The sequence below is a fragment of the Malaclemys terrapin genome, chromosome 12 (genome assembly GCF_027887155.1).
Source record: "Malaclemys terrapin pileata isolate rMalTer1 chromosome 12, rMalTer1.hap1, whole genome shotgun sequence".
Taxonomy (NCBI): Eukaryota; Metazoa; Chordata; order Testudines; family Emydidae; genus Malaclemys; species Malaclemys terrapin.
This window is the reverse complement of record NC_071516.1, coordinates 42,397,777-42,469,865: the sequence shown is the minus strand read 5'-3', so window position 1 is coordinate 42,469,865 and position 72,089 is coordinate 42,397,777. Positions and strand designations below refer to the sequence as shown.

At 43.8% G+C, this 72,089-nt stretch overlaps 3 pseudogenes; 2 read left to right on the top strand and 1 right to left on the bottom strand.

The window, feature by feature from the left end:
* Positions 1-25,057: 25,057 nt before the first annotated feature.
* On the top strand, positions 25,058-26,033 carry LOC128847116 (olfactory receptor 10A4-like; annotated as a pseudogene).
* Positions 26,034-35,840: 9,807 nt separating this feature from the next.
* Positions 35,841-36,816, top strand: LOC128847136 (olfactory receptor 10A4-like; annotated as a pseudogene).
* A 16,323-nt stretch (positions 36,817-53,139) lies between these two features.
* Positions 53,140-53,923, bottom strand: LOC128846055 (olfactory receptor 5V1-like; annotated as a pseudogene).
* Between the last annotated feature and the right edge of the window lie 18,166 nt (positions 53,924-72,089).

Genomic DNA, 72,089 nt, shown 5'->3' with positions numbered 1-72,089 from the left:
CTATCTGGTCACCCTAATTGCATTCATAAGCATATTTCCATAAATCCTTATGGGAGGTACCGTCACAGCATTATTGTAGGATTGTATGTAACTTTTCTAGGAGACGTGACCAATGTGAAAACTGGGAAAATGTAACTTCAAAAAACTGTTTGGGACAATGCTTGTGAAGTGGGTTCCCTAGGAGGTACTTGGGAGGCCTTTTGTAGTTAGGCCCTGCGAGAAAAACCTAGTGTCTATGGAATACGTGCACCTGGAAACTCCAAAACAAAGACCCCCAAAGTCTATAAAGAATGGACTAAACTTTTCACACGTGTGCTAGTTCTGAGCTGAGGCTGTTGTGAACTTGTGACCGTGTAAGAGACTCCCTTTGTGGGGTCTGCAGAGCTAATCACCTGCTCAAGCCCATGCTGGAATTGGGGTGATCCATGGTAAGAACAAGTGCAGATTCTTTTATTGTTTTCATGTTTTCTCTGTAATGCTTTTTATCTACGAACAAATACATTATCATAGAAAGAGCTGTGCGATAATTTTACTGTGACAAGTACATGGTTATTAGTCTCTGAAGAGAAAGCAGGCCGGCATGGTTAGGCAATCTGTCTTGCTGGTGAAAATCACAGTATAGTCACAGAACTATGCAGCCTGGGAAAATCCTGGTCAGAAGGGAGATAGGCATGTTTCCACCCAAGAGAGGTGATGGCTGGGGGGCTGGAAGCGTGCTGTGGGTGCCCTTGCTAGACTATAGAGGGGGAATACCGTTGCAGATGGTGTGAACTATGCCAGTGGCCATTATGAAAAATGGCAGAACTTTGAGAGTTTGACCTAGATTAGCCTGATAATAGTAACAACAACAACAATAATAATAATTCCAGTCAACAGCAAGAAAATCATTATAATATCACAGGAATATGCAGTTAGGGTGATCAGATAGCAAGTGTGAGAAATCAGGACAGGTGTGGGGTGTAATAGTCACTTATACAAGACAAAGTCCTTGTGACACAGGGCCAGAAAGGGTTACACACTAAGAGGCTAACTGACCAGATTCAACCTTTAGAAACATGTTAATAGATAATGATTGTGGGTTTTGTGGGTTTACATGTATCTTGTTAGAAGCTGGCAATGTAACCAAATGGGTCCTGTCTGTCGCTGTAGTCTGTTAAGTCAGAGATCAAAAGGAGATGTTAACATTTAGATGAACTGTAAATGTAGTAATATCATTGACTTTATTTCTCTTTGAAGAATGTACACAGTGCTACACCTATTATTCACCCACTGTCAAGAGGCTGCCAGAGGATTATAGAAGTTGAGCCCTGTTCCTGTATCTCAGATCTGTTTAATCTTCATCGGGGAATATTGTCACAGGACTAAGGTTGCAAGCTCCAGTCTGGATCATCTTGATATTGGACATTGGACTATAACCTATGAAACGAATTCTGAAAGAACTTTTTGCAACTCTGAAGCTCACCATCTCTGCTATGAATCTAACTTAATAACTTAATTCATATCTACATGTGCAATGATCTGTTAACCAATACTCTCTCTCTTTTCTTTTTAAATAAATCTTAGTTTAGTTAATAAGAATTGGCTGTTACTGTGTGTTTGGGTAAGATCTGAAATATTAATTGACCCAGGCGGTAATGTGTCTGGTCCTTTGGGATTGGTAGAACTTTTTATATGATGAACAAGATTTTCAGTAATCCTCATCATATTTGACTTGGCTCTCTGGGTGGGAGCCCAAGGCTAGATTGTTTCAAGGGAACTGTGTTTTTGGTTGCTGGGTAACCAGTAAGGTATTATAGAGAAGCTGTTTTCTTGCTGGATTGGTGAATCTAAGTACTAGAATAACCACCAATCTTGGGGTTTGTCTGCCCCATTCTTTGCAGTTTGCCCTAATTGAACAATCTCAGCATGGGCCCCCCTGGTGCCCCGGTCACAGTCCCTAATATCAGAATATGTCCCTATAAAATCAGAACATCTGGTCACCATACACACAGTTCAAAGAGGGAGCTGCCCAGGGCTGGATTAAGGCAATATGGGTCCATAAACACACCATAACATGGATCCTCTGCCCTCATAACCCCATCCCAAGCTGTAGCTCCATTCCTCACTTAGAGTGACTCTCCTTTCTGACACAGTTGCCAACTTTCACACGGTAAATAAGCACCCCGACTTTCACAATAAGCCAAAAATCAGGCTAATCCCATTTCAAAACAAGGCCAAAAGAAGCCAATCCCTAAGAATTCCAACACTCTAAGTTAGTGGTCTCCAAACTTTTTTGATCGCGCACCCCTATCAGTAAAAATTTTTTGAGCATGCACCCCCTGCCGCACCGGCTTTACCATTTTTGCCGAAGCAACAAAAACAAACAAACAAACAAAAAAGCCCGCTCGGACTTCCGGCCGAACTGCCGAAGCAAAGAAAAAAAAAAAACCTGCTCAGACTCCCACCCGCACTGATGAAGCAAAAAAAAGGGCTCCTCCTGCCGCGCACCCCCAAGGATCCTCTTGCGCACCCCAAAGGGTGCACACACCCCACTTTGGAGACCACTGCTCTAAGTGACTAGATCCCCCTGTTGTGGAGTCTGGGAGTGTGGTGGGCCCGCTGTGCACCCCTGACTCTCTCTCCCGCTTGCCCCCACTTGCCGAGAGCTGATCAAAAAAAAAAAAAGCAACAAGCTACAACAAGCTACAAGCTAAACAAGCTACAAGCCAAAAAACAGCCTACAAGCAACTCACAAGCCAGTTAAGCCAAAAAGAAGCCCAATTTCTGTGTTTTATTGCGTGTTTGGCATGTCTGCTTTCTGATAGGCAGGGACAGGGGTGTGAGACATACTTTTTCCCCCAGGGTCTCGTCTCTCCTCTAGAGAGATGGGGTGGAAGTAAGAGGCCACCAGTATTTATCCCAGCAGCTGAGGTGTTTCTGATCTAGGGAACTGGAGCAGGCCCAGTGCACTCTTCCCTCTTGCTGCATCCAAACTGGGGTGTGGTTGGCAGAATCCCCCCGAACAGGGCTTGGAGTCAATTGCCACACTGAGATGCAAGGAGCTATCCTATCTTCTCAGATATAGTCTCTCAGGCTTTTTAGACATTCAGGAAAGCATGAGTTATACACTGGGCAGTTGCTTCTCTCTAAGCAATTGTTTCAGGCTCTCTGCAGACTCAGGCAGATGTCACTGCATTGGTCACTCTGGGTTCATGGTTTCAACCTTTCTGTCATAAAAAAAAAACTTACTTTTTTCTTTCTAATTGGAAGCTGAAATTCTGATGTAAATCTATTGACTCCATGAGCTGGGGCTTAGCCTGGGTCTTTACTGACTGTGATTTAAATCAGCCCAGACTGTATCTTTCATATTCAAGAGGAAGCCCAAAATATCCTGAATCCAGTGGCCTTTACTGTTTTCAGGCGGGGTAGTATATTGGTTGGCTAGAAGCTATTTTGATTTCAATTTTGAGATGTATGGACTCAATAAGCTGCTGGCTGGCTCCACTTGTATTACATGCATTTAAATTTTAATTCAATGTTAGGGCCCCAAGGCTGGGTATAGGATTTTTTGGGGACACTTAAATTTAAGTAAATGAATAAAGTTCTCAGACAAACAAAACAAAACTCTATGTTACATTTGAGTGAAAGTTGACAGTATATATCAGGAAACAAAGAGTAAAAAAACCCACAAATATATTGTAATGATCTCAAAACCAACACCCTGAATTTAGAACTGTTCCAATTCAGAATAAATTCTAACATTTTAAGTAATGGACATTCACACTTGAGACAGAACGACCTGAAATACAGCAGCAGCAAAACCCATTAGGTGCCTGACTCTAGGAGAGGGCTGACAGCTGAGAATTTCAAGCAGAGATTGCTCTTTTGCAAATCTGAAAATCTTCTCTTTAATCCCTACTTTAAGGGCAATAGTTAACTTAACCTGAATGATGAAAACATAAATATCATCTCCATAATAAACACAGGTTATCATTTCAGAAAATGGATATTGGCAAAATGTTCTCTTCACTAGCACTTCAATAAAAAAAGGACACCACCCCCCCCAAAAAAAACAAATCCCAAACCAACCAACCAACCAACCAACCAACCAACCAACCAACCAAACAAACAAACATTAACATTAATTGAGTCACTTCCATTTCCATAATACATTCCCCAGAGCTGTTCTCACTTCTTTGTTTTTCAGGCTATACATGATGGGGTTCAAGATAGGGGTTAAGATGCTGTCCTGGAAGGAGAAGAGTTTGTCCAGAAATAATGGAAACCCTAAGTTTGGATTCATGTACCGTAAAAATCCCGACATGTAGAATAAACTGATCACAATAAGGTGGGAGGTGCAGATGGAGAAAGGCTTTATGTCTGTCCTCCACAGGGAGTATCCTCAGTATAGTGGAGATGATGCGAATGTAGGAGACCAGGGTGAGAAAGAAAGAGCTCATTCCAAATATTACAAGAGTTGTAAGAAGCATCGTGCTTCTTGTCAGTGCAGGACAAGACCAAAAGAGAAGGGAGCTGACAGCTGAAATGGCTGATTCAGAAGTTTAATGTTAGTATGGGAATAGTGTTTAACAGTGCATACAAGACATCCATTTTCCATCCAATGACCACTAGCTGACTACAGAATTGTTTGTTCATAGTCTCCATTTAGTGCAATGGATCACATATGGCAGAATATCGACCATAAGCCATTACTGAAAGGATGAAAACTTTAGTAAAACTAGACATGATAAAAAAGAACATCTGGGCAATGTAGTCATTGAAATAAATTGTTTTCCCCTTTGCCAGGAAGTTCTCTAGCATCTTAGGCACAGTGACTGAGGAATAGCAGATGTCAACAGAGGATAAATGGAACAAAAAGAAGTACATGGGGCTGTGGAGGTGAGGATCAAACATTCAAACATTATCAACAGCATGATCATTATATTCCCCACCGGGGTAAATAGGTAAATCACTAAAAACACCAAGAGCAGTAAAATCTGGAGCTGTGGGTCATTGGAAAGTCCAAAGAGAATATAGTAGGTTACAGTGGTTTGATTTTCCATTGACATGTATTCAGCAAAATTGGGACCTGCAGAACATGAAAAATGGGTGAAATTAAATCAAGCAATTGAACACAATAAAAATGCAATCATTGGATAAGCTGAGATAGATAGCTAAATAGAGAGAGAGAGAGACAAAGGCCTTGGGTACACTTGGGGATTAACAGCGCTGCTGTGCGAGTGTAGTCGCACCGTCAGCGCTGCGAGAGCTCTCTCGCAGCACTGCAAGTACTCCACCTCTCCAAGGGGAAAAGCTTGCAGCGCTGTGAGCGAGCACACTGGTGCTTTACAGCGCTGCACTCGCTGCGCTCGGGGGGGGGCGTTTTCACACCCCTGAGCGCAGCAAGTTGCAGCGCTGTACAGCACCAGTGTAGGCAAGGCCAGAGAGAGAGAGAGAATTGGTAGGTGGATAGATGGAGCTGGTAGGCGGATGGAGATGGATAAATACCTAATATGAACTCTATAATAGTTTAAAAATGGGTCCTACTCTTCAAAATATGCATTCTAAGTGAATGGAAAAGTGTGGGCTTGTATTTTCAACAGCCCTTATTATGCATGGTTCAACAACTTAGCACAGTTTTAGCCAGAGCTGGCTCCAGGCACCAGCGCAGAAAGAGCGTGCCTGGGGCAGCAAGCCGCAGGGGGCAGCCTCTTGGTTGCTGTGAGGGCGGTAGCGAAGCCACCTTCGGTGGCATGCCTGCGGGAGGTCCGCCGGTCCCGCGGATTCGGCGGTAATTCGGTGTCGGGGATGCCAAATGCGTGGCATTGGCGGACCTCCGGCTGGCACGCCGCCGAATCGGCGTGACCAGCGGACTGCCCGCAGGCGCGCCACCAAAAGCCGCCTGACTGCCATGCTTGGGGCGGCAAAAGACATAGAGCCACCCCTGGTTTTAGCCAAGCACTATCCATAGTGGGTATCACTTCTGAAGATTCTGGTGTTTTCCTTGACATCTTGATTCTGAACTACTGAAATACAGAGATAACTGCCGATTACCAGAGCTACAGGTCAAGCCAGAGTTAGAGTCGAAGTCGGAGGCTGGAGTCACAGCCAGGACTGGTAACTGATGGCTGGAAGTGAGCTGTAAGGGCAAGGACTGGAGAAGAGGCAAGGATCAGGATAAAGGTGGGAACAGGAGTGAAATCACGGGCGAGGCAGGAGCCGGGAGCAGAGCAGGAACAGGGTTGGGTGCAGAAAGCAGCCACAAAAGGAAATTGCCTAGTCACAGAGACAACTTGTTTCAATAGTGTGGTTGGACCAATCGGTGGACCTGGGCAATCTTCCAATCAGGGCTCCCATACGAGGGGCTTTGTCTGAGGCTGTAGTCCTACTGGCTTCTTGGTCCACCAGGTTTCAGCTGACACTGGGCAAATGCCAAGATGTGAGGAGTGTCTGGGAGCTCCCTGACCTGGGATATCACAAGCATATCTCTCAGGATTAGGATGAAGAAGGCCTGGGGTCCCAAGCAAGGGTGGGGGTCTGGGACCATGATGATGATAAAGCTCATTGCAGTGGTTGTTGGTAGACAGCTACTTCCCTAAAAGTCTCTTCTCTTTTTAAGCACTCCCAAAAGAAGGGTTGGAGGGAATAGTCTTATTTGGCCCCCAATAGATTTAATTTCTGACACATCAGTTCAGGCTAATTGATTTCCAGTCTCACACTCTTCTTGTTTACCAGGCACAATCTCAACATAATCCTTGAATCATAGCAACAGGCCCTTTTGTTTGGACTAATTCAATCTTTCAAGTTTCTTGTTTGCACCTTATCCCACCAACATTTGTTATGACAGGGTATTGTGACATTTTATGGATTTATCACTCACTTTTCACCCTTAAGCACACCATGAGGGTAAAATGTATAGGCCCAATTATCACAACATTGTTGGTGGCCTGTGATCTGCAGAAGGCCAGACTAGATGATCTGGTGGTCTCTTCTGACCTTGAACTCTATGATTCTGCCAAGAGGCAACCACTATTTGGAGTGACCATGCATATTAGTACCCAAATGGGAGAAGAATCCTTTGCGAAATGTGGCCCGATTGGGGCTGGAAGGGAAAGGCTTGTCTTGTGATTAAGGATCTGGATGGGGGATTCAGCAGACTTGAATGCAATTCCCAGCTCTGCCACATACCGCTTGGACAAATCTCTTATCTCTCTGTGTGAAAGTTTTACTCTTGAAGAACTGGAATATGTTGGTGTACGTGGAACTTCGGCACTTCTGATAACCCACCCCCAATGATCTCACACTATCTACTTCATAAACTGGAATCTTTCTCTTGGGATTTCCTCACATGCATACCAAAATGGATGTTGCTTTTGTGAGAGGTGCATCCCTTTCCAACTAGAAGCTGGGCAGAGACAAGTGATTCATATGATGTTGAACTCCTAACATTTTAGATTATATCTCTTACAATAGATATAATATATTATAGTTTACTGGGGTTAAACTTGATATGAGTCAGCAGTGTGCCCTTGTTGCCAAGGAGGCCTATGGCATATTGGGCTGTATTAGTAGGAGCATTGCCAGCAGATGGAGGGAAGTGATTATTCCCCTTTACTTGGCACTGGTGAGGCCACACCTGGAATATTGTATCCAGTTTTGGTCGCCCCACTGCAGAAGAGATGTACACAAATTTGAGAGAGTCCAGCAGAGGGCAACAAAAATGATTAGGTGGCTGGGGCATGTGACTTTTTTAATATATATCTGTCAAGGCTGCTTCCCCACTCTGAACTTTAGGGTACAAATTTGGGGGCCTGCATGAAAACTTCTAAGCTTAACTACCAGCTTAGATCTGGTCTGCTGCCACCACTCCCAATGTGCTAATTCCCTTCCCTGGGTAGCCTTGAGACACTCTTCACCAATTCCCTGGTGAATACAGATCCAAACCCCTTGGTTCTTAAAACAAGGAGAAATTAACCATCCCCCCTCCTTCCTCCCACCAACTCCTGGTGGATCAAGATCCAATCCCCTTGGATCTAAAAACAAGGAAAAATCAATCAGGTTCTTAAAAAGAAGGCTTTTAATTAAAGAAAAAGGTAAAAATCATCTCTGTAAAATCAGGATGGGAAATAACTTTACAGGGTAATCAAACTTAAAGAGCCCAGAGGACCCCCCTCTAGCCTTAGGTTCAAAGTTACAGCAAACAGAGGTAAACACCCTAGTAAAAGGTACATTTACAAGTTGAGAAAACAAAGATAAAACTAACACGCCTTGCCTGGCTGTTTACTTACAAGTTTGAAATATGAGAGACTTGTTCAGAAAGATTTGGAGAGCCTGGATTGATGTCTGGTCCCTCTTTGTCCCAAGAGCGAAAAAACCCCAAAACAAAGAGCACAAACAAAAGCCTTCCCCCCCACCAAGATTTGAAAGTATCTTGTCCCCTTATTGGTCCTTTGGGTCAGTTGTCAGCCAGGTTACCTGAGCTTCTTAACCCTTTACAGGTAAAAAGGATTTTGGAGTCTCTGGCTAGGAGGGATTTTATAGTATTGTACACAGGAGGGCTGTTACCCTTCCCTTTATAGTTATGACAATATCTATCCCATAGAACTGGAAGGGACACTGAGTCCATCCCCCTGCCTTCACTAGCAGGACCAAGTACTGATTTTGCCTCAGATTCCTAAGTGGCTCCCTCAAGGATTGAGTTCACAACCTGGGGTTTAGCAGGCCAATGCTCAAACCACTGAGCTATCCCTCCCCCCTTATGAGGAGAGGCTGAGGGAACTGGGGTTATTTAGTCTACAGAAGAGAAGAGTGAGGGGAAATTTCATAGCAGCCTTCAACTAACTGAAGGGGGGGTTCCAAAGAGGATGGAGCTCGGCTGTTCTCAATGGTGGCAGATAACCGAACAAGGAGAAATGGTCTCAAATTGCAGTAGGGGAGGTCTAAGTTGGATATTAGGAAACACTATTTCACTAGGAGGTTGGTGAAGCACTGGAATCGGCTACCTAGAAAGGTGGTGGAATCTCCATCCTTAGAGGTTTTTAAGGCCTGGCTTGACAAAGCCCTGGCTGGGATGATTTAGTTGCGGTTGGTCCTGCTTTGAGCAGGGAATTGGACTAGATGACCTCCTGAGGTCTCTTCCAACCCCAATATTCTATGATTCTAGATGACTATTGTGGTCCCTTCTAACCCTATGGTTCTATGAGTATACACCTAGCTTGGATTCATACTGGAGTTTGAAGACCAGAATCTAACTTGCAATACACTTATCAAAATCCAGAGTAATTCCAGTGAAGTCACTGAAGATTTACATTAATTTAAATCAGATCAGACTTTGGCTTCTGGCTATGAAAAGTTCCATGTTCTTTTCCCAATGACTGAGCCCCCTATTCTGAGAATAATTCAGGATGCTTCAGGCACGAGCACACAGGTGAGTCTGGTTATGACTACACAGCAAACAAAATACAACACCACCCCAAAACACCACAGCAGTGAGACTCAGAGCCTAGGTCAACTGACTTGGGTTCACAAGGCTTGTGCAGGGGGGCTCAAAATAGCAGTGTAGATGTTCACGCTTTGGATGGATCCTTCACCTCAAGACCCTCCCTGCTTGCTGTGTTTCACAGCTCAGGCTCTAGCCTGAGCCCAAACATCACAGTTGCTATTTTTAGCCTCACAGCAATCTTTTTTTTTTCCTCAGTGTAGACGTAACCAGTGATTCTACTGTGTTTATGATGTCACGTTACAGGATTTTTGCTTGCAAATTTCAGCAAAGTTTGAGTCAGCTTCCTTGAAACCAATAGCAAAGCTCCCACTGAGTTCAGCTGAGCTGGGACAAATACTTCTATTTCTTTATAGATTCTAGGCCTGGAAGGGACCTCAAGAGGTCATTGAGTCCAGTCCCCTGCCCTCATGGCAGGACCAAATACTGTCTAGACCATCCCTGATAGACATTTATCTAACCTACTCTTAAATATCTCCAGAGATGGAGATTCCACAACCTCCCTAGGCAATTTATTCCACTGTTTAACCACCCTGACAGTTAGGAACTTTTTCCTAATGTTCAACCTAAACCTCCCTTGCTGCAGTTTAAGACCATTGCTTCTTGTTCTATCCTTAGAGGCTAAGGTGAACAAGTTTTCTCCCTCCTCCTTATGACACCCTTTTAGATACCTGAAAACTGCTATCATGTCCCCTCTCAGTCTTCTCTTTTCCAAACTAAACAAACCCAATTCTTTCAGCCTTCCTTCATAGGTCATATTCTCTAGACCTTTAATCATTCTTGTTGCTCTTCTCTGGACTCTCTCCAATTTCTCCACATCTTTCTTGAAATGCGGTGCCCAGAACTGGACACAATACTCCAGTTGAGGCTTAACCAGCACAGAGTAGAGTGGAAGAATGACTTCTCGTGTCTTGCTCACAACATACCTGTTAATGCATCCCAGAATCATGTTTACTTGTTTTGCAACAGCATCACACTGTTGACTCATATTTAGCTTGTGGTCCACAATAACCCCTAGATCCCTTTCTGCTATACTCCTTCCTAGACAGTCTCTTCCCATTCTGTATGTGTGAAACTGATTGTTCCTTCCTAAGTGGAGCACTTTGCATTTGTCTTGGTTAAACATCATCCTGTTTACCTCAGACCATTTCTCCAATTTGTCCAGATCATTTTGAATTATGACCCTATCCTCCAAAGCAATTGTAATCCCTCCCAGTTTGGTATCATCTGCAAACTTAATAACCGTACTTTCTATGCCAATATCTAAGTCGTTGATGAAGATATTGAACAGAGCCAGTTCCAAAACAGACCCCCTGCGTAACCCTATTTGTTATACCTTTCCAGCAGGATTGGGAACCATTAATAACTACTCTCTGAATATGGTTATCCAGCCAGTTATGCACCCACCTTATAGTAGCCCCATCTAAATTGTATTTGCCTAGTTTATCGATAAGATTATCATGCGAGACCGTATCAAATGCCTTACTAAAGTCTAGGTATACCACATCCACAGCTTCTCCCTTATCCACAAGACTCGTTATCCTATCAAAGAAAGCTATCAGATTGGTTTGACAGGATTTGTTCTTTACAAATCCATGCTGGTTAGTCCCTATCACCTTACCACCTTCCAAATGTTTTCAGATTATTATTATTATTTCCTTAATTACTTGCTCCATTATCTTCCCTGGCACAGAAGTTAAACTAACTGGTCTGTAATTTCCTGGGTTGTTTTTATTTCCCTTTTTATAGATGGGCACTATATTTGCCCTTTTCCAGTCTTCTGGAATCTCTCCTGTCTCCCATGATTTTCCAGAGATAATAGCTAGGATAATTGCAAGAAAAAAAAGTTATAGTTAACAACTCAGGGGGACTGTGATGGGTTGGATCACAGAAAACCCCTTGGGGCTGCCAACTTATATGCCAAGGCTACTTCTGCCCCTGCATTCCTTGCCAGCTTGGGACTCCAGAACCTTGCCTGGTTGTGCGAGACACATTTGCCAGCCACAGACACAGACCCAGGTTTGAACCGAATCCCACAAACTGCAAGCATAACTCAAAGCAGCTTAAGAAGTGTTCCTGTCTTTAACACTCAGATGCCCAACTCTCAATGGGGTGTAAACCCCAAATAAATCCTTTTTCCCTGTATAAAGCTTATACAGGGTAAACTCATAAATCGTTCACCCTCTATAACATTGAGAGAGAGAGATGCACAGCTGTTCCACCCCCCCCCCCCACAGGTATTAATACATACTCTTGCTTAAATAATGAGTAAAAGGTTATTTTATTAAATACAGAAAGTAGGATTTAAGTTGTTCCAAGTAATAGCAAACAGAACAAAGTGAATTACCAAGCAAAATAAAATAGAACACACAAGTCTATGCCTAATACAGTAAGAAAACTGAGTACAGATAAAACCTCACCCTCAGAGGTGTTCCGGTAAGCTTCCTTTTACAGACTAGTCTCCTTCTAGTCTGGGTCCAGCAATCACTCACACCCCCTGTAGTTACTGTCCTTTGTTCCAGTTTCTTTCAGGTATCCTTTGGGGGTGGAGAGGCTATCTCTTGAGCCAGCTGAAGACAAAATGGAGGGGTCTCCCAGGGATTTAAATAGACTTTCTCTTCTGGGTGGACACCCCTCCCTCCCCCTCTGTAGAATCCCAGCTACAAGATGGAGTTTTGGAGTCACATGGGCAAGTCACGTGTCCATGCATGACTCAGAACTTACAAGTAGCAGCCATGGTTCACATGCTACCCTGAATGTCCTCAAGTAGACTTCTTATGTGGATTGGAGTCTTCCAAGATACATTGTTCATTAAGTGTTTCTTGATTGGGCATTTAATTTGCACATTCCTTTCTAAAGAAGCTGACCAAATGCTTTACTAAGGCTACTTAAGATCAAGCAAGTACACAGCCAATATTCATAACTTCGAATACAAAAATGATACATGTATACAAATAGGAGGAATAGATTCAGCAGATCATAACCTTTGCAAAGATATGTTACATGGCATATGTAGCATAAAACATATTCCAGTTATGTCATATACACATTCATAAGCATATTTCCATAAAGCCTTATGGGGTGCAATGTCATAGGGACATTATCACCTAGACTTGTATAAAACGTGATGTTGATTATTCATATGCTGGAGGAAAGTTTCAAGCAATGTTATCTTTGTTCTCACTGATTGAAATTGATTGTATTATTTATGCCATGAATCAACTGGACCTGCATCCATGTGATTGGGCACAGACTTCAGCCCTAAAGCACCACCAACTGTTGGTCCCCATGATGCAGCCTGGGTAATTAATGGGAATTTTAAAATTGACTTCAAGGAGAACAAGATCATTTGAAAACCTCCTCTCCATTCATTGTACGTTTATTGGAAAGTCTTTGATATAATCAGTAGATAGATCGATCATCTCTTTTTGTTTATACATTTTTAAATACGATGACATCTATCTGGCCAAAATCTGTTCTCTCTCTCTTTTTTTTTTCTTTAAATAGAACTAGACAGTACCCTGAAAGGTCATTGAGTCCAGCCACCTGCCTTCACTAGCAGGACCAAGTACTGATTTTTGCTCAAGACCCCCTAAGTAGCCCCCTCAAGGATTAAACTCACAACTCTGGGTTTAGCAGGCCAATGCTCAAACCACTGAGCTAGCCCTCCCTTTTTAATCATTATAAATCTGGAATACCCAATTAACATCAGTAGAATTGCTTTGATTTTTCAACCTTTTAAGGATAGCAAAGTTTGGACCACCAGAAAAAAAGAAGCAACAATATTATTGGCACTGACCAGCTGGCTGACTTGCCTGCAAAAGAAAGCCAAATATACTGCCCAACGTTCCTTTCTAATAAGAAAAAACAAGAGCAAGAGAAATAAATCCAGCCCACATAGCATTCTTGGTTCCACAATTAGAAGTTTTTGGAGTATGGCTCACAAAAACATCAATATTCCTAAGAGCAACACTCCCCTGGGTATCATCAAAGAGCAATAATAACCACACACATGAGATTGCAGGAAAGACCATCACCAACCCCTAAGATAAAGTCTCATCAAATTAATTATGATGAACTATTGAAAACCAAGTATTTAAAACATGTTTTTCTTATTTTAACCAATTTCTATAATAAATGTATTTAAATGTATGTAAAAATTCTAGCACCCTCCACTTCATTGACGAACAGGATTCTGGCAATAAAGTTGGTAGCAAGTTTATTTCGGTCACTCATCTGATTTCTGAAGAGTTCTATCGTACGTAATTTTGCACACTTCCTTCTTCTATGACTCTTGGTTTCTTTTTATTTTTCTATATAAATATGAGACTATTTGATTTTAAGTAGTATTCAACTTCATTAGAGAATTATACTCCCAGACTTATGGCAAACTATGATCCATAGTTACTTATATTACAAGTCTCTTATAATGATACTCTCATAGGAGGTGTATTAGTTAGAGAACAGGATACAAAGATCACTGCTAGAAATGCTAGACAGACATAAATGCTACACTGTATGCATGGAGACAGTAATATGGACTCACAGAAGTAATGTTATATCAAAAATAGAGCAGGTATCTCCATAGCATTCATCGGAAGGACATTTGAAATGTGAGATAGATAGATAGATAAATAGACCAACCTGGTCAGGAAATATTTTAGTTTTTAATAAAATTTTTATGGAAACAAACAATGTTTTCTTTCCTCAAAATATTTCATCTTGAGTAAGAAAGAAAGAAAGAAAATCTGAGAACAGATTTTTGTTTCAGTTATGGGTTTTGCATTTTTTGATGAAAACCTGAAACATTTAATAAAAATTTCCCACAGAAATTTCATTTCAAAAAAGCATTTTTTTTGTAAAACTATTTTGAATAAAATATAGTGACCATCTTAGATAAATAGATATTTTTGAATGCATGTACAACCTCGGTATGGGGCAGAAGTAATAAAACTGGAGCCTGAAGACTTTTATTTGTCTCAAGATAAATATCGGCAGGAAATCAGAACCCATTCACCTCTTACCCTGAATCTCTTCTACCAACAAACAACCACACTTCCATGCCAGTACATCACAGCTCAGATCTCAGGATGACAAGACCATCAACCTATGCACTGAATCCTAATACTGATGGCACAATGCCTTATCAGTGACCATAGTGATGGTGATGTCTTGCAGTGTAAGCACATAGCCAGTGAAGACTCAGTACCAAATTCTAATCTCAGTTGTAACTCAGTAGAAGTTAATGTATTTATTTGGATTTAAACTAGTGACTGGGGCGGCAAGCTGTGGGGTGCGGCCTGTCGGTCACTCTGAGGGTGGCAGTCAGGCTGCCTTCAGCGGCATGCCTGCGGGAGGTCCTCCGGTCCCGAGAGGCGCCCCTGCTCTTACACACCCCAAATATTCTGTCCAGCACCTCCCAAATACCATCTCCCAGTACACACACACCCCTCCAGCACCCCGAAATACCTCCTCAAGCTCACCCACCACAGCAGTGTCCTCTATTAGGGAACTTGAAATACTGGTGGGGTCACCCTAGATACAGTTAAATTTTAAAGGCAGGTGTTTCTGTTCTCCCTCATGGTGTGACCGCACTGGGGCCAGGTTCTGGAAGTCTCAATGACCTACAATCCCAGTTGGGTCCCCAGAGGGCAGTTCCAGCTGGGCGGGGTGATTCCCTGCACAGCCCGGGCAGAGGCAGCGTTGCCCTTTTCTCTCCCCTCATTCCGAAGGCTTGGCCCGGACACTTGTCACACTGCCCCTCACTCCCAGGCTGGGGTGGCCGCATGGCCGGAGTGAGACTGCTGTCTAGCCCTGTCCACATGGGGGCAGAGAGGGGGACACGGGGGCACACACCAGAGCTCCTCACCTATGATATAGGAGCAAAAGCCCCATGGACTCTCGCCCTTGGTTTTACAATTGTACTTCTTTTTTCTTTCTTTTTGTGTGTGTGTTTTTTCTTAATAGTTATATTTTTACCTTTTTAATATATTTTACATGTATTTCCTTTTTGATTTTATTGTTGTTTATATATATATATATTAAGTTTCATTTTATTTTATTTCCCCTTTTATGGTTTTTATGTATTTTACAATTCTTTTATTTTTCAGTTTTTATTATTTTACTTTTTTTAAGTCTGTTAATATTTTTGTATTTTATTCATTACTATTTTAAATTTATTTTGCACTTTTTATAAATGTATTATTTTTTCTATTTTTTATTCTACTTTATGTGAATCGTATACTCTGTTGTCCAGTCATTTGGGCTCCTATCTTCTCTCACTCCAGTGAGGATCTTCAGCCTCTCACCCCATCATGGTAGTCATGCACCGCCCCAGCCAGACCCTCCACCACCACCATTCCAGCCCATGGTGCTGAAGCGCACCCCCTGGCTTGAAGTGGTTTCCATCCTATGGTTTACAGATTGGTTCACTGACTCTCAGCACCCCACTAATAAAAAGTGTTCCAGCACCTCTGATCGAGCCTGGTCTCTTGTCCCAGGAGTCAGCTGACTGGTGTGAGGGTCAAAGGGCTGAGCTGGGTTTTACAGTTCAGTCAACATAACCAAATAAAACATGTGTAAGCCTCTGTGAAAATGTGGTAGCCTAAGGGAGTTAGGCACCAATCTTTTAGAGCATAAAGTGCTCTAGAAAGTTAACAGTACTCCTATGTTTTACCCCACCCATAAAACTTTGGCTGTTTTATCAAAATGTAAATTAATGTGATCATTTAACATAACTTGCTTAAATCCAAGGAATGAGTTTAGTCCATAAGGGACAAATTGTCAAGGCCCCAGGGCTCACATAAGTCAGGGATGGGCATTGTTTTAAGAATGTGAATAGAATAGTATCTGACTGCTAGTTAGGAAGAAAACAATTCAGTGATAGAGTGGGGATACACAACTGCAGTTATTGCTGTAGCTCCATAAGCAGGCTGAACCAACTTCTTCCCTATCCCCCATCTCTTTTCTTCCCCCCCTCTGGTAGATGCATAGGGAATCTCCTATCATGGGCCACCTAATTCATCTCTCCTTTCCTGGACTAATCCATGACCTCAAAGGAATAATTGTGATCTTATTACCTATATCACTATACGTTCCATTCTATGCATCCGATGAAGTGGGCTGTAGCCCACAAAAGCTGATGTTCAAATAAATTTGTTAGTCTCTAAGGTGCCACAAGTAAGCCTAATTAGTGTATGTTTTCCCCAAAATTCTGTTCATTCATGCTAAACTACATCCCATACTACCAAGCACTAGTGTAACTCAGCATTTAGCACAGGCAGATAGGAATTTTGTGAAAGTCAAGATACCTTAATTCAATTGCTTAGTACAAGCTTGTGGGGAACCTTAATGGAGCAGTACCTGGAATGCTGTGTCCAAAACAAAGATAAGGAAGGTAAAAGTTCAGAACAAGAAGTTAAGGAACAGGGATGAACAGACATGCTGGATTTCTGTGACATGTAAAGAATTTTGTAACTAGAGTTACTTTTAGCTGAAATTAATAAATTTGGAAGCCCACCTTCCGTGTAAGGTGAATTTAACAATGATGCATGAGACAGCTTTCTGCAGACTTGAATCATATTGAACCTTTTCCGAGTACTATACTATGATGGATTTCTAGCAATAAACCTGACTGTAAAGAAATTGACTGTACAATGTATCAACAATAGGCAGCAGCGGGCAGCAGATGATGAATGACAGGAAACTGGCTGCTATACTGTATAACAGCTGTGAGAAAGGTGTGGCTATACTAAATAAGAGCCACCTGCAGAGGTTAACAATTTAAAGGGGGTGTCTATACTGTATAATGGGCACTAGGGGCACCAGAGTGTGGGGCTGCTGGAGGGTCAGGCAACGGTCAGAAAGTGATGTCAAAGACTTTGCTTTTTCAGCTCCTGCAGCTTTACACTCTCTTGTTCATACAGAGCAGTGTATTTCCCTTCTGTCAGAGCCAATCCCGAGCCTCAGAGCAGTGAGGAAAAGTAATTAATACTAAGGGAATTAATTACTCCAACAGTGTAACTATTTGTTACAGATAATATGCTGCCCTACAGTTGAGAAGATGGCCAGGTCAGGAGTTGTGCCTGGACCTGGTATGGTCCTCGATCAATTTCCATTCATCATTGTTCAGAGTGGGCTTGATTTGCAAAGGGGCTGAGGTATAATTGACTTCAGTGGCAGATGCAGGTCTCAAATGTTGCTGTAAATTAGACCCAAGGGTTTGATAAGTGTCTGGAGAATAAGGAGACAAATAATTCACCCATGGGAGCAGAACCTTTTCCCACTAGGCCCTGAATAGACATTTCATGTAGAGCAACAAGGATGATGGAACGGCCTGAGCTGTCGCCTAATAACATTTCCCTACGGAGATAGTGCTGTAGTTTATGTCTTTGAAAAAAACATGAGATAATCTCCTCTACTCTTCTGGGGCTGTTTGGCACCTAGAGATTCCGTTTATTAGTCTTTAAGATTCACTTCTATCATATCTGTGCTTATTTCATCCCAAACACTTCCTGTCACATATCACTGGTGTATTTCATATTGTCAGAGAGTCACAGAGTTTAAGGACCAAAAGGACGACTAGATTATCTCGTCTGACCTCCTCCATCTCACAATGTGTTGGGTTTCATCGTACAGGCCCACAGAGCACTTTAGGCAGGCATCAAATTGAACGTAAAAGAGAAATATACCTGGTGGTCCCTTTACCAGACCACTGAAATGGCGGCACCTCTGGGATGCAGAATGTATAATATCACACAACACTATTAAACAGATGATTAAGGCAGGAAGGAAAGACCACCTTATGCAAAATAGAAACTCTGTGCGTGCATGTGTATGTGTGACTTGTAGCCAATGAAGTGAGCATATAACCATGCAATGATGATAGTTATATAGTAAGAAAAGGATAAAGGGGTGGGGAACGGATAACAGAAACCCAAAAGAGCTATAGGTCTAGACTTATAAAAAATACTTAGAAAGACAAGATGGGTGAGATAATATATTTTATTGTTGGTGAGAGAAACAGAAGTTGGTGCAGGAAAAGATATTACCTCATCCGCTTTGTCTCGCTAGTATCCTGGGACCCAGACAGCTACATCAGCACTGCATACAAGAATAGCTTAAGTAATTAGCGTAAGTAGAAGGCCTTCTACCCTAAACAGGAGCAGTTGCTCAATGAGTTGGCATAAGGAAGTAAACTATAGACTCATAGATTTTAAGGTCAGAAGGGACCATTATGATAGTCTAGTCTGACCTACTGCACAATGCAGGCCAAAGAATCCCACCCATCCACCCCTGTAATAAACCCTTAACCTATGTCTGAGTTATTGAAATCCTCAAATCATGATTTAAAGACTTCATGGTGCAGAGAATCCTCCAGCAAGTGACCCATGCCCCATGCTACAGAGGAAAGTGAAAAACCCCCAGGGCCTCTGCCAACCTGTCCTGGAGGAAACTTCCTTCCTGACCCCAAATATGGCGATCAGGTAAACCCTGAGCACGTGGGCAAGACTCACCAGCCAGCACCCAGGAAAGAATTCTCTGTAGTAACTCAGATCCCACCCCATCTAACATCCCATCATAAGCCATTGGGCATCTTTACCGCTAATAGTCAAAGTTCAATTAAATGCCAAAATAGGCTATCCCATCATACCACCCCCTCCATAAACTTTTCAAGCTTAGTCTTGAAGCCAGATATGTCTTTTGCCCCCACCTCTCCCATTGGAAAGCTGTTCCAGAATTTCACTCCTCTGATGGTTAGAAACCTTTGTCTAATTTCAAGTCTAAACTTCCTGATGGCCAATTTATATCCATTCGTTCTTGTGTCCACATTGGTACTAAGCTTAAATAATTCCTCTCCCTCCCTAGTATTTATCCCTCTGATATATTTATAGAGAGCAATCATGTCTCCCCTCAGCCTTCTTTTGGTTAGGCTAAACAAGCCAAGCTCTTTCAGTCTCCTTTCATAAGACAGGTTTAAGTCACAAAACATCACAAGGCTCTGTTTATTGTTTTGCCATAATGACGAGTGTTGCAAACAGCGGATAGGTAACCACAAGGGAATGGGAAGCCCTGCTCAATGTATGTGTGTGTGTCCCTTGGATCTATGCTGGAGCACTGGGGTTAGTACTGAGCCACAGAGGAGAATGTCCCTTGATGAGTCCTCCATCCTCTTCTCTGCAGCACAGTGACCCCTATTGCTGAACTGGGACATTAGGATCAATCAAACTGAGAAAATCCTACAGAGTCCATCCCTGCAGCTCAGCGGCCCCTAGTGCCATGCTGGGGCACTGCTAGGAGCACTGACTAAGGGTGAAGAGTGCCTCAAATTGAGCATCCCATCCCACTCCCAGTAGCACAGCCCCCACTACGGCCATGCTGGAGTAATGGGGTCAGCACTGTCTAAGAAGTGAGAGTGTTTCCAGCTGAGCCCATCACCCCATTCCCTACAGCACACTACCCCCTAGCACTGCTCAGCTTCCACATAGAGTTTTTTCTAATGCTCCTGGGAACTAGTCCTGATTCTGGTCCCACTGCAAACTTACTGGAGTAAAAGGGAATAGTCCTGCTGATTTCAATGGGCTTTGGATCTGGTCCTCTAGGAGGGAAATGGGCCCTATGGTTGGGGCAGTGAAGTCTAAGACTGAGGACTCCTGGGTTCTGTTCCCAGCTCCGGGAGGGGAGTGGGGTCTAATATTTAGAGCAGTTGGGACTGGGAGTCTGAGCTCCTGGGTTCTAATCGTGGCTCTGAAATGAGAGTGGGGCTCACAATCTGAGCCTTGGGTGTTGTTCCTGGCTCATTGTGTTGTTCTTGAACAAGTAATTCTTCCTCATCATGTCTCTAGACAAAAAGTGTCACACGCTTTACCACACTTAGTAAATCCCATTACGATGTTCATCTAGAAAACACACATAATGATGATAATGATGATGATGATACAACTGCCTATGAAATGATTGCCCTAGTGAATTTTGTTTTGTTGCAGGTTGATGCAGAATTGTTCTTCCTCTGAGGAATATTACAAGAAATTTTCTTCAGGGATTAGGTCCCAGAAGACAGTGAATGAGTTAAAAATATCTCTGTTTCCTTCAACACACTTAGCGTCTGCAGCTGGGAGAGGGAACTACTCTTCTTAAACAAGGTAGGCTATTGATGAATAACTTAAGCCCCCAACCATTCTCCCACTGAAGTCCATGGACATTGTGCCCCAGTCCGCAATGGGAGCAAGATCATGTTATGGGTTTCTTCATTTGAATTTTCCATACATTGGCAGAGAATCGTAGTGTGTGTCTGACCACATGGATTTTGTCTGTGTTCATATATCTCTATCTCTCTGTCTATCTATCTATTGTGGCAAATTGGCAGCACTACTATGATGGGTCTCATGCTTTCTCGTCTTGGGCGAGGGGTGGTGGTTCAGGACGCCGTTTCTTGCCCCTGAACTGGGATATTAACTGCCACACTAGTGTCCTAGAGGAGGGGAGTGGAGAGGGAGGGACCCGGGCCCACCCTCTACTTCGGCTCCCAGCCCAGGGGCCCTAGGGATAGTGGTAAACCACTTGAACTAGCGGTTCCTTCCCCTGGGCTACTTCCCTCTCCGGCCCTTCAGCCTGGGGGGCGGGGAGCTTCCTGCCATCCCTCTGCACAAGCCAGGTGTCCCTTTACCTAGGGTCTTGGTCTTCTTAGCCCACCGCAGCACTCCAAACTTTCCTCTGCTTCCCTCAAAACTGCTCTCTGCACCAACACCAGTCTATTCTGTTTCTACTCCTTCAAACTGTTCCCTGCTCCAACACCAATCCACTCTGCTCCCACTCCTTCCCCTGTATGATTGAAGCAGGGTTTTTTTTATCAGGTGACTAACTTCAGGTGCTCTAATTGGCTTCAGGTGCTCTAATTAATCTATAGCAAACTTTCTTCCCTGTACAGGGAATAAGGCTCCCTTCTAACCCTCTCCTGCTGCTCTCTGGCCATGCTGTATCACGCTATCTATTGGGTCTAAATCTATCATTCTGAACTGAACTAATTATCAATCATGGGTCAGGTCATAAGCTTGACTTCAGTGGTGTTTTGCTACTTTACTCTAGGTGAAATTCAGGTCTCATAATTCCATAGTGCCCACCAGAGTGATCGATAAGCACTAGACATACTCATCATCAGGCCATGGCTCTATTTATTATTTTTGTTGCTGTTGTTGTTTTGTTGGTAGTGGTGTTTCTTGCTTCTTCCTCCTCTCGTCCTTACTGCCCTCAGTTCCCCAATCCTTATCATCATCCATTGAATCAAAGTGGAAATGTTGTTTCTTGAGATGGGTCTTTTATTTGGATCTGAATACAGTTGGCTGGGAGAGCTCAGTCTGATCTCTTTTAATAAGAGAGTCCACTCCTAGGATCCGACCATGGCGCATCCTCCACACCTGGTGCCCAAGAGTTAAGTGGTTGTCTCTTTTAGCTGAATTTACCTCAACCCTCTCTCCACATAATGAGAGCCCTGCACAGATACAAAAAATGTATATCTGCATCCGATACACGATCCACAAAAATTGTCTGCAGACATTCACATGCATGATGCAGATATCTGCAGGGCTCTACTTACCGTGGCCAGGCTGAGGCTCTGAGGCACCCCTCTGCCTAAGCCTGGTTGGGGAGAGCTGTGTGGGAGTCGCGGATCCTCCACCTGCCCTCGGCCAGGCGGGGATCCTGTGGGGTGGGAACACATCCTGGGGATGCTCTCAGCCCCCCCACCCCACCCCATGAGAGGTGGAGGGTCTGCTGCAGTCCGCGCCAGGACTCCACGCTGTCCTTGCTGGAGATGGAGGGGAGGGTGACCTGTGGAACTCCCGGGAGCTACTCAGGCCTCCCGCACTGGGCAGGTGGAGCGACTGCTGCGGCTCTGCACAGTTGCCCGCCTGACTCTTAGGATGGCCAGGCTATGGCTCTTAACCCCGCTCCACACCTCCCTCTGGCAGCTGCAGGGAGCCTGCATCCCTCCACCTGCCCTAGGCGGGGTCTGGGGGGCAGGGACATGGGCTGGAGGCTGCTTGGGCCCCCCACACAGGGCAGATGGAGGAACCCAGGCTCCCCACAGATGCCAGCCCGGCCATGGTAAGAGCTGGGTGGGCAGCTGTGGGGAGCTGCAATGGACCCTCCACCTGCCCTGGATGGGGGGCCAGAGCAGCCCTCGGCCCGTGTCCCTGCACCCCAGGACCTACGCCCAGTGCAGGTAGAGGGTCCACACTGCGGCTCCTCACAGCTGCCTGCCCGGCTTTTACTGTCAGAGCCCTGCACGCATACAAAATTTGTATCTGGATCTGCACTGCTATCTGCAAAAATAGTCCATGGATATAAAGCGGATACCTGCAGATTTGCAGGGCTCTATACATAATGTATGTTTCTTTTGTTGATTTCATGTTCTCCTGTATATAAATGTAATGGCCGGATGCCTTGAAGATCTGTGCAATTATCACTCAACTGTCAGTGAAAAGAATCTATACAGACCTTATTCCTAATGGTAAGTAAATTTCTCCATTTATTTAAAGCCCATCCAAATGTCAGCCAACAAATAAAGAAATAAATCCAAATCCCTTCTGAAAAAAAGGTTTAATCAGTATTGATGTTTTCCATGAGAAAATGTTGATGGCAGTTTTCAATTTTCCGTTCCATTTCATGTGGACTCTTCTGAATCGAAATTAGGGGTTTCACTATTTCAACTATTCATATCAATTCAGGGTGAAAATTGATATTGTAATATTGGAATTTCACCTTTTCCAGCCAGCTCTGCATTTAGTGCAATGGTTCTGGTGAGGAAACTACTCACAAACATCAACAGAGGTTCCCCAGAGTAGCTCTTAAGAGAGGCAGAAGAATTCCCATCTCTTCCCCAGGTCTCACTATTTAGAGAACATGATTCTTATTTGTTTTAAATTGTTCTGTGTAGTGCACTCTGCATAGAGCGCCACTACAGTGTGCTTTGGTTGTTGGATTTAATTTTCTCTACTTCATTCCCTTTGAATGTATGGGAGTGTGTGTGTGTGTGTGTGTGTGTGTGTGTGTGTGTGTGTGTGTGTGTGTGTTCAATTTTGAGGAGAATGGTTCTGTGGTTATGGCAGAGTATCAGGTACCAGGAATGCTGACTCTCTGTGTAAACCCAGTCTCTCATCCTTATTGTTCCCCCAATCATTCCCAATTTCTCCCTTAGTAGCTCACTATTATTTGATGTGTTGCTTTGAGAGTCACATATTGAAGGTGCAAAGGGTATGCAAAATATAAAATTTGTTATTGCTCACTTTTATTTCAGTTCTGTCATTTCACTTTCACGCCTGTTTTTAGGAAGTTCCTTGTAAACAAGTAACCTTGAAGTAAAACATCTGTGGAAAACATCTCTTCTAGCATTGTAGGATCTTCATTCTTGTACAAATCTTTATAGCAAGGTCATAAGACAAAGATCTCAACTGGTGTAAATCAGTATAGATCTTTTTATACCCATGGAGCTGTTAAGATATACACCAGCAAAGGCACTGACCCTAGGTCTTACTTTTGTATATTGAGAGAAACCAATGTATTTTGGATGTTGTGATGATAAAGGCAGGAATGATTTAAATTGTTTTCTAATATTTAGGGAAGAATAACATTTTTTAGTACACAAAAGGCCAAAATCCCCCATTGTTTTCACCATTTATCGAGCTTCTCATTCTTCAAAGGGCTTCAAACATATTGAGCTCAGCAGCATCAGTTTACTCATGTGAGTAATCCTCACTTTTGTGAGTTGTAACAGCAGTGGAAATACTTGAATTTCTAAAACAATTCTTGTGATTAAGATCTGAATGAGATCTTAAGAGTAACATTCTCAGAGGCAAAAGAAAGAAAGAAAGAAAGATTGATCCCTTTTTGGATTTTTATGTAAACTGAAAAAAATATATGTTTGAAGAGGAAGAATAGAACTGATGTTGGAAACTGGTATACCTCCATTGCTGGTGCAAACTGATGTAGCTCTTTTAGGGCTGGTCTACACTAGGGGTTGGGGTTGGTGTAAGATACGCAACTTCAGCTATGGGAATAGTGTAGCTGAAGTCGACATATCTTATTTCAACTTCCCTCCTGTCCTCATGGGGCAGGATTGATGGCCGCGACTCCCCTGTCGACTCCACTACCGCTGCTCACCCTGGTGGAGTTCCGGAGTTGACGGGAGCGGGTTCGGGGATCGATATATTGCGTCTAGACGAGACACGATATATCAATCCCCGATAGATCGAGCGGTACCTGCCAATCCAGTGGGTAGTCTGGATGTACCCTTAGAGTGAATTTATCAGATCCCCGTCTGTTGTAAATCAGCTGTATTTCTACTGCTGTCAAAGTGGTCAGATTTCCAGCTGATGTACATTGGCATAGCTTGATTGACAGCAATGTGCCTACACCAGTTTATGCCTGATGGTGATTGGACCCAGGTATGTATTTCTATACAGAATTGCAGTAGGTTTTAGTCTGAAGAGTCCCAAGAGAAGGGAAACCAGTATGAATTATTTGATTCACATCCACAGGTTTCCTATTCCTCAGATTCAGTCTCTTTCTTTGCCACCCCTAAAGATGATCTATTCTGAGAGCGACCCAGGAGAGAACCAGACCATCTCTGAAGTATTCATCCTGGTGGGATTTTCAAACCTTAACAAGCTGCAAATCGTTCTGTTTCTGGTGCTTCTGGTCATCTACCTGGTCACCCTGATAGGGAACCTCCTTGTTATCTTGCTTATAAAGTTAAACCCCTCACTCCACACCCCCATGTATTTCTTCCTGGTGAACCTGTCTTTCTTGGAAATCTGCTTCACCAGCAGTGTGGTTCCTCAGCTGCTAATTCACCTCCTGGTGGAGCAAAAGACGATCACCATTGCGGGCTGCGCTGCCCAAATGTACGTCAACACCATCATGGGCCTGACGGAATGCTGCCTCCTAGCAGTCATGGCGTACGACCGTTACATGGCCATTTGTCACCCCCTGCACTACAAAACTATCATGAGTGGCCGGGCGTGTGCACAATTCGCAGGTGCTTCTTGGATCATCGGCATCTCGGTGGAAGTAGCTCAGACCACTTGGATCTTCAGCCTGCCCTTCTGTGGCTCCAACCGCATCCACCACTTCTTCTGTGACATCCCACCAGTGTTGAAGATGGCATGTACGGACACATCCAAAAATGAGATTATGGTCTTCACTGTGTCGGTGCTGTTCATCATGAGCCCTTTCCTGATGATAATCCTGTCCTACATCTGCATTATCTCCACCATCCTCATGCTGCCATCAGTGGAGGGAAGGAATAAAGCCTTCTCCACCTGCTCCTCCCACCTCATGGTGGTGACTTTGTTCTATGGAATGGCCCTTATCTCTTACCTGGGGCTCAAGTCTAGCTTCACCCCGGAAAGTAATCAAATGATTTCCCTCATGAATATAATTGTGGGACCAGTGTTGAACCCCATAATATACACTCTGAGGAACAAAGAGGTGAAGGGAGCCTTTATAAAAACAGTAGAGAAGAGCATCTTTTCACACAATTGGAGAAAACAGAGAATGAAAGATACAGAGTTAGTTAAAACAGGGGAATGAGGGAAATTCATACATGTTTTGTTGAATTACTCCGATGACCCTCATTTTTTAAATTGAAATTTTGCCATTTGAAAAGCTTTGACCTCTTGTAAACCTGTCTGGAAAATGGGAAGAGAAACTTTTCTTACCAAAAATACCCAAAATTTTAAATATTTAAATTTTCGTGAACATTTGATAGAACCAGATTTAAACTTAATTGAAAAATCAAATGAGAAAATGTAATCCAAGTAGTTTCTTGATTTTATATCTTCAAAATTTGAAATGTCAAAGCAAAAAATAAGCTCAAAATGAGAATCATTTCATGAAATGTTGAACTTGGTGTGTGCAAATTTAACAATTTTCATAAAATTCCACCCTGCTCTACAGAAAAGTCCATTTAGGCTTCTCCTTTTCCTTCTGTCAGTCCAGTGCAGCATTTTAGGTTTTTGGTTGGGTTGGATTAGGTTTTTTTGGCCTGTCTCTTGATTGCATTTCCCCAGTGCTCCCTCTGGCCTAATTTTAAATAACATTCCTCAACACTTATGAATGGCTTCCTATGTAAGACTCTGATGGATCTTTCAATGCCTAACATGATCAGGTCAAACAACAACTCGAGGAGCTGGCTATTGACTTCTATGGCATTTTGCACAGGTTCAGAGACTATGCTCGCAGATCATGGTGCATACCATAGATTCATTGATTAAAAGGCCATAGGGGACCATTTTGATCATCTAGTTTGACATCCTGCTTAACACAGGGCAGAGAATTTCAACCTGGTGATTCCTGAGTCAAGGAAGCACTGTATATATTTTATATTCCATATGTAAAATAATAGCTGTGTTATAAACTCATATAACTGTAAGTGGTCCGATCAATGTATCACAATATTGCACCAAAAGCCTGTGTATATGGTACATCTTTGTATAACTATATGATAACATACATTTGTATATTCTTATAATGAGAAATACTACTCTGTTGGCTTGTCTACCTATATCACTGCCTACATATAATAAATACCAAATTTAAATCCTCTATCCCTAGCTCAGCAATTACAGGACTATATGCCTTCTTTCCCTAAATATCCCTATAATGCATTTTTAAGATGCACTGGCTAGCAATATGTTTTGGCTTTTATTATTTCTCTTTGATATAATTTGCTGATTTGTTTAAAATGGTATGGTTAAGAAGATAAGTAATGTGTCACGTTGGAAGAAGTGAGAGTTACATACATGTAATGATAAGAAAAAAAACTCCCTTTCTCTGAGAAACTTAGAAGCAGAATGCCCTAGGGCAACATGTTCCAGAAACTACAAATTCAGCAAGAAAATTGTAGGCATTAGGTTATTAATACTTGTGTATGAATAATATATAGGCTCTGTAAAATTCAATGGATAATGTGTTGGATAAAGATTGGGGGCAATTGAGAATGGCAACATATATGAGAACACATATGAAAATGAGCCCAATGCTGGAGAAATGCTGGACCAGAAACTGACCAATGAGATTGAAGGAGCAGACCAGGAGATCCAGGGAGGTGACGACCATCATGGAAGAAGGAAGGACTTGTTAATGGAATGTGGTAACTTGGGCCCATTTACCTATTCAGGCTTGTCTGTTATTACTTGTCAGACAGAACATTATGTCCAGACACTATAGGTGATACAAATTCTGTCTGAAATTGTATTCAATAAAGGCAAAACTAATTAAGCTTAATTGGGTGGATGTGTGACTCAGTTTCCCCCTATACTCCCAACAACCAATTACACTGTTTAATAAAACAGGGTAAATCCCACATAAATGTCCTCATCTCAGCTTCATACATTAATTTAGCAAAGGTAGGTGTGATGTTGCACTCTATATGTTAATGGAAATATGCTAATGAGTGTAAATATGACATAACTGGAATATGCTTTGTGCTAGATATGCCATTTAACATATCTTTGCAAAGGTTATGTTCTACTGAATATATTCATGCTATTTGTAGGCATGTATAATTTTTATATCTGAAGTTATGAGCACTGGCTCTATGCTTGTATTTTAAGTGTTTTCTGTAGGAAACACACAAGGGAGGTTTGGTCAACATATTGTGAAGGGATTGTTCAAGTAACTAGGAGTATTTAACTAACAATGGACTTTGGGAGAAGCCAATCCACATCTGAGCTTTCCTGGGAATGTTCAAACTAACTTGTAAAAAATGGCGTCGGCCTGCAAAAAGCTGAATCATTCGTGGACATGTGACCTGCCCAGGTGGCTACAAACTCCATCTTGTTGCTGTGGTTTTGCACAGAAGAACAAAGGGGTTTCCGCCCACAAGAGAAAGAATATAAAAGGCCCTGGAAGCCTCTCCATTTTTGTCTTCAGCTGGCTCAAGAGATGGCCTCTCCACCCCAAACAGATACCTGAAAGAAACTGGAACAAAGGACTGTAACTACAGGGGTGTGAGTGAGTGCTGGACCCAGGCCATAAACTACAAGGTAGGTCTGAAAAGGATTGTACCTGAGATAACATCTAGGGTGAGAAGTTACCATTTGTAATGAGAGCCTTAGTGTATTAAGTTAGCCTTGCATATTTTGATTTATTTTACTTAGTAACTTACCTTGCTCTGTCTGTTATTACTTGGAACCACTTAAATCCTACGTTTTATACTTAATTAAATCACCTTTATTTATTAATTAACCCAGAGTAAGTGACTAATACCTGGGGGAGCAAACAGCTGTGCATATCTCTCTATCAGTGATAAAGAGGGTGGAAAATTACAGAGGAAAACAGATTTGTTTGCGGTTTGGACCCCATTGGAAGCTGGGTGTCTGGGTGCTGGAGATAGGAACACTTGCTAAGCTGTTTTCAGTGAACTCTGCAGTTTTGGGGGTGTGGTTCAGACCCTGGGTCTGCGTTGCAGCAGGCTTGCGTGTCTGGCTCAACATGGCAGGGCTCTGGATGCCCAAACTGGCAGAGAAAACGGGCTCAGAGGTAGTCTCAGCACACCAGGTGATAGCCCCAAGGGGGTGTCTGTGACCGAACCTGTCACAGTGGCGTAGTTGAACAGGATTTGTGCACAGTTGATTGCTTTGTGACACTGGTAGTGATTTTAAGTGAGTTTTAAGTGTGGTGGCCGGAGAACAGACAAAGTCGTTACTGGTTTGTTATTTTCTGTTTACTTTGGTTTAATTCAGCTTGTGTAACTGGCAGGTATGCATTTCATGGGTTATATACTAACTCAGGGATCGGCAACCTTTGGCACACGGCCCACTAGGGAAAGCCCCTGGAGGGCTGAGCCGGTTTGTTTACCAGCCGCATCAGCAGGTTCAGCCGATTGCAGCTCCCACTGGCTGGAGTTCGCTGTCCCAGTCCAATGGGGTCTGCGGGAAGTGGTGTGGGCCAAGGGATGTGCTGGCCACCCTTCCCGCAGCCCCCATTGGCCTGGAGCGGCCAGTGGGAGCCGTGATCAGCCGAACCTGCTGATGCGGCAGGTAAACAAACCCGCCTGGCCCATCAGGGTGCTTACCCTGGTGGGCCGCGTGTCAAAAGTTGCCGACCTCTGGGTTAGTATATAACTGATGATATGAATACCTGGCAGTTACACAAGCTGAACTAGCGTATGTTTTCCCCAGTGATCTGTTCACTCATGCTAACCTGAACCCCACACTACCAAGCAATAGTATAACTCAGCATTTAGCAGAGGCAGATAGGAAATTTGTCAACATCAAAATGATTGACTTTTAGCAATAAACCTGACTGCCAAGCAATTGACTGTACAATTTATCAACAATAGGCAGCAGAGTGCAGCTGATGATGGATGACAGGAAACTATCTGTTATACTGTATCACAGCAGTGAGAAAGGAGTGACTTAGTTAACAAGGGCCACTTGCAAAGGTAAAAAATTAAAAGTGGGGACTATACTGTATAATGGGCACTAGGGGCAGCAGAGGTTAAAGGTTGGGTAGGGTCAGGCGGTGGTCAGAAATGATGTCAAAGACTTTTATTTTTCAGTTCCTGCGACTTTAGACTCTCTTGTTTGCACAGAGCAGTATATTTCCCTGTTGTCAGAGTCAATCCCCAGCCTCAGAGCAGATAAGATTAATTAATACTAAGGGAATTCATTACTCCAACAGTGTATCTATTCATTAGAGCTAATGCAAAATTTCCCCGTATTTTGCTGAACTTTTAACCCTATACTTATGAATGTGGCCAAGTAGGAGATATGCCTGGACCTGTCATGGTCCTTGATAATTTTCCATTCATCACAGTTCAGAATGGGCTTGATTTGCAAAGGGGCTCAGGTCTCATTGATCTCAGTGGGAGATGCAAGTCTCAAATGTTGCTATAAATTACACCCAAGGCTTTGATCAGTGTCTGGAGAATAAAGACACAAATAAATCACCTGCGGGAGCAGAACCTTTTCCTTCTAGGCTGTTGAATGGACATTTCATATAGAGCAACAAGGATGATGCAACGGCCTGTAGCTGTCGCCTAACAACATTTCCTTACAGAGTTAGTGCTGTAGTTTGTGTCTTTGAAAAAACATGAGATAATCACTTCTGCTCTTCTGGGGCTGTTTGACAGCGAGATATTCCTTTTGTTTGTCTTTAAGATTCTCTTCTACTATATCTGTGCTTGCTTCATCCCAAACACTTACGGTCACATTCACTGGTGTATTTCATATTGTCAGAGAGTCACAGAGTTTAAGGACAAAAGGGATCTCTAGATTATTTTGTCTGACCTCCCCTGTCTCACAATGTCTTGGGTGTCATCAGACATGCCCACAGAGCACTTTAGCTTTGCATCAAACTGAACATAAAAGAGAAATGTACTTGGTGGTCCCTGTACCAGGCCACTGAAATGGAGGCACCTCTGGGATGCAGAATGTATAATATCACGCAACACTGTTCAACAGATGATTAAAGCAGGAAGGAAAGAACACCTTATGCAAAATAGAAATGCTGTGTGTGTGCACACGTGTGCGTGAGTGTGTGAGACTTGTAGCCCATGCAGTGAGTATATAGCCATGTAGTAATGATAGTTATATTTTAAGTAAAGGATACAGGGGTGAGGAACTGATAGGAGAGACAGAAGAGACCTACAGGCCTATACTTATAAAAGTAGTTTAGAAAGACATGGTTGGTGAGGTAATATCTTTTATTGTTGGTGAGAGAAACAGAAGTTGGTCCAGGAAAAGATCTGTGTCTCTAGTATCCTGGGATCCAGATGGCTACATCAGCACTGCATACAAGAATAGCTTAAGCAGTTAAGGTAAGTAGAAGGCTTCCCAGCCTGAACCGGAGCAGTTGCTCAATGAGTTGGCATAAGGAAGTAAAGTAACAGTGACCTTAAGTCAAAAAACATCACGAGGCTCTGGTTATTGTTTTGTCTTAATCATGATTGTTGCAAACAGCAGATAGGTAATCATAAGGTGCTAGTTTCTTCCAGGTTGGGATATTTTTAGTAAGGGACATCAGCAGATGTCTGACTACAAGAATGCCATGCTAATTAATTAAGGTATAAGCTAAAAGCTTGAGGTTAAAGGATTAATAGCCTGTGGGAGAAGGCCAGCCCGATATTACTATGGTGATGAACTACAAATAAGGAAAAGTGGTGGGAACCCCTGCTGATTATCCATTAGGCATAGTCAGGGCCGGTGCTACCATTAAGGTGAACTAGGCGGTTGCCTAGGGCGCCAAGATATGGGGTCTCCAAAAAGCAGTGCCCCCAATTTTTTTTTACAGCGTTCCTCCCCGAGCGCGCGGTCGCCATTCCTCTTCTCCCGCCTCCCAGGCTTGCAGTGCCAATCAGCTGTTTGGCGCCACAAGCCTGGGAGAAGAATTAGAGCGGGGGCGGAGTGCTCGGGGAGGAGGCGGAGCAGAGGTGAGCTGGGGTGGGGAGGTGGTGCACGGCTCCCCGGAGGGGGCAGCTTCCGGGGGGGGCGTCTCAGGGCAGAGGGGGGGAGCTGTAATGGGGGAATGCTTCAGGGAAGGGGGGGCAGGGAGCTGCCACAGGGCTGGGGGGGGTGCGCAAGGTGGAAGTTTCGCCTAGGGCGCGAAACTTCCTTGCACCGGCCCTGGTCATAGTAGCACCAGTATAGCACATTATACAATTGTATTCTTGGCTGTGGGCTATAGAGATGTAAGTGTGATGACTACTGGTGATGATGATGATGGTGAGGGGGAAGAGAAGGAAGATGATAACTCACTCTTTGGAGCATAAGCTTTCGTGAGTGAATACCCACTTCGTCAGATGCATGTAGTGGAAATTTCCAGAGGCAGGTATAAATATGTAGGCAAGAATCATTCTGGAGATAACAAGGGTAGTTCAATCAGGAAGGGTGAGGTCCTCTGCTAGCAGTTGAGGTGTGAACACCAAGGGAGGAGAAACTGCTTTTGTAGTTGGCTAGCCATTCACAGTCTTTGTTTAATCCTGATCTGATGGTGTCAAATTTGCAAATGAACGGAAGCTCAGCAGTTTCTCTTTGGAGTCCGGTCCTGAAGTTTTTTTGCTGTAAGATGGCTACCTTTACATCTGCTATTGTGTGGCCAGGGAGGTTGAAGTGTTCTCCTACAGGTTTTTGTATATTGCCATTACATGCATCTGACGAAGTGGGTATTCACCCACGAAAGCTTATGCTCCAATACATCTGTTGGTCTTAAAGGTGCCACAGGACTCTCTGTTGCTCTTTACAGATCCAGACTAACACGGCTACCCCTCTGTACTTAACTCTTTGGGTTGTTTTGCAAGGGGTAGTGTAAGTATAGGGATGCTCAGCTCCTTCTGTATTATGGCTACCTGCTGTGCTGGGATGGAGTGTTTGTGAATTTCCTAACTGTGTTAATAAATCCATTTTCCATATAATGTAATCTCCTAAGTGTGAGTGTTGCAACCATGCACATGGGGGTTCCCAACTGAACAGTGATTCTGATAATACTGGGCCTGATCTTGGGACAAGAACCTACCTAGTTTCAGAATGATGAATAGGGGAAGTAAACTGGTAATATGATCAAGATACATTCAATAGATCAGGCAACAGATTGTTGTCCACAGATGGAGAGAATGAACCCTGCTCAGCATGTGTGTGTGTGAGAGTCTGTGTGTGTGTGTGTGTGAGAGAGAGAGAGAGAGAGAGACTGTCACTACCTACTTGGGATAATGAGTCATGCTCAGTTTGTATGTGCGTCCATGTGTGAGTGAGTCAGTGACTGTCCCCCACACTGGAGGAAATGAGCCATGCTCAATGTGCGTGTATGTGCCACGGCTGCCCCCTCCACTTGTGAACAGCCCCATGGACTCATTCATGGCCGCAATGGTCAGGAAAGATCTTTCATTTACAGCTCATCCAAAAGATATAATATCCACCAGAAACAGTGTCCCCTTCCACTGTGATGAGTTGCTGAGGGTCAGCACCAACTTTAAGGGGAGAGCGCCCCCTGCTAATCCACCCTACCCACCCTCTGCAGCAGAGGTCCCCCAAGTGCCGTGCTGGGGTACTGTGCTAAGCAGCCATTCTGATGGGAGATGGTCCACAGCTGAGCCCCTCACCTTGCTCCTTGCGGCACAGGGCCACGTGGTGCCCTGCTGAAGCACATGAGGTCAGCATGGACCAAGAGACAACAGAGCCCCACCAAGTGAGACCCCACCCAGCTCTTTGCAGCATGTAATCCCTTGGAGCTACTCTGGAGCGTGGGGGTTACACTGACCCACAGAGGAAAATGTCCCTTAATGAGTCCTCCACCCTATTCCCTGCTGTACAGCACCCCTTACTGCTGAACTGGGACGTTGGGATCAATGAAGCTGAGAACATCCCACAGAGCCCTCCAGGCCCATCCCTATAGATCAGCGCCCACTGGTGCTACACTGGGGCATTGCTTCCAGCACTGACTAAGGGGAAAGTGTGCCTCAAACTGAGAATCCCACCCCACTCCCAGTAGCACAGCCTCCTACTTCCATGCTGGAGTAATGGGGTCAACACTGTCTTAGAATTGAGAGTGCTTCCAGCTGAGCCCATCACCCCACACCCTGAAGCGCACTACCCCCAGCACCTCTCAGCTTCCACACAGAGTTTATTCTAATGCTCCTGTGAACTAGCCCTGATTCTGGTCCCACTGCAAACTTACTGGAGTAAAAGGGAATAGTCCCACTGACTTCAATGGGCTTTGGATCTGGTCCTCTAGGAGGGAAATGGGCCCGATGGTTGGGGCAGTGGAGTCTAAGACTGAAGACTCCTGGGTTCTGTTCCCAGCTCTGGGAGGGGAGTGGGGTCTAATGTTTAGAGCAGTTGGGACTGGGAGTCTGAGCTCCTGGGTTCTAATCATGGCTCTGAGACAAGAATGGGGCACACAGTCTGAACATCAGGGAACCGGAGTCATGAGCCTTGGGCATTGTACCTTAGTCAACCCCGACTCTGTGTTGTGTTGCTTTGGACAAATCATTCCTTCTTCTAGACAAAATTGTATCACACAATTTACCACAATTAGTAAATCCCATTATGATTTTCATCTAGAAAATACACATGATGATGATGATGATGACGATACAACTTTCTACGAAATGATTTCCCTAGTGAATTTTGTTTTGTTGCAGGTTGAGGCAGTATTGTTCTTCCTTTGAAGAGTATTACAAGAAATTTCCTTTAGGGAGTAGGTCCCAGAAGCCAGTGAATGAAATAAAAACACCTCTCTTTCCTTTAACATACTTGGCGTCTGCAGCTGGGAGAGGGAACTACTCTTCTTAAACAAGGTAGGCTATTGATGAATGACTTAAGCCCCCAACCATTCTCCCACTAAAGTCCATTGTGTTGTGCCCCAGTCTGCAATGGGACCAGGATTAAGTCATTGGTTTATTCATTTGAATTTTCCATACAGTGGCAGAGAATCTTAGAGTGTGTGTTTCTGAGCACCTGGGTTGTGTCTGTATTCATATCTATCTATCTATGGATGTGTGTGTGAAACACTATACCCCATATTCTTCATAGAAATAATGTTATAATATGGTTATAGCATATCTAAGGTGTATATTATGCAAGATGGGTCTTCTGAGAGATCATTGGAAAGTTTATGATCTGCTGAATATGATTATCCTATTTATATGCATGTATCATTACTGTATTTGAATTTAGGACTATTGACTATGTAACAATTACAAGTTGGTTTACACCTGGAAAACGCCCACCACACAGAATGCAATCAGTCTGGATTGGCCATTGGGGAGAACAATAGGACTTTGAAGATGCTAATCTCCCACCTTCCTGAGAAGCTTCCTGGGATGCTACAAAAATAAATAAATAAATAAATAAATAAAAATTATTGTCCTCATTTGAGAAATCTTATTTTGGTAAACATGGTTATAGAATAACATTCCTAAAGGGGAAAGCACAAGAAACACAGAAAGGAGAAAAGTTCCCTTTTTTAATTTCCATGGAGACAGAAAAAAAATGTGTTCAAAGAGGAAGAATAGAACCCCCGATGCTGGAAACTGGTATACCTCCATTGCTGGTATAAAGTAATGTAGCTCATTTAGAGTCAATTCATCAGACCCCCATCTGTTGGAAATCAGCTGTAGTTCCACTGGTGTCAAAGTGGTCGGCTCTCCAGCTGATCTATATTGGCACAGCTTGATTGACATCAATGTGGCTCCACCAACTTATGCCTGATGATGATTGGGTCCAGTTATATATTTCTGTACAGAATTGCAGCAGGTTTTAGTCTGAAGCATCCCAACAGAAAGGAAACCAGTATGAATTGTTTGATTCACATCCACATGTTTGGTATTCCTCAGATTCAGTCTCTTTTTATGTTGCCCCTACAGATGACCTATTCTGTGAGTGACTCTGGAGAGAACCAGACCATCTCCGATGTGTTCATCCTGGTGGGGTTTTCGTACCTTAACAAGCTGCAAATCATTCTGTTTCTGGTGCTTCTGGTCACCTACCTGGTCACCCTGAGGGGGAACCTGCTTGTTATCCTCCTTATAAAGCTAAACCCCTCACTCCACACCCCCATGTATTTCTTCCTGGTGAACCTGTCTTTCTTGGAAATCTGCTACACCAGCAGTGTGGTCCCTCAGCTGCTGGTTCATCTCTTGGTGGACCTAAAGACCATCACCATTGCGGGCTGCGCTGCCCAGATGTACATCATCTCCATCATGGGCCTAATGGAATGCTGCCTCCTAGCAGCCATGGCGTACGACCGCTACATCGCCATATGTCACCCCCTGCACTACAGAACTTTCATGAGTGGCCGGGCATGTGCACAGCTCATGGGTGCTTCATGGATCATCGGCATCTCGGTGGAAGTAGCTCAGACCACTTGGATCTTCAGCCTGCCCTTCTGTGGCTCCAACCGCATCCACCACTTCTTCTGTGACATCCCACCAGTGTTGAAGATGGCATGCACGGACATATCCAAAAATATGATTATGGTCTTGACTGTGTCAGTTTTGTTCATTATGGGCCCTTTTTTGTTGATAACCCTGTCCTACATCTGCATTATCTCCACCATCCTCAAGCTGCCGACGGCAGAGGGAAGGCATAAAGCCTTCTCCACCTGCTCCTCCCACCTCATGGTGGTGACTTTGTTCTATGGAATGGGCCTTTTCACCTACCTGAGGCCCAAGTCTATCTCCACCCCGGAGAGTGATCAAATGATTTCCCTCGTGATCACAGTTGCGGCACCTGTATTGAACCCCATAATATACACTCTGAGGAACCAAGAGGTGAAGGGAGCCTTTAGAAAAACAGTAGAGAGGAGCATCTTTTCACACAATCGGCGAAAACAGAGAATGAAAATTAGAGTTACTTAAAACAGGGGGAATGAGGGAAATGCATACATGTTTTGTTGAATTACTGCCGATGACCCTCACTTTTTAATTGAAATTTTGCCATTTGAAAAAATTGGACTTGTAAACCTATCAGGAGAATGGGAAGAGAAACTTGTATTACCAAAAAACCCCAAATTTTAAATATCTGGAATGTCAAAGAAAAAAGAAGCTTAAAATGGAAATCCTTTCATAAAATGTTCACCTTGGTTTTTGCAAATTTTACAATTTTCACCAAAATTTTAATGATGGAGAAATCCAAACCATCTCTGCAGACAACTCCATTTAGGCTTCACCTTTTCCTGCTCTGTCAGTCCATTGCAGCATTTTAGGATTTGGGTTGGGTTGGGCTGAATTTTTTTGGCTGTCTAATGGATTTCCCGGTGCTCCCTGTTGCCCAATTTTTAATAATATTTCTCAGCACTTATGAACAGTTTCCTATGTAAGACTCTGATGGGTCTTTCAATGCCTAACCTGATCAGATCACACAACAACTCTTGAAGCTGGCTCTTGAATTCCATGGCATTTTGCACAGGTTCAGAGGTCTATGCTAACAGATCATGGCGTATATCATAGATTCATTAATTAAAAAGCCATAAGGGACCAATGCTGATCATCTAGTCTGACATTCTGCTTAACGCAGGACAGAGAATTTCACTCGGTGATTCTTGAGTCAAAGAAGCACTGTACATATTTTATATTATAAATGTAAAATAATAGCTGTGTGATAAACTCATAAACTACACGTGGTTATATCAATGTATCACAATATTGCACCAAATGCCAATGTATATGGTACATCTTTGTATAACTATATGATAAAAATTCCTTTCTGTATTTTTATGATGAGAGATACTATTCTGTTGGCTTCTCTACCTATATCATTGCAGCTGTATAATATATACCAAATAAAAAACCTTTATACCTAGTTCAGCATATGTTTTCTTTCACTAAACATCCCTATAATACATTCATCGGAAGCTTAATATACTTTCAGACTCTGAGATGCACTGGCTGGCAGTATGTGATGTTTTGTTATATCTCTTTGATATAATTTGCTGATTTGTTTAAAATAATATTGTTGACAAGATAAGTAACCTGTTGTGTTGGAAGATGTAAGTAAGAGGTACGAACATGTAACAATAAACAAAAGAAAACTCCCTTTCTCTGGGAAACTTAGAAGCAGAGTGGCCCAGGGCAACATGACCCAGAAACTACACATTTATCAAGAAAATTGTAGATATTAGATGATTAACATCTGTGCAGAAGTAATGAACAGGTTATGTAAAATTCAATGGATAATGTGTTGACTAAAGAATGGAGGAAAATTAAGCAATAGAAAATGTGCAAATGTATGAAAAGATGTATAAAATATGTAAAATTATGTATATATATGTACATATACAGAAACATATGTACATATGTAAAAATATGTATAAAATACATATGTAAAATACATAAAAAATAAGAAAATACATATAAAAATGGGCTGGAGAAATGCTGGATAAGAAATCGACGAATGCAACTGAAGGACCCAAACAGGAGATCCAGGCAGGTGAGGAGGACTGACATCATGGAGGAAGGAAGGACTTTTCAGTGCCCCAGAATGTCTTAACTTGGGAACATTCACCTATTCTGTCTTGTCTGTTATTACTTGTGAGGCAGAAATGTATGTCCAGACACTACAAGTAATATTAATTCTGTTTTAAATTATATTAAATAAAGGCAAAACTGATTAAGCCTAAATTGGATGGACATGTGACTCGGTTTCCCACTCTACACTCCCAACAATGTACACAATTTGATAAAAAAGGTAAAGCCCACATAATTGCTCTCATCTCTGCTTTGTTAATTAATTTAGCAAAGGTGTGGCCCTCATGCAATAATAATCAGAGAAACAAGCCGTGTCCTGTCAGCGAACACATATGTATTAAGTTAGTATACACCCCATTATGTGAATACCTGCCAGTTCTACAAACTGAATTAGCGTATGTTCTTCCCAGTGTTCTGTGCACTCATGCTAACTTACACCTCACACTAACAAGCAACAGTATAAATTAGTATTTAACATAAAGAAATTTATAAAAGTCAAGATACATTAATTCAATAGCTTAGTACAAATTGTGGGGAACCTTCACAGACCAGGACTTGGAATGCTGTGTCCAAAAGCAAGATATGGAAAATCATGGTTCAGAACAAGGAGTTAAGGAACGAAGTTAAGGGATGAACAGACAGGATGGATTTCTGTGACATAAGACATAAGAATGGCCATACTGGATCCAACCAAAGGTCCATCCAACCCAGTAATGATCAGTGATCTCTCTCCTGCCATCCATCTCCACCCTCTGACAAACAGAAGCTAGGGACACCACTCCTTAACCATCTGGGCTAATAGCCATTAACGGACTTAGCCTCCATGAATGTATCCAGTTCTCTTTTAAACCCTGTTACAGTCCTAGCCTTCACAACCTCCTCAGGCAAGGAGTTTCACAGGTTGACTGTGTGTTGTGTAAAAAAGAACTTCCTTTTATTTGTTTTAAACCTGCTGCTCATTAATTTCGTTTGGTGGCCCCTAGTTCTTATATTATGGAAGCAAGTAAATAACTTTTCCTTATTCACTTTCTCCACACCACTCATGATTTTATATAGCTCTATCATATCCCCCTTAGTCTCCTCTTTTCCAAGCTGAAAAGTCCTAGCCTCTTTAATCTCTCCTCATATGGGACCTGTTCCAAACCCCTAATCATTTTAGTTGCCCTTCTCTGAACCTCTGTACGCAGTATTCAAGATGTGGGCATGCCATGGATTTATATAAGGGCAATAAGATATTCTCTGTCTTATTCTCTATCCCTTTTTTAATGATCCCTAACACCCTGTTTGCTTTTTTGTCTGCCGCTGCACACTGCATGGACGCCTTCAGAGAACTATCCATGATGACCCCAAGATCTTTCTCCTGATTAGTTGTAGCTAAATTAGCCCCCATCATATTGTATGTATAGTTGGGGTTATTTTTTCCAATGTGCATTACTTTACATTTATCCACATTAAATTTCATTTGCCATTTTGCTGCACAATCACTTAGTTTTGTGAGATCTTTTTGAAGTTCTTCACAATCTGCTTTGGTCTTAACTATCTTGAGTAGTTTAGTATCATCTGCAAACTTTGCCACCGCACTGTCAGGGGTGGCTCCAGGCACCAGAGCAGCAAGCACCTGCCTGGGTCGGCAAGCCATGGAGTGCAGCCTGCCGGTCGCCCTGAGGATGGCAGTCAGCCTGCCTTCGGCGGCATGCTTGTGAGAAGTCCTGCGGTCCTGAGAGGCGCCCCTGCTCTTACACACCCCGAATACTTTGTCCAGCATCTCCCAAATACCATCTCCCAGTACACACACACCCCTCCAGCACCCCAAAATACCTCCTTGAGCTCACCCCCCCACAGCAGTGTCCTCTATTAGGGAACTTGAAATACAGGTGGGGTCACCCCAGATACAGTTGAATTTTAAAGGCAGGTGTTTCTGTTCTCCCTCAAGGTGTGACCACACTGGGGCCAGGCTCTGGAAGTCTCAGTGAGCTACAATCCCAGCTGGGTCCACAGAGGGCAGTTCCAGGCGGGCGGGGTGATTCCCTGCACAGCCCAGGCAGAGGCAGCGTTGCCCTTTTCTCTACCCTCATTCCGAAGGCTTGGCCCGGACCTGTGTCACAAAGTTCTGTGAGTTAGGTACACGCTGGGAAAAGCCCCGAGGCCCCCCACTCAGGCTGGTGCAGAAAGGGCAGCAGAGCCCGGAGGCCCCCAGCCTGGCTCTCTCTCTCTCCTTCCCCTTTCCCCCTAATACCCTGTGTATCCCGTTGCGGCTGGGCTGAATCTCGCCCCAGGGGGCCCAGCCGAGAGACTCTCTCTCTCACTCTCCCGGAGCTCTCTCCCGGAGTCAGGGTCACCGTCCACTGATGGAAGAGGTGTCTGGCAGTTGCGGGGTCAGTCCACCAGCTACCTTGTCCCTGGAGTGCAGGGTCTTGCCTCTGACCCACACGGAGGGAGTCCTCATTGCTCAGTGTATAACAGGGGGGTCGCTTAGCCTCCTGTACAACACGAGCAAGAGCCTTGTGTCCAGCAAGTATAAATGGGAGTGGTTCCCTCCGGGCTTTGTCTGTGGGTCTGGAGGTTCACCAGGAAGAAATACATGAGGGTGTGGAGTGAGGAGTTCAGCTTTATCAGGATGATAATGAGCAGATTCCCTAATAGGGTGACCAGGTAGGTGACAAGAAGCACTAGAAACAAAAAAATCTGCAGCTTCTTAAGGTTTAAAAATCCCACCAGGATGAAAACATCAGAGATGGTCTGGTTCTCTCCAGGGTCACTCTCAGAACAGGTCAACTATAGGGGTGGCAAAGATAGAGACAGCGGAGCTAGACCTGAAGAATACCAAACGTGGATGTGAATCAAGCAACTGGTTTCCCATCTCCTGCGACCCTTCAAGCTAAAACTTGCTGAAGTTCTGTATATAAATATGTAAATGTGCCCAGTCAACAGCAGATGTGAAATGGTGTAGCTGTATTGACATCAATCAAGCTGTGCCAATGTAAATCAGCTGGAGATCTGACCACCCTGGCACCGGTGGAACTACAGCTGATCTCAACAGATCCAGATCTAATTCATAGATTCTAGGACTGGAAGGGACCTTGGGAGGTCATTGAGTCCAGTCCCCAGTGGGAAAAGACCCTTAAAGGTCATTGAGTCCAGCCCCCTGCCTTCACTAGCAGGACCAAGTACTGATTTTGCCCCAGATTCCTAAGTGGTCCCCTCAAGGATTGAACTCACAGCCCTGGGTTTAACAGGCCAATACTCAAACCACTGAGCTGTTCCTCCCCCTAAATGAGCTATATCAGTTTATACTAGCAATGGAGGTATACCAGTTTCCAGCATCAGGGGATCTATTCTTCCTCTTCGAATACATTTTTTTCTCTCTCTACATGAAAATTTCAAAAGGAATCAGTCTTTCTTGTTTTCTTCCCCTTTTGGGAATCTTCTTCTACAGCCATATTTTACCAAATAAGATTTCCAAATGAGGGCAAAATTCTGATCTCACTCGTATCTTCATCATGAGAATAATCATGCTAATGCAAGCATTCCCACTGAAGTCACAACTCACATAAGTAAGGACTTATCCATAGATGTGACAAAGAAAGAAACATTGGTGCTGAATATTAGAGACACCAAATAGGTCCATGCGAATTGTACCAATTCATGCTGGTTTCCCATCTGTTGGGAGCCTTCAGTCTAAAATTGGCTGTATGAGTAAACTGATGGTGCTGAGCCCAACATGGTTAAAACACTTTGAAGAATGAAAATCATTATGGGTCAATTTCATCTCCGATGTAAGAATGTTGAAATCAGTGGAGGATTTTGGCCCAGTGGGTACTAAACAAATGTTGTTATTCTTTCCTAAATATTAAAGAACAGTTTAAATTGTTCCTAATATCAAAGCAGCATCCTAAATGCATTGGTTTCTCTCAGCATACAGAACACCAAGGTCCAGTCCCTCAGCTAGTGTAAATCTCAATAGCTCCATGGTTGTACAATGAGCTATACTGATTTACACCATTTGAAGATCTTTGTCTCATCCCCTTGCTATAAAGAGTTTGCAAGACGAAAGTTCCTACAATGTAGGAAGAGACTTTTCCCCTGATGTTTTACTTCAAGGTTATTTGTTGACGCGGAGCTTCATAATAATTGACATTACTGTGAAACAACAGAGTTGAAATAAAAATCAGCAATAATAAATATAGTATTTTGTATACCCTTCACACCTTCAATATCTGGATCTCAAAGCAACACATCAAATGGTAGTGACCTACTAAGGGTGAAGAGACTGGCTTAGCACAGCAAGTCAGCATTCCCAGCAATGGGAACTGAGGTCTCCTGATACCTGAAACTGTGCCATAACCACAGAACCATTCTCCAGGAATTTCAGCACACACACACACACACACACACACACAGGAAAGGGTGCATCCCCTCCAATTGGGGCAGCAGATGCACACACACACACCTGCACACACATACATTCAATAGGAATCAAAGACTGAAAATTAAATCAAACAACTGAAGCAAACTCTAATGGCACACTATGCAGAGTGCACTACACAGAACAATTTAAAATAAAAGGGAATGGTGTTCTCTAAATAGGGAGATCTGGCGAAGAGGTGGGAATTCTTCTGCCTCTCTTAAGAGCTGCTTTAGGGAACCTATATTGACATTTGTAAGTACTTTCCTCAACACGAGTATTGCAGTAAATACGGAGCTGGCTGGAAAATGGAGTTTTCATCTCATGGCATATTCCAATATTCCAATATTTGTTTTCACCCTGAATTGATATGAAAGTTGAAATACTAAAAACCCTAAATTTTGATTCAGAAGCATCAATATGAAATATAACAGAAAATTGATAACTGTCCTCAATGTCAACATGTTCTCATGGAAAACTCGTAGAAAGCTGGGCATGTGGGAGATCATTTTGTAGGTGTGCTCAGTGGCTCCTTGCTGGATTGGGTCCCATTCAAAACCCGGGCATGGGGGTGGAGGCATGTGCCCTGCTCACCTTATAGCTCGGCTTGGCAGGATGCAATTTCTATTTTTTATATTTTTGACAGATAATATTCATGTTTATTTTTAAGCATTTCTCAGAATTTTTATTTTTGTTTAAATTTGCAAAGGGAATTATGGGGACATCAGAAAATGGTGGAATCAGACAATAATTATTTAATGACAGTAGATATTGAGATTCAAAAAATTAAAGCAGTGATTCTCAAACTTTTTACTGGTGACCCCTTTCACATAGTAAGCCACTGAGTGTGACCCCTCCCCCCTTATAAATGAAACACACTTTTAAATATATTTAACACCATTATAAATGCTGGAGGCAACGCAGGGTTTGGGGTGGAGGCTGACGGCTCTCGACTGCCCACATAATAACCTCACGACCCCCTGAGGGGTCCCAACCCCCAGTTTGACAGCCCCTGAGTTAAATCTTTAGAATGGTTAAAACACAAATGGTCAACATCACATGTCAAAATATACAAAGTAAATATCCTCAAATGAAACTCTAATTAGTTCTTAAGCAGCCTTTTTCTTGCTTTGCCTATCTGTACATTTTAATTGCCATTGATGGAAATACTGGTTCATTAGTTTGTGTCTATGGTGAAATCAATGTTTACTGAAATTTACCCATAGAAATCTAAACCTTCCAAGCCTTCTTGTAACTTTTAGTCCAGTGGTCAAAGCATTGATCTGGAATATGGAAGAGCTAGTTCAAGTCCCCCCTCAGGCATAGGGGGAGAAACAATTCCAACAAGTCTCCATTCTTTCAGGAAAATTCTCTAACCAGTGGGTTATGGAATATTCTGATGTGGGCCTTCCCCAGTCTCTCCTCTGGATGCTGTTGCACTCTGGATAAATAATTAGAACAGAGGCACACAGATGTGTGCCCTAGCTATGACCCTACAGAGTCATTCTCACTCTCTCTTTATCTCTCTGTCCTACTAACTATTCCACTGTGGATAAATACTAAAATAGTCATTGGGCCAGAGAGAGTTAAAATTAATATCAGTGATTCAGATTCTCCATTGGAATTCCTTGCAACAAGATATCAATGAGCCTAGAGAGATTCAGAAAGGTACTGGACAACTATATGAATAAGTGGCCAATAAGAATTAAAAAAATAAAAATATAAAAAAAAGGCCAAGAAATACTTCAGATCATAAGTGAACCTAGACTGGAAGATACAGAAACCTTTGTGCTTCAGAGTATATATAAACCTCTGACTGATGGAGGCTAGAGTTAAATTTTCCCAGTGTGCAGGTTCTTTGATAATTACACAATTCAAATTTTCTCCCACCTTCATCTGAGGCATCTATTATTGGCCTATATCATAGAGAGGAGATGATAGATTATTGGTCTGATCTATTCTGGAAATCTATTCTGGCTGCCTAGAAAGCTATTTCTTCATAATACCTTGTGGCTTTTCTCCAAAGCTGAGAAGCTACAACTTATTTTTTAATCCTAACGTATTTTTGCCGGCAGATCAGAATGCAGACTCCTCAGCGCAAGAGGCTTGAATCCCTATTATTTAGCTATCAGCTAGAGCTCCAAGTGCTTTGGGGGCCCCGGCTGAAACTGATGCATGTCTAAAAAGGAAGAAATCTGGGGAAGTGGGCAAGGAGTCTGGGATTCCTTAAAAAGCAGAAGGGAGATAGGTGCCCAACTCCCACTGAATGTCAAAGGAAGTTGTGCGCCTAAAGCCTTTAGCATCCTTTGATAATCCCATTAATGACACCATATCATTTCTCTTGATAATCAGCTGATGCATGCCAAAGCAAGGAAATAGCACTATCAAATATCTTTGTCCTAGCTCATGTTCCACTGCTTGGCTTCCTTCTTGCCAGCTTTCTGTGTGCGTGACTCCAGAAAGAAACCTTCAAGGGAGCAGTAGCTCCAATCAGCTGCCAAGATAGTGTCATGGTTGGGTGCATGTAGGTGACCTCTCATGTAAGGGAAAGCTAAGATTCCAGTTGGTTTGACCTCCAGCCTTTCTTAAAAGGTACTAGATGCTGCAAAAAGCAACAGAGGGTTCTGTGGCACCTTTGAGACTAACAGAAGTACTGGGCGCATAAGCTTTCGTGGGTAAGAACCTCACTTCTTCAGATGCAAGTAATGGAAATCTCCAGAGGCAGGTATATATCAGTGTGGAGTTAACGAGGTTAGTTCAATCAGGGAGGGTGAGGTGCTCTGCTAGCAGCTGAGGTGTGAACACCAAGGGAGGAGAAACTGTTTCTGTAGTTGGATAGCCATTCACAGTCTTTGTTTAATCCTGATCTGATGTTGTCAAATTTGCAAATGAACTGGAGCTCAGCAGTTTCTCTTTGGAGTCTGGTCCTGAAGTTTTTTTGCTGTAAGATGGCTACCTTAACATCTGCTATTGTGTGGCCAGGGAGGTTGAAGTGTTCTCCTACAGGTTTTTGTATATTGCCATTCCTGATATCTGACTTGTGTCCATTTATCCTCTTGCGTAGTGACTGTCCAGTTTGGCCAATGTACATAGCAGAGGGGCATTGCTGGCATATGATGGCATATATAACATTGGTGGACGTGCAGGTGAATGAGCCAGTGATGTTGTAGCTGATCTACTTAGGTCCAGTGATGGTGTTGCTGGTGTAGATATGTGGGCAGAGTTGGCATCGAGGTTTGTTGCATGGGTTGGTTCCTGAGTTAGAGTTGTTATGGTGCTGTCCGTGGTTGCTGGTGAGAATATGCTTAAGGTTGGCAGGTTGTCTGTGGGCGAGGACTGGCCTGCCTCCCAAGGTCTGTGAAAGTGAGGGATCATTGTCCAGGATGGGTTGTAGATCACTGATGATGCGTTGGAGAGGTTTAAGCTGAGGACTGTAGGTGATGGCCAGTGGAGTTCTGTTGGTTTCTCTTCTGGGCCTGTCTTGTAGCAGGAGGCTTCTGGGTACATGTCTGGCTCTGTTGATTTGTTTCTTTATTTCCTTGTGTGGGTATCGTAGTTTTGAGAATGCTTGGTGAAGATCTTGTAGGTGTTGGTCTCTGTCTGAGGGGTTGGAGCAGATGTGATTGTACCTCAGTGCTTGGCTGTAGACGATGGATCATGTGGTGTGACCGGAGTGGAAGCTGGAGGCATGAAGGTAGGCGTAGCGGTTGGTGGGTTTTCGGTATAGGGTGGTGTTAATGTGGCCATCGCTTATTTGTACGGTGGTGTCCAGGAAGTGGACCTCCCGTGTAGATTGGTCCAGGCTGAGGTTGATGGTGGGGTGGAAGCTGTTGAAAGCATGGTGGAATTCTTCCAGGGTCTCCTTCCCATGGGTCCAGATGATGAAGATGTCATCAATATAGCATAGGTAGAGAAGGGGCATGAGTGGACGAGAGCTGAGGAAGCGTTGTTCCAGGTCAGCCATAAAAATGTTGGCATATTGTGGGGCCATGCGGGTGCCCATAGCGGTGCCACTGGTCTGGAGGTATATATTGTCACCAAATTTGAAATAATTGTGCGTGAGGATAAAATCACAGAGCTCAGCAATAAGTTGTGCTGTGTCATCATCAGGGATACTGTTCCTGACAGCTTGTATTCCATCTGTATGTGGGATGTTTGTGTAGAGAGCCTCGACATCCATGGTGGCTAGGATGGTGTTTTCTGGGAGGTCACCAATGCATTGTAGTTTTCTCAGGAAATCTGTGGTGTCACGGAGATAGCTGGGAGTGCTGGTGGCGTAGGGTCTGAGTAGAGAGTCCACATATCCAGACAGTCCTTCAGTGAGAGTGCCAATGCCCGAGATGATGGGGCGTCCAGGATTTCCAGGTTTGTGGATCTTAGGTAGTAGATAGAATAACCCCGGTCGGGGCTCTAAGGGTATGTTGATTTGTTCCTGTGTTAGTGTAGGGAGTGTCCTGAGTAGATGGTGCAGTAGATGCTGCAAGTGTCTCCAAATCCTATTGAAATCAGGGAAGCTGACATAGCTCTTTGCCTGGCACTATAAAGTACTTTCCCAGGGAGGTCTAGATAATGGGATACTAGGGTTGATCAGAGCTATTGATGAATTAATTGATTCAGATGTAAACAAGAACAACACCTATCCAAGGGCCTAAGGGTCACATTTTTGAACACATTTAGGAACCTAGTGGGATTTTCAGAAGCATGTAGGCACTGTGACAAGATGGTCAATATAGTATGGTGGGTCCTGCGCTTTTCTTGGTGGTGGGGGGGCTAAAATACCACCCCTTACCCCTGCTCTTGGGGCACCGAAGGTGGTAAAGGAGGGAAGCGGGGGAGGGGTCTGGGTTTGCTCCTCACTCTGAGTCCCAGCCCCTCTCAACCCCTGCAGGTTCTTACCCTCTTCCCCGTTGGGTGGGGTACCTTCAGTCCTTAAACGCTGGGGGAGGGAATGTCCCTCCCCTGTTGGGGCAGGATCTCCCTTACTCCAGTTTTCTGTTCCTCCAAGTCTCACAGCACACCTCCAAGCTCCAGTCCTCTCTCCTTCCTCCTTCCCCCTGACTGCCTGAAGCAGGGGGTTTTATTAGGTTTCTAACAGGGCCTTAATTGATTACAGGTGCTCCAATTAACCTGTAGCAACCCTCCCTAATCTACAGGGAACCATGCCTTAATTAACCTAGGGTTTATATACTTCCCTTCTACCACTTCCCACTGCTCCCTGGCCCTCCTGTATCACAGCACCCAACAGCCACCCAACGGCATCATTAATACTACAGTAAAACCCTAGCAGCATCAAATGATTCTTTCAACAGGAAGTCAGCCAGCCAGCAACCTCTCTGCCTCTCCATATCTTCATCACATCTCAAACCAGTGTCTTCATGAACATGCCTGGAAGGTCTCAAAATTTGTGGTCTTTTGGTCCAAGGTGAGGAGCAAGTTCTAAGGTCTTGGAGTTCTCACAGAGAATATCCTGCCAACACCCCATCTCTCTTTTAGACTGGGGGGAAACAGCATGGATGCCTCTTTTGACCACAGCTGCCATTCATCTGGTGATCCCTGAGATGGAATATATGCACCTAAAAGTGGCAGGCTGAGTGCAGGAAGTCTGGGAAACCACACAATAATGCAGAAATTTAGATATGAATGGACAAAATGTATTCCCAGTGCTGGGAGGTCCCGTAGGGATCTATTAACCCAATGGCATTGGCCCAGATTTAAAACTATTCACAAGTGCATTGTGCCCAGCTTGGTGTTCTGTGAGTCTGATTTTCAGAGTGGCTGAGCACTGGTGAATCTAGCTGAAGTCGGTGAGAGCTGTGTATGAAGCTGTATACTCGGAGCCTGAGGTTCTCAATATCAGCAGAGCATGAGTGCAGAGTGGGTGTATAATGCTGCTGGATCCGAATGGAAGAACCTCTCATGCAATTTGCCCTCACCTTGCACGGGCATGAATGACAGAGAAAACACAAGGCAGGAACAATCACGTCCCTTAAAAAAACCAGAAACAATAGATTACACAGATGTTAAAGAAACTAAACTCACCTGAGGTCCTTTTGCCAAGTGCAGATCATGTGAGGATTTCAAACTGACGTGCAGCTTTTGTACACATGCAAGTAACAAGACCTTCTATCCCTAAAAAAAGCACAACAAATTAGCCTAACTGTGAGTAGGCAAATCCTGATAAATACGAAGGGATATAAATGGATGTAGATCTGACAGAGAGACCTAATCTTGATCGAGATGAATAAGTGCCTTCTTTTATTTTAGTAAAAGAGGACTCACTTTTACCAGGATAATGGATGGCGTAACATTCTGTTACCTTTAGGACTTGATCCCTGAAGTTTACTCTGCCTAACAATCTGTGTCACTAATTCACCAACGCTTAATGCCACATATGTTTGTGTACAATAAGGGACAGATCTTCCTTGGGTGTCAACCAGCTTCAGAAAAGAGCTACAAAAATGAACTGAGGTCTGGAAAACTAGATTTATAACATGAGACTAAAGGAATCTAATCTATTTATTTTACTAAAGAGAAGGTTAAGAGGTCACTTTTATCATGCAGAAGTTATTAAGCTTGGGTCAGGAATGATTGGGTCCCTGTTATGCTGCAGATAAGAGAAGATGATCATAATGGTTCTTTCTGGCTTTAAATCTATGAATATACAAAGTTAATTGAGGAAGATCCTAAATAAAGTTCTGACCTTTCCTTCATGTTATTTACATTAATTATTTATGCTGTGGTTTTCCAAAATAATGGATGAAGCCAAAGGCTCAATTCTGATTGAAATTCAATGGCTGTTGGGTGCCTAATTCCCTTAGGCTCCTCTGAAAATCCTAGCCTAAGCTCTTTACCATATATAATATTAAATGGGATCTGTGACTCCTAACATAAAGATGAGTGTTCAGTGTCAATAGGTTAGATTGCTGAGTAGATTAAGATTATCAGGGTAATGACATTAATGTTGACTATGCAGCACTGGACTATAGAATCATTCCCACCATCTCTCTGGCTCAATGCATATTTAATAATATATCCAATGTGGAAGAGTTTTAACAAGAGAAATTAAAAGATAGCCACATCAGGGTATTCCAGAGACCAGTGGGTAGAACACTCAGCCGAGAGGCGGGGAACCCTTATTCAAATGTCTTCTCCTCCTCAGGCCAAGTGGGGGAATTCAACTGGAATAGCCAACATCTTGGGTGAGTTGTCTAATCACTGGACTAAAGGTTATGAAGGAGGATGTCTTTTCTGTCCTCCCAGCTATTTTGTGTGGAGTTAGGTGTGCTACCAGACCGGGACCCACAGGCCGGATAGGTGTGCGCATCATGCTGAGGCTTAAGCATTAGATTGGAGTCCTGGTGTCTGCTTGATGCAGCAGTGTATATGCTCAGAAGCAGAAACTAAAGTACCTAGGGGACTTTCACAGCAAAAATGTAGGTGCTGAGTTAGTTTAGGCACCTACAAAGTGGGGCGGCAGCCATGTGGGGTTTCATGGCTTGCAGTAGTGCCTAAAACTGGGTTATTGGCACCTAAGTCCCTTTGTGAATCTGGGTGCATGTGCCTACAAGATAATTGCTAGAGAACACTGCTACCATTGGTGCCCTGAAGGGACATATAGGCTGGGATTCTTGAAGGTGGCTAACTCACTTAGGCCCCACTGAACAGTCAAGGCTAACAATTATCTTTGACCTGTAGAGCCTTCCCTTATCAATTCTTCCTTTATTAATATCTAGGGGCAACATTTTAAAGAGCAACATCTTTGTCCTCACTCACGCTTACTTTGACTGATACAAATCAGAGTCTAAGCTGGATTCCAATCCAAGTAACTGAGAAAAGAGACCAACATTTGGGCCCAATCCTGAAATCCTTCAAGTCTCTATATGGAGAGCCTGGTTCTCCTCTCTCTCTTACTTCAACTATGATTTTTTGCACTATGAGATTGCCATAAATCTTCATCAGAATCAGGATCCCATTGTGCTGGGCACTATACAAATATATAATAGGACATGGCCTATAATTACATGCATTACAGTAGTGTCTAGAAGCCCCAGTTGAGAACAGGACCCTATTGTGTTGGAGAAACACATAGGAAAAGACAATCTCTATCCCACATTTTTATCAATCTAAATAGACAAGATAGACAAACATTGAGAGGGGAAACAGGTGCAGAGAGAGGAAGTGACTGGCCCAAGGTCACACAGCAGATCTGTGACAGAACCAGAACCCAGGAGTAGAACCTAGGTCTTCTGGATTCTACTTACTAGACTAGACTCTGCTTCAAGCCTGTCATACAACAGGCAATTCATAGCTCAAAGGAAATAATTTCATTAGCTTTTCTGAGAGTTGGATTAGGCCCTATCTGGATAAAGCATAAAAATGTATCTAAGGATGCTGCTGGAAAACTGTGTCCATTGCTGGTGTTCACAATTCAAGAAGGATGTTGATAAATTGGATAAGGCCCTGAAAATGATTAAAGGGTCGGAAAATATGCCTTATAGAGATAGACTCGAGGAGCTCAGACTATTCAGTTTAAGCAAGAGAAAGTTAAGGGATGAGTTGGTTACAGTCTATAAGTATCTACACGGACAACACATATTTAATAATGGGCTATTCCATCTAGTAGAGAAAGGTCTAACATGATCCAGTGGCTGGAAGTTGAAGCTAGACAAATTCAGCCTGGAAATAAGGTGTAAGATTTAATAAAGTAATTAACCACTGCAGCAATTGTAAAAGGTCATGGTGGATTCTCCATCAAGGGCAATTTTTAAATCAAGATGGTATTTTTTTCTAAAAGATCTGTCCTAGGAATTATTGTGGGGAAGTTCTATGGCCTGTGCTCTACAGGATGACTAGGTGATCACAAGAGCCCCTTCTGACCTCGGAATCTCTGACTCCATTAATGTATATGGCACCTCTTTTGTATCCCATGCGGGGTTAAGGAGTGAGGTTGTGCTTCAGTCAGGAACAGGCATTTCTTTGGCTTTTAGTGTTTCTTATACCTTCCCCTACCCTATCTCCTTCACCGCTTCTGACTGGTTGCTTGATCTTATCTAGGAAGAGGAGTTGAGGCAGGACTGTCCTTCAAGTGTAAGCTCATATATTGAACTCCCACTCTACCCAGCAACACTTCAACTCTATCTCTTATCTCTTTTCAACTCATCTTCTTGTGGGCAGATGTAACACACAGTGTCTTTATTCTTTGTTCACCAGGATATAAGTGCTTTAAGGATATAAAAATATCAAAAGTCAAATGGGCAAAAAGACCCAAAATATAGGCAGATATACAGGCCTGAATATTACATTATCATCACTAATACTCCTAACACCTTTCTTCACTGTAACATCCAGGGCCACATTTCAGTACCTAACTCCCTTAGGTCCTTTAGGAAGGCTGTCTTAAGGTTAAGGCCCTGGAGTAACACATAATCGTTATAACCGATCTAACTTTGACACTTTTTTTCCTAATGTAGATACAGGGTAAAATCATATAGCTTGATTTATCTTGTGGAGTTGTGGCTAGGCTAAAAATCAAGTGAAAATTTTGGTTTACCTAGCGTGCCGTAGCTCAAACTATACTCAATGCCAGTTCAAGTTCAGTCTAAATCCCTAGTGTTTGGACTCTTTGCACGTTGATTTTCAAATTTAATGCTACTCAACCCCAAAGCTTACATTGCTTTAAGTAGAAATAAATCAAGGATGGATATCAACATAATGAGCCAGGTCCTCAGCGGGTGTAAATTGAAATAGTTCAATTGAAGCCAACTGAGATACATCTGTTTATCGCACCTAACATTTTGGCCCTATAAACTGTGTTTGCATGAGTGCTTTTATCTAGACCAGGGATAAGCAACCTTTGGCACGCGGCCCATCAGGGACATCCGCTGGCGGGCCGGGACGGTTTGTTTACCCGCAGCGTCCACAGATTTGGCTGATCGCAGCTCCCACTGTTCCAGGCCAATGGGGGCTGTGGGAAGTGGAAACCAGCACATCCCTTGCTCCGTGCCACTTCCCACAGTCCCCATTGGCCTGGAACGGCGAACCGTGGCCAGTGGGAGCTGCAATCGGCTGAACCTGCAGAACGCTGCAGGTAAACAAACCATCCCAGCTTGCCAGTGGATTTCCCTGACGGACCGCGTGCCAAAGGTTGCTGATCCCTGATCTAGACTAAATTGATTGCCAATTGTGTATCAGTGTCAACCAGTTGAAAGAACTCAAAATATCTAGATAGTGCAGTTCCCACAATTCTTCAATTTATATTATAATTTTATTGAAAATGATAAAACCTAGAAATGGTTACATTGCATGAGAAACTTGAATTTTCCCTAGTGCTCTTGTCAGAGCAGTTTTCATATCTTTATTTTTCAAGCTGTAGATGATGGGGTTCAACATGGGGGTCAAGATGCTGTACTGGATGGAGAAGAGTTCATCTAGAACCAGGGAAGTGACTGAACTGGGTTTCATGTACTGGGAAAGAGCTGTCACAAACAATAAAACCACCACAATGAGGTGGGAGCTGCATGTAGAGAAGGTTTTACGTCTTCCCTCCGAGGAGCGTATTCGGAGGATAGTGGAGATGATGTGAATGTAGGAGACCAAGGTGAAGAGGAAGGAGCTGAAACCAAATATCACAGCAGAAGAAAGAAGAGCTATTTTATTGGTCAAGGTCACGGTGCAAGATAGTTGTAGTAGCGGAGGGAGCTCACAGCTGAAATGCCTGATTTCATTGGGCCCACAGAAGTGTAACTTTAACACAGGGACAGTGTTGACCAGTGAATACAAGAGTCCCATTATCCAAGAACCACCCACCAACTGTCTGCTCACTCGTTTGTTCATGGTCCCCACATAATGCAATGGGTGACATATGGCAGTGTATCGGTCATAAGCCATTGCCGGGAGCACAAAAACTTCAGTGCCAGCTGAGAGGAGGATGAAGAACATCTGGGCAAGGCAGCCATTGACAGAAATGGTTTTGTGCTTTGCTAGGAAATTCACCAACATCTTAGGGACAATGGCTGAGGAATAACAGATATCAACAAAGGACAAATGAGACAGGAAGAAGTACATGGGAGTTTGGAGTTGAGGATCAGCCCTTATCACCAGCATAATCATCATGTTCCCCACCAGGGTGATTAGGTAAATAACTAAAAACACCAGGAAGAGGAAAAATTGAAGTTCTGGGTAATTAGAAAGTCCCACAAGAATAAATTCATTCACATTGGTTTGGTTTTCCATTCACATTTAGTGATCTGTATGAAGAGAAAAAAAATGAAATTAACCAACATAGCAGGTTATGGAAATTCAATTAGATAGATAGATAGATAGATAGATAGATAGATAGATAGATAGATAGATAGATAGATAGATAGATAGATAAAACACAAGTGAGATTTTGAAAGCCAAGGGGACTCAGATGGACAAATTCACATTTCTAATTCAACACTCTAAGTTGGATAAAAAATAAAGTGGGTCCTATTCCATGTGGATTTACACAAATATTTTCTTTGATTACACCGGTGTCAACACCGTGTCCAATTAGTTCTCCTATTTGACCCCATTTCTCGTGTTGTGAGCCATACAAGAGAGATCTGCTTTTAGAAACCTCATGTACAACCCTTTCTTCTAAACCAGATCCCATATTATCCATCCAGTACACTGTGTTGGCTTACAGGTGGACAAAGAGTATTAAGAATCTAAATTGAAAATAACCTTCCAATCACTGCTTTTTTTGGTCAGATAACTTTGTGAAAGCGGCATAGTAAATATCTGTGTCAGTGATTGGTATAAATAAGTCTCATTAACTCCTGTGTTACTCTAGCTTTTCCCCAGCACAACTGCAATGACTTGAGTGGAATGGGCAGTGGTGAATTGAGCTCGATAAGTGATAGGTTTGCAAATCGAAGATGTTTTTCACTAGTTTCCAACCCTGGACATTAAACATGGGATATGTACATCAGGATGTGTTCTCTCTTTCTAGCGTAATGTTATTGGCCAAGATTTGCCAAAGTAGATGGTGATTTTGATTTTCTCAAATTTGCTGGTTGACTTGAGAAACCATAAAGGGGCTTGATTTTCAGAAATTGCTGAGCATCCTGGTCTGAAATTCTAATACATATTTGACCCCATTGTCTACACACATTCTGCCGTCAACCAAATCTGTGTAACCCCATTGACATAAAAAATCAATCCCAGTAGACATTTTGGTTGATGACACACTAGAGGGAGGAGAATCTCTCTCAAACTCCCTTAGCATCACTGCCTCTCCATCTCGTTTTCGATCAGTAACCTCAACAGATGCTGAAAAGAATGGAGATGACGTGAGCTGAAGGATGGGATTGGTTGAAAAGTAGGTGTCATTGATAAGCAAATGGCAGAATAGAACAGCACTTCACAGCCCATTTCATTGAGCTGGATTTGCTGGATGGACCCCTGCACCCATGTGCGGGGTCCCGCTGAGGTAAATGGGGTTCCGGACAGGCACAGGAGTCCATTCGTACAGATCCAGTTACAGCACCAGGGCCAAAATCTGTTGTTCTGCGACCAGTTATGGAGGCCTGTCAGAGCGCTCTTTCTGTTTAGCTGATTGATTATGAAATCCTCAGCATGCACGTGTTACTAACAAAAGCAATCATGTGTTCTTCTTATTACAGCCATTGTCTTCCCTTCCATTCCCTACTGAGGACACCAGTTCTCATCCTGTCCTAATTTGGACTATAAGTTCTTCAGGACAGAGTCTTTGCCTTTTGAATAGTCTCTGGAGCCATACTGAGGAAACAGCACAAATATTTGACATGTCTTATAAATGATTGACTAACACTTTTAAACTTGCGTGCCTACAGTTAGGCACTGAAATCTGCATTTAGGCAACTCGGTAATTGACCTGATGCTCAGAGACGTAAAGCACCCACAAATCCCCATGGATATCAATGGGATCTCAACGTGCTCAGCATCTCTGATAAACAGCCAATGTATCTGGGGTGATGATGTATTGTATTTTTGTTTAAAAATCTTTTTATTCAAAATTTCCCATTTTTACAGTGAAAATCTGACCCTCCAAAACATGAACAAAAAAATCTGTTTCCAAAGCCCAAAGATGGTTTTTATTCATCTTTTCAAACACAGAAAACAACAAAAGGATTTCAAAAGAAAATCAGTTTTCCATAGAAATGTTTAGTTTTCAGTTTTCCAAAACCAAACCTTTTCTAAAGCCTGAGTGAAATGGTTAGCAGAAAGATAACTTGCCTACAAAGTGATGAAAAATCAACCAAGGCTTTGTGTTTTGGCTACATTTTCTTAACCAAACTGAATCAAATAGACAGGCAGTGAAACCACCTGATCCAAAGTGTTCTATAGAAGTTTGTTCTAGATTTCTTGACTGTTCTACTCCTCTGGGATAATAACCTTTTTCATAGCTATGTGATTACATAAAATAACTTGTCTATTTTTTTATGGCTTCTAGTCTTTGGCCTTTAATCTTCCTGAAAATCAGAGCCTGTGTTATACAAATGTGCATTCATTTTCAAGAGGCATATTTTGAACAGTAGTTGTCATCTTCCTCCTCCTGATATCTTATGAGTCTTCATATTATTGTTATTTAGCACCAGGGGACCCCCAATGAGATAATGGCCCCATTGCCCCCCGCCGCCCCCTCCGCAGGAACCTTTCCCACTTGCCTTCCCAATGCTGGAGCCTTTCTTTGCAGCATCATCACATTACACATGGGTACAGCCTGACTTTCACTCTGGCATGTAACTACATGTGTAGTGTACTCTACATGCTGCTATACGTTTAGGCATTGCCTGACATACAGGACCTGCCCTAGAAAGCTTGTCTGTACCTGCCCCAATAAACAGAGAAAGAAAATGTTATTTTACAGCCATGGAACTCCGATACATAGAGAGGTCAACTTCAGCACAAGACCCACCTTCCTAGGAGACTGTGGTCGCTCTCAGAATGACAATCCCTCTGCCAGTAAATCCAAGGATTTCTGAGCAAGAAACTTCAGGCTGCTGCCTCCCCTGGCTCTGATGGGTTATATTATCCAACATTGGCTTTGCAATCCTGGCTGGTTCCTGAGAAGGGCTGACCGGCTCTAGACCCTGCTAGTTTCCACAGGGAGATATAGATTTTGAGGATAAGGTTCAGTGTTTGCAGATAAGAGTTTCTTTTGAAAGGGAGCATACCTCTATAGATGTAACAGACTAAAGAGGAGTAAAATAAAAGCAAACTCACCTAGCTTCCAGAAAGAGATCATGGATCAAGCCCTGGCTGGGATGATTTAGTTGGGAATTGGTCCTGCTTTGAGCAGGGGGTTGGACTAGATGACCTCCTGAGGTCCCTTCCAACCCTGATATTCTATGATTCTATGACCTTCGGACTTGTAATGCATACTCCCCGACATAGATAGACAAAGAGACAGCTTTATTGTGACACCCTTACTGAAGTTGAAAAGCGCTTTACTTAGTTATGCCACTGAAGTTAATTTGCTAGTCTCTAAGGTGCCACAAGTACTCCTGTTCTTTTAACTGAAGTTAATGGAACTATATATAATGTATATATAAATAATGTATATAACATATAATGGAACTGGGGGTAAAGTACTAGTTGTAGTGACTTTGTTATCACCATATAGCCCTGAAAGATAAATCTTTCTCTCTCTCTCTCCCCATACACATTATCTATCTATCTATCTAGTTAATATCTCCCTCCCTTCCTTCTCTCTGTCTCCTTCTCTCTCTTTCTCTCTGTGTCCCACAAATACAACATGTAACACCATCAGCTACACTTTACCCTCCAAAGTCAGCTCCTGCAGGGTGAGGGGGCTACATGTGGGTGTTGATCAAATTTATATACTTATCTTCTCTTGGAAAAATAAATCCCTCTCCTCTTGGAAAATAAAATCCTTTATTCATCTGACTCTAAGAGCAAGAGTTAATTACTTCTGGGGAGTCCGAATACTTTCTGGTTTCCTCTGGGACAAGAATCTCTTGTGTAGAAAGCTAACAGTGATCTGCATCAGTAATGAATGAGTATTTCACAATGGGTAATATGACAGACCCAGAAAGCTCTATATGCTTTGATTTATTTTATGTATTGATTCATTTCTAGATACTGGACTAGATCCTTAGATAATGTGAATCACTGCCTCTACAGTGAAAACAATGGCACTGCACCGCATTATACCAGCTGAGTCATTTCTAATAACAATTATACATTATCCCAGTGAATCTGCTCTGGGTAATGGACAGTGATTGTGAGGCAGGGCAGTGCTATTATTTCCATATACAAAAGGAGATTTGGGGGTCATAATGGATAATCAGCTGAGCATGAGCTCCCAATGTGATATTGTGGCCAGCAGAGCTAATGCGATTCCAGGATGCAGAAATAGGGGAATCTTGGGTAGAGTAGAGATGTTATTTTACCTCTTTCTTTGGTACTGGTGAGACCCCTGCTGGAATAGTGTGTCCAGTTCTGGTGCCCACAATTAGAGAAGGATGTTGAAAAGTTGGAGGGGGTGAGAAAAGAGCTGTGAGAATTATTAAAGGATTAGAAAACATGCTTTATAGTGAATGACTCAAGGAACTCAGTCTATTTATCTTAACAAAGAGAAGGTTACGGGGTGACTTGATTACAGTCTATAGCATCTCAGTAGGGAACAAATATTGAATAATGGGTGTGATGCCGACAAACCAGGTGCCATATCTTGCCAAGTCTATAGGCGTTAGCTGAGCACTGACAAATTCATAGCTGGAATTCAGACCAGCTAGTGGCACGGGAACACTTTTTATAGTGGGGGTGCTGAAAGCTGTAAACCCTGTGTGTTCAAAATTGTGAACAAAGCGCAATTCCCGCTTACACCACATGGGAGCAGCACAGCTCTGGGATTCTCCAGAATCGCAAAATAATGCTAACTTTGTTTCAACGAACCAGCAAACTTTTCACAGTAAAACCTGGGGGTGCTGCAGCACCCCGACACCCCTAGTTCCCGCACCTCTGAGACCAGCTCACCTGTATGTTAATATTCTTCAAGACAGGTGTTAGACTTGTAAAGATGTGTTTAGTGTTTAAGTGGCTGCATGTGTGACTCTTATTTGTGATGTCTATATCCCATGCTATAAGGTAATATGTACGTTTTGTTTTATAATTGTAAAAATGCCTGCTCTGAACTTGTGAACCTAGGCAGGAAGAATAGTTTTCCAGTCCATCAAGAAGGACAATCAAGACTAAATGGTCCATTGTAGGACAAAGCTCTGTTGACTGCCCCATCCATCCATGAAGAAGTTACGTGCAGAAGCTCTTATCCCATCAGTTTGAGCTCTGGGGGAAGGGCATGTAAAGATGCTCACAAGAAGAAATGGTTCTCTCTTTGGTGTTTGGACTCTTACAGGGGCTGCTGTTAAGGAACAAAAATCAGAGATCCCCAGGGTCAACCTGGGTTATCCCAAAAGTCATTCAGTGAACAGATTGCTAAAACTTCAGTCACCTTTTGGAACTACCTGTTATTCATCTGTGCTTATATGTTGCCTGCTTTAACTTGTAACTAACTCTCTCATTTTTTCCCCTAGTTAATAAATCCTTAGTTAGTTTATTATTGGATTAGCTACTAGTGTTGACTTTGGCATGAGATCTAAGGTACAAATTCATAGATTCATAGATTCTAGGACTGGAAGGGACCTCGAGAGGTCATCGAGTCCAGTCCCCTGCCCGCATGGCAGGACCAAATACTGTCTAGACCATCCCTGATAGACATTTATCTAACCTACTCTTAAATATCTCCAGAGACGGAGATTCCACAACCTCCCTAGGCAATTTGTTCCAGTGTTTAACCACCCTGACAGTTAGGAACTTTTTCCTAATGTCCAACCTAGACCTCCCTTGCTGCAGTTTAAACCCATTGTTTCTGGTTCTATCCTTAGAGGCTAAGGTGAACAAGTTCTCTCCCTCCTCCTTATGACACCCTTTTAGATACCTGAAAACTGCTATCATGTCCCCTCTCAGTCTTCTCTTTTCCAAACAAAACAAACCCAGTTATTTCAGCCTTCCTTCATAGGTCATGTTCTCAAGACCTTTAATCAATCTTGTTGCTCTTCTTTGGACCCTTTCCAATTTCCCCACATCTTTTTTAAAATGCGGCGCCCAGAACTGGACACAATACTCCAGCTGAGGCCTAACCAGAGCAGAGTAGAGCGGAAGAATGACTTCTCGTGTCTTGCTCACAACACACCTGTTAATGCATCCCAGAATCATGTTTGCTTTTTTTGCAACAGCATCACACTGTTGACTCATATTTAGCTTGTGGTCCACTATAACCCCTAGATCCCTTTCTGCCGTACTCCTTCCTAGCCAGTCTTTTCCCATTCTGTATGTGTGAAATTGATTTTTCCTTCCTAAGTGGAGCACTTTGCATTTGTCTTTGTTAAACTTCATCCTGTTTAACTCAGACCATTTCTCCAATTTGTCCAGATCATTTTGAATTATGACCCTGTCCTCCAAAGTAGTTGCAATCCCTCCCAGTTTGGTATCATCCGCAAACTTAATAAGCGTACTTTCTATGCCAATATCTAAGTCGTTGATGAAGATATTGAACAGAGCCGGTCCCAAAACAGATCCCTGCGGTACCCCACTCGTTACGCCTTTCCAGCAGGATTGGGAACCATTAATAACAACTCTCTGAGTACGGTTATCCAGCCAGTTATGCACCCACCTTATAGTAGCCCCATCTAATTTGTATTTGCCTAGTTTATCGATAAGAATATCATGCGAGACCGTATCAAATGCCTTACTAAAGTCTAGGTATACCACATCCACCGCTTCACCCTTATCCACAAGGCTCGTTATCCTATCAAAGAAAGCTATCAGATTGGTTTGACATGATTTGTTCTTCACAAATCCATGCTGGCTGTTCCCTATCACCTTACCACCTTCCAAGTGTTTGCAGATGATTTCCTTAATTACTTGCTCCATTATCTTCCCTGGCACAGAAGTTAAACCAACTGGTCTGTAGTTACCTGGGTTGTTTTTATTTCCCTTTTTATAGATGGGCACTATATTTGCCCTTTTCCAGTCTTCTGGAATCTCTCACGTCTCCCATGACTTTCCAAAGATAATAGCTAGAGGCTCAGATACCTCCTCTATTAGCTCCTTGAGTATTCTCGGATGCATTTCATCAGGCCCGGGTGACTTGCAGGCATCTAACTTTTCTAAGTGATTTTTAACTTGTTCTTTTTTTATTTTATCCACTAAACCTACCCCCTTCCCATTAGTATTCACTATGTTAGGCATTCCTTCAGACTTCTCGGTGAAGACCGAAACAAAGAAGTCATTAAACATCTCTGCCATTTCCAAGTTTCCTGTTACTGTTTCTCCCTCTTCACTAAGCAGTGGGCCTACCCTTTCTTTGGTCTTCCTCTTGCTTCTAATGTATTGATAAAAAGTCTTCTTGTTTCCTTTTATTCCCGTAGCTAGTTTGAGCTCATTTTGTGCCTTTGCCTTTCTAATCTTGCCCCTGCATTCCTGTGTTGTTTGCCTATATTCATCCTTTGTAATCTGTCCTAGTTTCCATTTTTTATATGACTGCTTTTTATTTTTTAGATCGTGCAAGATCTCGTGGTTAAGCCAAGGTGGTCTTTTGCCACATTTTCTATCTTTCCTAACCAGCGGAATAGCTTGCTTTTGGGCCCTTAATAGCGTCCCTTTGAAAAACTGCCAACTCTCCTCAGTTGTTTTTCCCCTCAGTCTTGATTCCCATGGGACCTTACCTATCAGCTCTCTGAGCTTCCCAAAAGCTGCCTTCCTGAAATCCATTGTCTCTATTTTGCTGTTCTCCCTTCTACCCTTCCTTAGAATTGCAAACTCTATGATTTCATGATCACTTTCACCCAGGCTGCCTTCTACTTTCACATTCTCAACGAGTTCCTCCCTATTTGTTAAAATCAAGTCTAGAACAGCTTCCCCCCAGTAGCTTTTTCAACCTTCTGAAATAAAAAGTTGTCTCCAATGCAGTCCAAGAATTTGTTGGATAGTCTGTGCCCCGCTGTGTTATTTTCCCAACATATATCCGGATAGTTGAAGTCCCCCATCACCACCAAATCTTGGGCTTTGGATGATTTTGTTAGTTGCTTGAAAAAAGCCTCATCCACCTCTTCCACCTGGTTAGGTGGCCTGTAGTAGACTCCTAGCATGACATCTCCCTTGTTTTTTGCCCCTTTAAGCCTAACCCAGAGACTCTCAACACTTCCGTCTCCTATGTCCATCTCTACCTCAGTCCAAGTGTGTACATTTTTAATATATAAGGCAACACCTCCTCCATTTTTCCCCTGTCTATCCTTCCTGAGCAAGCTGTACCCATCCACACCAACATTCCAATCATGTGTATTATCCCACCAAGTTTCAGTGATGCCAACAATGTCATAGTTGTATTTATTTATTAGCACTTCCAGTTCTTCCTGCTTATTCCCCATACTTCTCGCATTTGTATATAGGCATCTAAGATACTGGTTTGATCTTTCCTCCCAGTTTTGTCCTGACTCTCCTTTCTCTCTGCCAATATAGCCCACACTCCCTCTTGTTTCCGACCCATCTCCCCGGTCTCCATGTTCCCCACTTACCTGTGGGCTTTGCTCACCTGTCCCCGTCGAACCTAGTTTAAAGCCCTCCTCACTAGGTTAGCCAGTCTGTGTCCGAATAGGGTCTTTCCTCTCCTCGAAAGATGAACGCCATCTCTGCCTAGCAGTCCTTCCTCGAATAGCATCCCGTGGTCTAGGAAGCCAAAGCCCTCCTGGCGACACCATCTTCGCAGCCAGGCATTCACCTCCATGATGCATCTGTCTCTGCCGGACCCCTACCTTTGACAGGAAGAATTGAAGAGAATACCACCTGCGCTCCAAACTCCTTCACCCGTACTCCCAGAGCCCTGTAGTCACTCTTGATCTGCTCAATGTCACACCGCGCAGTATCATTTGTGCCCACATGGATGAGTAGCATGGGGTAGTAGTCAGAGGGCCGGATAATCCTCGACAATGCCTCCGTAACGTCTCGGATACGGGCCCCCGGCAGGCAGCATACCTCCCGAGATGAAATGTCAGGGCGACAGATGGGTGCCTCCGTCCCCCTCAGCAGAGAGTCTCCGACCACCACTACCCTACGTTTCCTATTCGCAGTGGTGGCAGCAGACTTTCCAGCCTTAGGGGTACGAGGCTTCTCCTCCTTTACTGTAGGGAGTGATTCCTTCTTTCCTGTATCAAGAAGAGCATAACGGTTACCTATAACCACGGCAGGAGGGTTCGGAGCAAGGGTGGAGCACTGCCTGCTGCCAGAAGTAACCAGCTGCCAGTGTCCACCCTGAGCCATCTCCTCCTCCACCAGTGGTGTATCAGCAGTCCTGTGTACTGGGACAGCTACCTCAGCTGTCTCCACATGGACACTGTCGAGGAATTGCTCGTGGATACGGATGCTCCTCAACCTAGCCACCTCCTCCTGTAGCTCTCCCACCTGCTGCCTGAGAGATTCCACCAGCAGGCACCTCTCACATTGGATGGTCCCCCCAGCCTGGATATCAGTAAGTGGAAATTGCAAGTTACAGTCTTTGCAAAACCACACCAGGATCTGGGTAGAGGCATCCATGCTTAGGCGCTCTGTCTGGCTACAGGCACAGGTGGAGGAGACAGTAGCAGTGCTGGCACAGGTGTTGCGGGTCTTCCTAACCATCGTAAGCCTCCCTCTGTCAAACTCCCGTCTGCAGCCCCCTGTCAGCTGAAAGCGTTGTTTAAGCAAAAAGTTATGAATGTAGTTGCTTTATAGGTATTAAGGGGAATCAAGAGAAAACAGATGGAACTGGCAAGGGACCCCCGCCCCCTTCCTGCTCCCCTTCCAAACTCCCTTGCGAAACTCCCTGTTAGCAGCCCCTGCTCGCAAATTGATCTGGGGTAAGTGACTGGTCTCTTGGGATTGGGGGCAACCTGAATATTTTGTGTTTTTTTGGTGTAATTAACCATTTATCACTAAGTTCAGTGTACCTGGGTGGCAAGATAGATTGGAGGTCCCAACGGGACTGTCTGTGTGTGACTCCATAGTAAGACTGTTACTTTGATTCACAGGCATTCACATTTCTTACTAGATTGGTGAAAATGTAATTATAGAACAAACCACCCATTTGGGGTATATGCCCTGCTTTTAGACAATTTGCACTGAGGTTGATGAACCTCTCATAGTTGTGAATCACTCCCGACAGCTTGACAATAGGCTCTTCAATGTCCAAGGAGGAAAGTATGGATTTTTCACTAATTGGTCTAACACAGTGGTGGGCAACCTGTGACCCGCAGGCCGCATGCAGTCTATCTGGGTAATCTGATTGCAGGCCACGAGACATTTTGCTGATGTTGACCGTCCACAGGTAAGGCCCCCTGCAGCTCCCAGTGGCTGCGGTTCTCAGTGCCTAGCCAATGGGATCTGTGGGAAGCAGCAGCCAGCACGTCTCTGTGGCCCACTGCCTCCTGCAGCTCCCCTTGGCCGGGAACAGAGAACTTTAGATAGATAGATAGATAGATAGATAGATAGATAGATAGATAGATAGATAGATAGATAGGGACCTATTCCTAGCTATTTAAATCTCTACTGGAGTGAATGGGCCAGAAGACCAGTGGTGTAAGTCATTGTAACTGTACTGAAATCAACAGAAGACAGCTCCTCAATTGGTGTAAACTGATGTAGCTCCATCAAAATCAACAGTGGTCAGATCCCACACTGCTGTAAATTAACACGGCTTCCCTGACATCAATAAGGCAGGTCCCCGCTGGTGTAAATTGTCATAGCACTATTGAATTCGGTAGGCCACCAGCTGATTTCCACCAGCTAAAGATATGGCTCTATGTATATTATATATTATGGCTGTGAGTTTAACAACAGCTCAAGGGATTTAGGTGCCCAAATCTCCTGGAAAGTCCCTGAAGGTTTAGTGTTCTCAGTAAATATAAATCTTTTATTATCCTTTTTATATTAATCTCTCATCATTTTAAACATCACATAATCTTTTCTGTGTTTGCCAAAGGTATTGGCTAGATTCTAATGCTACAGAAGGAGTTGTTTTGGGTAAAGAATGTCTTTTCCTATTAGGCCAAGTGCCAAAATAATAGTTTCATTTTTCCTTTCTCTCCTTCACCCCCCCTCCCCCCACCACCCACAGAAGTGGAAACAGCTCAGACAAACAAACAAAAATTGAAGGAAAAATTGTCCCAGAAAAAGACATTTCCCAATATTTTAATACTTTCCAACATTCTCACAATGTGTGTGTGCGGGGGGGAGGGGTGGCATGGAATTTCCTAAGTTCGATTTAGTAAAAGGGAGATATAAAGATCAAAGGATATTCTATTAACTACTTAACATTATTCCCGTCTTGGACTGAGAAATCTGATCTAAGGGTTGATATCGGGATGGGGTTGGGAACTCAAGAGTCCTGGGTTGGGTTTTATTGCTGGCCTTGGGAGAGCAGTGGGGTATATTGATTAGAACAGGAAGAACTGGGGTGCAGGGCAGCTGGGCTGAGAAAGAAGAGTTCTGGGTGATGTTTGATTTTTATTGGCATTTACAGAGTCCTCATTTATCTGTGAGTCCCAAAGCACTTTGTGAAGAAGAAGGTAAACACAGATTTACTGCATGGGCTATTAGGAGGGTTTGAAACAAAGAACTTGAAAAGCAAAATCCAGTGGCAGTTTTACTGCACTGCTTTATAGACTATAGCTAAGATTTTTAAAAGTCACATAGGGGACCTGGAAGAACTTTTCCCATTAATTAACCCACACTCCTTGTATGTCATGTGCTTTTTCCACTGCCTGCAGAGGTGAAGAAATGTCCTTAGAGTCCCTTACTGATATTTCACTGCTTCTTCCGAAAACGTTTTTACGCTACATGCGAAATTTAACATTTTTTTTTGTTTCCAAATTTTTGGTCAGAGCGCTTTCCACCTCTTTGTCTTTCTGAGCTGTGGATGATGGGGGTTAAACATGGGAGGTAAGCTGCTATAATTGATAGAGATCAGTCTATGCAGAACCACCAAGAAGGCTGGTGTGAGTCTCACAAATGAAGACAAATCAATCCCGTAGTATCAAATAAACCTGACAAGGAGGGAGCATCCAGTTGAGAAAGCTTTATACCTTCCTTCCAAGAAGCATATCCTCAGGATGGTGGAGATGATGTGAATGTAGGAGACCAGGGTGAGAAATAAAGAGCTCAATCCAATAATCACAGCAGACAGGGCCGGCTTCCAGGTTTTCTGCCGCCCCAAGCGGCAAAAAAAAAAAAAAAAAAGCCGTGGCACCGCGATCGCGCCATTCCACTCTTCGGTGGCAATTCAGTGGCAGGTCCTTCGCTCCAAGAGCGACTGAGGGACCTGCCTCTGAATTACTACGCTGCAGACCCAGACGTGCCGCCCCGATAGCAGCTGGAGTGACGCGCCTTGGTATTGGCCGCCTCAAGCACCTGCTTCTTTAGCTGGTGCCTGGAGCTGGCCCTGATCTCTTCTACTCTTCTAGAGCTGTTTGGCAACTAGAGATTCCATTTATTTGTCTTTAAGATTCACTCCTACCATATCTGTGCTTATTTCATCCCAAATACTTCCGGCAACGTATCACTGGTGTATTTCATATTGTCAGAGACTCACAGGCCTGGTATACACTAGCAGGTTATGTTAGCAGCGCTAAATCGAATTAACTCTGCACCCGTCCACACAACAAAGCTATTTAGTTCGACATAGAGGTCTCCTAAATTCGACTTCTGTACTCCTCCCCAACAAGGGGAGTAGCGCTAAATTCGACATGGCCATGTCGAATTAGGGTAGGTGTGGATGGAAATCGACGCTAATAGCTCCAGGAGCTATCCCACAGTGCACCACTCTATTGACGCTCTGGACAGCAGTCCGAGCTCGGATGCTGTGACCAGACACACAGGAAAAGCCCCGGGAAAATTTGAAAATTTGAATTCCTTTTCCTGTCTGGGCAGTTTGAATCTCATTTCCTGTTTGGACATTGTGGCGAGCTCAGCAGCACTGGCAACGACGCAGAGCTCTCCAGCAGAGATGGCCATGCAATCTCAGAATAGAAAGAGGACCCCGGCATGGACTGATCGGGAAGTCTTGGATCTGATCGCTGTGTGGGGCGATGAGTCCGTGCTTTCGGAGCTGCGATCGAAAAGACAGAATGCAAAGATCTACGAGAAGATCTCCAAAGCCATGACAGAGAGAGGATACAGCCGGGATGCAACACAGTGCCGCGTGAAAATCAAGGAGCTGAGACAAGGCTACCAGAAGACCAAAGAGGCAAACGGGTGCTCCGGATCCCAGCCGCAGACATGCCGTTTCTACGAGGCACTGCATTCCATCCTAGGTGCGGCCACCACCACTACCCCACCACTGACCGTGGACTCAGAGGATGGGATATTGTCCACGCCCGCTTCCTCTGAGAGGGTAGTGGACGGGGAAGATGAGAAAGGAGATGAGGAGGACGAAGCAGTCGACAGAGCTTACAACGCTGATTTCCCAGACAGCCAGGATCTCTTCATCACCCTCACAGAGATCCCGTACCAACCGTCCCCAGGCGTTAACCCGGACCCAGAATCAGGGGAAGGATCAGCCAGTAAGTGGATTAAACATGTAAATGTTTATTTTGAAAAGAATATTAATATTAACTGTGGCTTTTTCATGATTAGATTGTCCTAGGCACTTAAAGTTCTAGTCTTTGCTAGTGCAACTGCTGCAAAAAAATCTAACAATGTCCGGTATATCTTCATTGGTTTGCCGTAGGCGCTCTACTGTTTAGCCCTTGCCAGTGCAGCTACAGTAAAATTTGGTCAATATGTCCGGGGATAGAGCAGAAATCCTCAGGGGACATCTCCATGAAGCTCTCCTGGAGGTAATTGGAAAGCCTTTGCATGAGGTTCCTTGGCAGAGCGGCCATGTTTTGTCCTCCGTAGTATGAAACATTTCCGCGCCAGGCTACCATCAAGTACTCCGGTATCATTGCCTTGCACAGCATGGCGGCATACGGCCCTGGTCTTTGCAGGCTTTCCCGAAGCATGCGTTCTTCGTCGCTGTCTGAAATACGCATCAGAGTGATGTTGCTCATGGTGACCTGCTTTGAATTAGGGGAATGTCAGTATTGGGACTGCTTCCCTGTTCCTTTACAGAATTGTGACCGCCGGTTTACAGCCATGTGGTGGAGGCGGGAGAGGGGCAGCATAGAGGGATCTTTCCCGGGGACAGCCACGAGGGGGTGGGACAGGGGCAGAGTTTATGCTTGCCAGATTGCTGGCAGCAGGAACTCGCCAACGCTAGGAGCATTGCTTTGAACATGAAAGTAGGGCAGTGCTATTATTACAGTTTTAAGCTGCCACAAGTCTACGGCTTACCATGTCAGCCCGCTACCCAAATTCCGCTGTGCTGTTCCGATTCTGTGATCTGCACTGCAAGACCCCAGGGACTGAATGCGAAGGCCGAAAATTTGACCTTGTCCTGAGTGCGCATGTGATAGGTGCTGTGAATGGTCTTTTTCACAGAGAAAGACTATTTTCTTTGTTCACCCAAAAAATTATCTTTCTCAGGAATTCACTCCCTTTTTCCCATCCCACAGCTGTGGCTGTCTCCCGACCTGCCCTGTCATCCCCCTCCCAAAACCTGTCGCAGATTAGGCGTAGAAAGAAAAGGACATGGGATGACATGTTCTCAGAACTTATGGGCTGCTCCCGAGCCGAGGCAACCCTGCTGAGTCATTGGAGGGAGAACATGTCCCAATACCAGAGAGCACACAGCGAACGGGAGGAGAGGTGGCGGCAGGAAGACCAGCAGGCGACTCAAACACTGCTTGGACAATGAGGGAGCAAACGGAAAAGCTCCGGTGCCTTGTGGATGTTCTGCAGGACCGGAGGCAGGAGGACAGAGCCCCGCTGCAGTCTATCTGCAACCACCGTCCCCCGCCACAAAGTCCCATACCCCCCTCACCAAAAGTACCCAGAAGGAGGGGCTGCAGATCCCATGAAAACTGTCACTCAACCCCTGCAGACTGCTCAAGTGGCAGAAGGCTGTCATTCCCCAAAGTTTGATAAGTCCTTTCCTTCCCGCCTCACCCAAGCCCCCATCCCAGTTTCATCCCCTAACTGTCCATTTGCTAATAAAAAATAAGTTTCTGTTAATTGCTGTTTCCATCGTGTTTTTTTAGAGGACAGTCTGTTTTAAGGGGGGGAAAGGTGGTTGGTACAGACACGGGGGCAGGTTCAGCAGCAGGTCACACACACAGTGCATTCACTAGGCACCCTGGTCAGTCTGGGAGGTGGTTTTCATTGTCTGGGGGGTGGGAGGGCGGCTATGTGACTTTGTGGCTTGGGAGGGCGGTTAGAGATCTTATGCAGCGGTCCTTATCCTGGATCACAGAGCCACGCAGCAGGGAATCTGTAACCGTCCTCCCCCTGCCACAAAGTCACATAGCCCCCATACACAGAGTCCCGAACAGGAGGGGTGGCAGGCTCCGTTCAAACAATCAGTCCGCCAGTGCGGACCACTGTAGAAGCAGGAGCCTGGCATTCCTCGAGTTTAGAAGCATCCTTTGCATCAATGCACTACACCCGCTCCCCACTACAGTCTGCGTCCCAGTTTCAACACTTTACCGCGAAAACAGTAATAAAGAAAACGTTGTTCATTAACAAATTTTCAGTGATTTTATTTTTAAACGTGGGTTGGAAGGGGTGAACGGGGTATGAAACTAGAGAGGATAGTGAACAGTCACTGGGTAAAGAAACGGGGCAGGTTCAGCTTCTCTGTAAACCAACAAAATTGTCACAGGTTACCCTGCTCACTCAGGAACCTAGCTTTCAAAGCCTCCCGGATGCACAGCGCGTCCGGCTGTGCTCTTCTAATCGCACGGCTGTCTGGCTGGGCGTAATTAGCAGCCAGGCTATTTGCCTCAGCCACCCACCCCGCCATAAAGGTCTCCCCCTTGCTCTCACACAGATTGTGGAGCACACAGCAAGCTGCAATAACAATGGGGATATTGGTTTCGCTGAGATCGGAGCGAATCAATAAGCTTCTCCATCTCCCCTTGAGACGTCCAAAAGCACACTCCACCACCATTCTGCACATGCTCAGACGGTAGTTGAAGAGTTCCTTTTCACTGTCCAGGGTGCCTGTATAGGGCTTCATGAGCCATGGCATTAGCGGGTAGGCTGGGTCCCCGAGGATCACTATAGGCATCTCCACATCCCCCACAGTGTTCACTTGGTGGCTTATGTGTGTTACCATTCCTGATGTCCGATTTGTGTCCATTTATTCTTTTGCGGAGGGACTGTCCGGTTTGGCCAATGTACATGGCAGAGGGGCATTGCTGGCACATGATGGCATATGTAACATTAGTGGATGTGCAGGTGAATGAGCCCTTGATGGTGTGGCTGATGTGGTTGGGTCCTCTGATGGTGTCGCCAGAGTAGATATGGGGACAGAGTAGGCAACAAGGTTTGCTACAGGGATTGGTTCCTGGGTTGGAGTTTCTGTGGTGTGGTGTGGTGTGTAGTTGCTGGTGAGTATTTGCTTCAGGTTGGGGGGTGGTCTGTAAGTGAGGACTGGCCTGCCTCCGAAGGTCTGTGAGAGTGAGGGATCATTTTCCAGGATAGGTTGTAGATCGTAGATAATGCGCTGGAGAGGTTTTAGCTGGGGGCTGTATGTGATGGCCAGTGGTGTTCTGTTGTTGTCCTTGTTGGGCCTGTCCTGTAGTAGGTGATTTCTGGGTACCCGTCTTGCTCTTTCAATCTGTTTCCTCACTTCCCCAGGTGGGTATTGTAGTTTTACGAATGCTTGATAAAGATCTTTGTCCTCACCCACAACCACTTCAGATTTGGGGACAACTTATACCTTCAAGTCAGTGGCACTGCTATGGGTACCCGCATGGCCCCACAGTATTGCAACATTTTTATGGCTCACTTAGAACAACGCTTCCTCAGCTCTTGTCCCCTAGTGCCCCTCCTCTACTTCAGCTACATTGATGACATCTTCATCATATGGACCCACAGAAAGGAGGTCCTTGAAGAATTCCACCTGGACTTCAACAATTTCCACCCCACCATCAACCTCAGCCTGGACCAGTCCACACAAGACATCCACTTCCTGGACACTACAGGGCAAATAAGTGATGGTCACATAAACACCACCCTATACCAGAAACCTACTGACCGCTATACGTACCTACATGCCTCCAGCTTCCATCCAAGACACATCACACAATCCATTGTCTACAGTCAAGCCCTAAGATACAACTGAATTTGCTCCAACCCCTCAGACAGAGACAAACACCTACAAGATCTTTATCAAGCATTCCTAAAACTACAATACCCACCTGGGGAAGTGAGGAAACAGATTGAAAGAGCAAGATGGGTACCCAGAAATCACCTACTACAGGACAGGCCCAACAAGGACAACAACAGAACACCACTGGCCATCACATACAGCCCCCAGTTAAAACCTCGCCAGCGCATTATCCACGATCTACAACCTATCCTGGAAAATGATCCCTCACTCTCACAGACCTTGGGAGGCAGGCCAGTCCTCGCTTACAGACCACCCCCCCAACCTGAAGCAAATACTCACCAGCAACTACACACCACACCACAGAAACACCAACCCAGGAACCAATCCCTGTAGCAAACCTCGTTGCCTACTCTGTCCCCATATCTACTCTGGCGACACCATCAGAGGACCCAACCACATCAGCCACACCATCCAGGGCTCATTCACCTGCATATTCACTAATGTTATATATGTCATCATGTGCCATCAATGCCCCTCTGCCATGTACATTGGCCAAACCGGACAGTCCCTCCGCAAAAGAATAAATGGACACAAATCGGACATCAGGAATGGTAACATACATAAGCCAGTAAGTGAATACTTCAATCTCCCTGCTCATTCTATTACAGATTTAAAAGTCACTATCATTGAACAAAAAAACTTCAGAAACAGACTTCAAAGAGAAACAGCAGAACTAAAATTCATTTGCAAATTTTACATCATTAATCTGGGCTTGAATAGGGACTGGGAGTGGCTGGCTCATTACAGAAGCAGCTTTTCCTCTCCTGGAATTGACACCTCTTCATCCGTTATTGGGAGTGGACTACATCCACCCTGATTGAATTGGCCCTGTCAACACTGGTTCTCCACTTGCGAAGTAACTCCCTGCTCTCCATGTGTCAGTATATAATGCCTGCATCTGTAACTTTCA